This window comes from Phasianus colchicus, chromosome 1 (genome assembly GCF_987193195.1).
Source record: "Phasianus colchicus chromosome 1, bPhaCol1.hap1.1, whole genome shotgun sequence".
Lineage (NCBI taxonomy): Eukaryota > Metazoa > Chordata > Aves > Galliformes > Phasianidae > Phasianus > Phasianus colchicus.
This window is the reverse complement of record NC_143436.1, coordinates 135,218,528-135,279,361: the sequence shown is the minus strand read 5'-3', so window position 1 is coordinate 135,279,361 and position 60,834 is coordinate 135,218,528. Positions and strand designations below refer to the sequence as shown.

General features: G+C 39.3%; 2 protein-coding genes across 3 annotated transcripts; both read right to left on the bottom strand.

Moving 5' to 3' along the window:
- Window positions 1-7,270: 7,270 nt before the first annotated feature.
- SLC9A4 (solute carrier family 9 member A4) lies at window positions 7,271-39,221 on the bottom strand. The gene is made up of 12 exons (XM_090135437.1): window positions 38,743-39,221; window positions 35,336-35,799; window positions 29,360-29,619; window positions 26,735-26,952; window positions 22,564-22,766; window positions 21,795-21,881; window positions 20,448-20,518; window positions 18,019-18,180; window positions 14,351-14,447; window positions 11,986-12,117; window positions 11,387-11,477; window positions 7,271-7,572 (listed from the first exon to the last, which is right to left on the bottom strand). Exons 1-12 carry the CDS (start codon window positions 38,993-38,995, stop codon window positions 7,271-7,273), a joined length of 2,340 nt encoding a protein of 779 aa, XP_089991563.1. The 5' UTR covers window positions 38,996-39,221.
- A 999-nt stretch (window positions 39,222-40,220) lies between these two features.
- IL18RAP (interleukin 18 receptor accessory protein) lies at window positions 40,221-58,388 on the bottom strand. Of its 2 annotated transcripts, none has more exons than XM_031605181.2 (11): window positions 56,988-58,388; window positions 54,079-54,204; window positions 52,804-53,071; window positions 52,532-52,706; window positions 50,844-51,018; window positions 49,337-49,405; window positions 48,949-49,066; window positions 46,637-46,791; window positions 45,951-46,088; window positions 41,660-41,830; window positions 40,221-40,939 (listed from the first exon to the last, which is right to left on the bottom strand). In XM_031605181.2, the coding sequence occupies exons 2-11, from the start codon at window positions 54,194-54,196 to the stop codon at window positions 40,566-40,568; spliced, it is 1,761 nt and encodes a 586-aa protein (XP_031461041.1). In that variant the 5' UTR covers window positions 54,197-54,204; window positions 56,988-58,388; the 3' UTR covers window positions 40,221-40,565. The 2 variants fall into 2 exon arrangements, with proteins under 2 accessions (XP_031461041.1, XP_089983953.1); XM_090127827.1 differs by lacking the exon at window positions 56,988-58,388 and adding an exon at window positions 56,906-56,945.
- Window positions 58,389-60,834: the final 2,446 nt, after the last annotated feature.

Genomic DNA, 60,834 nt, shown 5'->3' with positions numbered 1-60,834 from the left:
CAGTGGGGTAGGTGTCTGAGCTCCAATTGGAGCTGATGGAGTCTAAATTGCTTGCCAGAACATTGCAAAGCAGCCATCCACTTTTGTTCAAGAGATGTGAGCCACTGGCTGCCTTGACCTGATGCCCATGGACTCCAGTCCCAAGAGTGCAGTCCAGCTGCCATAAGACTGCCCCAAGTGCATCTCTGTCCACCATTTGCTGATCCAGTGAGCGGAAGGTTCCTGGAGTTCCCGTGCCAAATCTAGTATCTCTCATAGCTTAAGTCACGTCTATATGACATAGCCCTCAGTGACTTTATTTCTATTTTACGTGTGAGAAAACTGACGTGTAGAAAGCTGAAGAGATTTGTCCTAGTTCTAACACAAACCAAACACCTGCAGTCTCTGTTCCTTACTCAACAAAGGTAAAGAAGGAGAAACGAATTCCAAGAGTTTCTGATTCAGCTTCAAAGGAAAAAAGTGTATTTCTCATAATATATTTATCTCTCACAAGTCCCTTCAGTGTTTTTTGTTGCTTTGGAAAACATGCAGAGCATACTTTGTTTTTGGAAAAGAACAATCATGGGAAAAATAGGTGAAGAATTTTATTTTCTTTACATTACATTTATTTTAAATATGACAACATTTTTGGTGTTTTTTTAGGACACTAAATGTTTTTAAGGAGCAGATCTTGATGCCTGTCTTCAGGTGGTGCACAATGTCACTTCTGTGCAGATTGTTTCTCTTTTGTGTATGTGTGCATGGAAAGAGCTGAAGGAACAGTTCCAGCTTGTTCTTTTGTTCCTTTCTGTTGGTTTCAGTCACCTGAAGCCTCAGGGAAGTAAAGGCAGGCGTAGGGTCAAGGGACCAGAGTCTCATGTTTGGTTCCTGGCACTGTTCCTGTATGAGATACACCCACGGCTCATTTGTTTTGTGCAAATTTCTCCACCTTCTGCATGGGCTTTTAACACTGACATAATTCTCAAGATGCCGCTCCTCTAAGCTGTCTGTGGTTTGTGTGCACGCAGACCTGGAAGACACTGTGCAAGTATTCTCAGTATTCATCGTATAAAATTGAGGCTGAATACTTTTGGGCAGCTGGTTTCTGTTTGCACTTTTTTCTTCACGCGGTGCAAGCTTCCGTGATGGAAAAAATATTCTTAAGAAAGGCATGAATAAGGCTAGCGAGAGGGCTATAAGTTTTACTCCAAGATTCTAATAAAACAAAAACCAAAACAAACAAACAAACAACAACAAAAAAAGAGCTCTTTTATTTTGATATTTGCATACAACTTACGATTTTCATTCCTTATCACTGCTGATAATACAGTAAAGCAAGGAACAAATCAACCCAGTATCTACTAGCAAGTCAAAAATGGTACTTGAGGTACATGCTAGCAAAAACAGTTTGATTTCAGGCTTCTTGAGGTGCTGGCACATTTGCCCAGAGAAGCTGCAGTGCTCCATTCCTGGAGGAGCTCAAGGCCAGGCTGGATGGGGCCCTGCGCAGCTTTAGCTGGTGGGGGGCAGCCCTGCCCACAGCAGGGGCTGGGGCTCGGTGGGCTGTGAGACACCTTCCAACCCAAATCATTCTGTAATTCTACAATTCTTGACCATTTTGTAGTTCGCAGAATAAATTTCTGATGGGAAGACATTGTGCAGATGTCTAGTGACTCAACCATGTTTGCAGACGTGGATGACTGATACCTAGTTCCCTCAGCTCAGTGTGGCTCACTTCTTGCAAGGTGTCTCTTGCTCCCACAAGGACAGTGTGAAAGAAGTCATGGCTAATGTTGAGTTTGAATATCTACTACTGATCAGCTGTCCTCTAGTGGCACAATTACCATTTGCCAAAGCAATGGTAGCCTCAAAATCTGAGCTTGGCACTGTTGCATTCATACTATGTCTTATTTCTTATGACTGAAAGGTAGCAAAAAATTCCATTGTTAAAGGAGGAAGGATGGGCTAGGAATAAACAAGAACTATTGTTAACAATGAAAGTTCACTCGTGAAACCAAAGCAGGAAAGAAAAAAAGAGTTTCACTTGTGGGCAACTTTAAGAGAGATTATCAAAAGGAAATAAATTAGCTAACTTAGTCCAGTATATTTCCAGTCCTAACTGATCCAGAGTATTACTCATGTTACCGTGACACCGTAAATTTTAAGGTGAGTTTGATAAAACAATAAACGTAATTGTCCTACCTAAAAAGCAAACAAAATATAAAGATAGGGTAATCTGTTTTTCCACTCTTAATGTTTGAGTTTGATTCATATACATAGACAGAAAATTAGAAAAGGAGGCTATGAAGAAAGGAAGCTTAGAAACATTTAACAGACTTTCCAGAGTCTCACACGGGCATTTAAATAGCAGTTTCTATTCAGATATGACAATTAAAAGGTTCTAAAGGCTACAGGAAAACCCCTGAAAATGTTGACATTCAAAACCTACATACCAGCAATAAAATAATAATCAAGATTATTTTCATCATCTCTTACTTAAAAGTCAATAAATTTATCAATAGCGATTTGATGATTTAACATTAGATATCACTTATCCTCTAAAATCTAACTATCTCAGTCGTAAACACGGATTAAGCTATTGTTTGCATGCTGAAAATGATCACAGACTTATTCTCTACAAGTTTCCAGCCCGAAACCCTGGCCAACTTTTCTGAATCCCATCAAACCTTCTTTAATTGCTCTAAGTACATCCAAACTTAGTTTGTCTTCCAGTTTGCCTCTTGCTAGGTTGATACGCACAGCACTTTTCTGCCTGTTTTTTTCTGAGTTTCCTGTGCCAATTCACCTTAAATCACAGTGCAATTTAAATTCCTGGGTAAACAGTAGCTCTGTACCAGTCTGAAAAGGAGACCTTGAAGTGACTTACACATTTCCAGGATGTGGCTCAGGCTGGTGTTTAGGAATGCCCCCACACATGAGGACTTACAAACCATCAGAGGGTCTAAACTCCTGCCCTAAAACACTTTAGTTTTCTCTACAGACCAGGTCTGAGAGTCTACAGACACAGTATAAGTTACTCATAATGAAACATTACTGCAGTTATTGCCATTTAAAACATAAGTGATATGATTCTTCAAGGAGAATTCCATTTCCACAAGTATGAAATAACCATGAAAACAAACAAACAGTGCAACTTTATACATTGGAACATATTTTGTATAGGTATCTCCAGCATGGTTTCTTGGCTAATGGCCAGCAGGCCCATTATCTGCAACTAATGGCGCAGAAAGAAATTTTCTTCCAGAACTACTTTCTCATTGCTAGGAAAGCAAATTAAAAATAGACTTTACACGTCTGGGGACCAGACAGCAAAAGCTGGGAGAGCTCTATTAACTTCTGTATGCTCTAAGGCTTTACACTCTCTGAAGATCTGGCTCACTGATTTCCTGAGGAAAGATTAGGAAATGAACCAAAAGTGGGAGATATGCCTCCTGCTATGTACTAGCTTGATTTATATTTTAGAAAGACTTGATTATTTTTATCCAGTTCTGATATAAATGGTCATTGGAAATTGAATGCTTTGCTCCCTACTTATAATGGGTAACTATAAAAATGCTCTACAACTTTTGTTACATTCAATAAAAAATCTGGGAGTCAGTTTTAAGCATGTCTTCCAAAAATACCCTGACCAAATCGCACATATTTTCTCATGATCCATGTCTAGTTCTGTTCCATGCTACAGTCCTATTCGCCTTCCTCATCTCACACAGAGTTTGTAACTCTCCAGTTTCCCCAGACAAACTGTTGATTAAATCTTCTTAAGAGGAAATGCTGAATTTGCAGCACACAGTAATTCCTGTTTAATCTCTCTCCTGAGCCTCCCTTTGAAAACAGGGTAGTATCTTCTCTTCACTGTTCTCTCAAAGTAGCAATTTCTGTCCATCACCATCCTCAGTGTTTGCCTCCAATCCACATCACTCACTGCTGGTTTTGGAGATCACACCTCCTTCTGACCCCATGATGCAGAAGCAGATCCCATCTCTCCATTCCCCCTTATATGCACCTGCATCAGCTATCAGCTGTGCAACCACTCAGTTAAATTTCCTATTGCAACTGGGTATTCCACAGAAAATCAAGTCTTAAATTGCACTATGATAACTCTTTTTCTTCCTTGAAATAATGTTTTCATTGAGATTCATTATATGTCGGTATAATTCGCTGTAGGACTGGCATCTGGCATAAAGTTTTTGTTTAAAGACTATATGGAACACATATTAGGTGAGCAGGGTTTATTTGTAGATTTTCCAATACAGAACCATGTTTGCTTGCTTATTGTCAGTACAAAAGTCAAAGCTTACCCTTTCATAAAAGGAAGTTGGATAATTTGTCTGGCACAATGAGGAAATGCAAACAGAACTTAAGATTCAGAAAGCTGAGTAGAGTTTCAGACCAGATGATTCATTATGATCTGCTAAATATAAAAAAAAAACCCTTTAAATATGAGAAAAAAAGAAAGCTTTTATTTTTTCTTTCTCCAGTAATGCCTTCCAAATTTGTTAGTTTAGATGCTACCTCCGCTGAATTGGAAATGCATTGTAAGACATGTGATGAAGTCATAACTTACTCTTCAAAGATGTTTTGGACAAGTGCTTAACAATAAGATCTTCTCCCAGAATCAGAAAGGCGTCACTGTCATCACTATCTCTTATCTTTCTGCTTCCTGCAGTACATTTGCAGATCTCATGTTGAATAGCTAAGCAAGCTTTGAGTAGAAGAGAGAAGCTTGAAGAAAGTGACCAAACTTAGAGCATTTTTCAGCTGCAGACTTTAGTGAAGCTGCAAGAGTGAGTTTATGTACTTCTGGACTCAAAGTATTCCTTTGTTTAAAATCTGTTCACCTACAGTTTTACAACACTGGTGACACCTCTTCCATTTTGCAAAAAGAAGCTCAGACAGAGGTACTAGGTGACCAGTGTTTTTAATTGGCAGTTTAGACTTCAACTAATATATCCCAGGCCAACAGCTTCTTGCTTCCCTTATTCTTACCTTTAGGGAGATCTGTTGAAATTAGCACATGAATGCATGGAGTCAACTGAAAAGGATGCTCAGCAGAAGAGGTGGGAGGCCAGGGGCTCAAGTGAAGGTGTCCCTGGTCATTTCTGCCTTTTTAGCAAATGTGTCTCTGTGAAATATATAGGCAACATCCTTTCTATTGAGAATTAGAAAGGATTTCTATCATTTCCTAAAGGGGAGCTACAGGAAAGAAGAGGACAGACTCTTTAGCAGGGTCTGTAGTGACAGGGAAAGGGGAATTTGTTTCAAACTTAAAGAGGGGAGATTTAGGTTGGATATAAGGAAAAAGTCTCTTACAGTGGGGGTGGTAAGGCACTGGAACAGATTGCCCAGAGAGGTAGTGGATGCCCCATCCCTGAGACATTCAAGGCCAGGACAGACCAGGCTCCAGGCAGTGTTAACTACTTGTGGATAAACCTGTTCATTGCAGGAGAGTCAGACTAGATGACCTTTAAAGGTCCCTTTCAGCTCTGAGGCTACAGGCTTGGGGATGAGCGGTTGGATGACTGTGAAGAGGAAAGGGACCTGGGGGTGTTGGTTGATGCTCGGCTGAACATGAGCCAACAGTGTGCCCAGGTGGCCAAGAGGGCCAGTGGCATCCTGGCCTGCATTAGAAATAGTGTGGCCAGCAGGAGCAGGGAGGTAATCATCCCACTGTCCTCAGACTAGTGAAGCTGCACCTCGACTACTGTGTTCAGTTTTGGGCCCGTCACTACAAGAAAGACATTGAGGCCCTGGAACGAGTCCAGAGAAGGGCAACGAAACTGGTGAGGGGTCTGGAGCACAAGTCCTATGAGGAGCGGCTGAGGGAGCTGGGATTGTTTAGTCTGTAGAAGAGGAGGCTCAGGGGAGACCTCATCACACTCTACAACTTCCAGAAGGGAGATTGTGATGAAAAAGGATCTGGCCTCTTCTCCCAGGCAAATAGTAGGACCCGAGGAAATGGCCAGAAGTTGTACCAGAGGAGGTTTAGGTTGGACATTGGGAAAAACTTTTTCTCTCAGAGGGTGGTCAGGCACTGTAATGGCCTGCCCAGGGAGGTGGTGGAGTCGCTATCCCTGGCAGTGTTCAAGAGGCGCCTGAATGAGGAGCCACGAGATGTGGTTTAATTCTTGTGGTACTAATAGGAATGGGAAGGCGGTTGGACTAGATGATCTTGCAGGTCATTTCCAACCTTGTGATTCTATGATTCTATGATTCTGAGAATTCTATGCGTCTACAATCCTAAAAACCTGGCAGCACAATACAGAACCTTTATTTCCTGCTAGCCAGCAGGATACAAAGTCAGACTAGACTCTCTTTTCCTTTTTGTCCAACTCTTGTTTCTCATCAAAATGCAGATCCAGCTTCAGTGCAAAGAGTAGCCTCGTGATTTGGGCACCCTCAGCAAGTTGGAAGTGAGAGATGGAGGTTAGCTTCTCCATGAAAAAAACTTCTGCCTCACTAGACCAGACCACAAGTTTATTTTGCACATCCTTGCTGTCTCATATTTGAAAAATATGAGCTTTGTGTTAGTCTCCAAACAGCACCCCTCCCAGAAGAGTTCCCTCTGGATTCATTAGTAGTAGGATATTTCCTTTCTTCATCTAAAAACGTTGTAGGTGGGTGATGCCTCCATGCTGAAGTTGCAGGAATCCCAGACCATCCTGTAACTCACTTCAGGCATTTTTCCAAAGCCCAAACCTGAAATGCTGGTGGATATCCAAGAGCTTAAAATGACCACTAAGAATTATTTTCATTTACGCACCCTTCTAGGCATCTTCAGTAGTATTTAGGAGCCCTAAAAATGTCTTTTTCCCCATTCTTACTTGGAACATCTCAGCTACTCTGAGGTTCAAGTTGCCTCGAGCTCTGAAGGTACCAATCTGAGCACCCATGTCTTAACCACATCCTTGTGATTCTTTCCCCTGGATTTAATCCATAGTTTAGAAGAGAAGAAGGCAATATCAGCTCTCAACTAGAACACTGCATATGTCCAACCGTTGTTATCTAAATCCATACCCAAATTCCTACAAAGATCACATCCCTCTCTTTCCTGCATTGTTTTGCCAAAAAGCCAGTTTAATATAAACATACAAGAATTTGAATCTTCCTCGAGCCACTAAGTACCTTGATACAGTACTTAAAAGTGATATGAGAATGACTGCACTGGTCCCAAAAGGAAAATTGTGGTTTGGTTCATATAAGAGCTTTGTTATTTTCTCTGGAACAGTGCACAAAGGGCCCTTGAGATGCAAACATTGCTCTTCTCTGCTCCTCATATATCTAATGGCCTAGCTGGTGCCATCATTTCTGTCTCTTCTTCTGACTCATACCCATGTAGTTTTCTCACAATGCTTCGAGGCTTTGGTATTGCAGCTCGATTGTCTGCTCTGGTGAAATGGTGACGATTGATCACATTTCCTCTTCGTCCTGACAAATGGGATGAATGGTCGCATCTATCCAAGTGTGCCATTGGAACCAGCTCCTCCTGGCAGTGCTTTGCTACGAGTGGCCGTAGTCGGGGCTGGGGTTTGAACTTTACTGGGATTCCAGCCTCAGAGCTACTTCTGGGATGATCTGAAAGAAAATACAGAATTCTTATGACAAAGGAAAAAAAAAAAAAAAAGAGAAACACCATGGTGTTGACAAGGGCAGTTAAATGCTGTTCAGTACTGTACAACATAATGGTTTTAAATCTTGAAATGGAAAGATTTTAAGTAGTTGTTATAGAATAAGAGAACAGACAAGATCTAAAAATAATCCTAAATCTTTACTTTCGTCCCAATGCTGATGTTTAAAAGATTTTATTGATCTTGCCTCTACTCTGAAACCCCACTGAGAAAACATTCAGATATCTTTCCGTATGTAACGAAGCAACTCATACTTCCTCAGACAAGACTGTTCCTTCATGTATCTTTCAACTTTCTACTGATTTCATGAATATATCTAGTGCAATGGTTGAAAAAACACTGTAAAACTCACAGCAGAAATCAAAGAGTGACTACAAAGACCCCTAGAACCACTGAAAATCAAGATAACCAGTCACCTGTTATTACCAACTGGGAAGAAAACAGTTTCACTTGAAACCAGGAGTTTGACTTTATGCTTTGATTACATTGGGTGTGTCAGACCTACTTCTACCAGCTTGCAGTGCTACAAGTACACAATAAAAATTTGACTGCAGTAGTCCCTAACTGTCTCTATTATCCTGATGAGTTTACAAAATGTACTTCTTTTACTCTTTTTAAGTCCACGTGTAGTGTGACTACTCACTAGAAAATTAGTTAATTTAAGAAACACCTCATAAAAATCTAGGAAGTTTTGGGAGATAAAGCTACATGAAGAATAAAATTAGACCAGATCCTGTAAAGCTTGCAGGCTTTAGGTATAGTCACACAGTCAAAACTTATGAAATTATCACAACTTAATAACTATTAAGCTATCTACATTTAATATTGACTAGATCATTGGCACAAAATAAGAGGACATGCACCTGCACTTAATTCCATTGAGTAGGAGCACAAATTTTTAACAGCAGAACCTTCTGTTAGACCATGTGGACCACAATCACCCATGAGCAATAAGACAGGATAGATATTTTCTGATTTATAGGATTTCTACTTAGTTCGCTGAGGACAACAGTGCCACAAGCTATGACTGATATATTCTGCCAAAGAAATGACTTATTTAATGAATGACAGGAAAAGCTGTTTGTTTAAGAATCTATATATTCACAGTCACTTCTGTCCTCTCATTTGCTAAAATTTTTGCTTGTCCTATGTATAAGTTAAACCAAGCTTGCTGGAGGGTGCTTACTCCAGAAAAACCTCTAGGTCTTCCTCCTGCTGTAGACATTTCAAGTGGTATGAATACTAAGATCTCTTCCCACCCAAACCATTCTACACCAGATCAGATAATCACAAAATGTTAACTGAATGTTCATTTCAGAGTAAATATAACTCTAAATTATTTCAAGTATTTGATTTCCATGCCTTTATGACTCCCCACCCTGTTTTCCCTTCCATCTAATTTTAAAAAAGCCCCCTTTAACTGCAGGAAAACCTTTATGCTCTAGTAGAAATAAGAAGTAATAAGACTATATTTAGATGAGTTCATTTTGAATTATTTGTTGGACAGAGACTATAGCACAATGTGTTCAGCCTTGAATTTCATATATAATTGATTTTCATAAGAGCATTACAGAATATTTTATGGAGTTTTATGAAGTCAGAAACAATACCAAGAAGTCTAATTATTCAAATACATCACAAGACAGGTCTCAAATTCAGGCCTACCTACTAGTAAAAATATGTCTATGTTAAATGCTTCAGGATTTACTCATCACTCCACTAAAATATCTGTGCTAGCAAGACTTGGACCTTTGAAAGTGTCTGAAAGGCTTCTAGGTCTGAGGCTGGTGTGTAGAAAATTTTGAGTATTTTAGAAAGACACAAAAAAACACATATTCCCCACCATGATGCCCCAACAACCAAATTTGAAAGAATTTGTTCTTCAAGAAAAGAAAAAAAAAAAGAAAAGAAATTGAAAACCCCCTGGAATAATTTTGATCTTCACTTCTAAATAGATGGGTTTCTGCTGTCTCCACCACATGTGTAGGTGCCTAGCACCAGGGGGATGGTTTATCTAAAGAAACCTCTTCTGATTTAATTTATTTCAGAGCAAAATAGAAAGAAAAGGAAGAAAATATTTTTGCACCTGTGTGGAATATCTTTGTCATCCAATTTTTGATATAAAGATGATGATTAAAAACATGGTTTTAATCTCTTCCAGTCAATTCGGCCAGAAATGAAGAGTGATTTTCAGAGGTAGTTGATTATATTTCAGAATCACAATGAAAGCTCACAAAGGAGTCAGAGAAATTACATAAGGAGATACTGATGACTATTCAAGTGTCCTAAATTCCATGTTTTCTCTGACACTACCATTGTGTTTCACTGGGCAATTCCATGTTGCTCCACCCCTGACCACCTCAAAAAATAATATGACTAGCTGGTTAGTATGTCCAATGATTATTACAGAAATGTTCACAGAGAGCAAGCTGGGAAAAAGAAAAAAGATACCAGGTAATTTCTGGGATACTATGGGAGAGTATTTTGGGATTATACACTCCTTCAGTAGGATGTTTAGGGAAGGAACCTTAAGTGTGTAATGTAAAGGATCAGGGTGGTTTGGGGAGGAACAAGTGCAGAAAAAAACAGAAGAAGAATGGGATACAAAAGGAGATGGTTGCATGTAAACATAGGCTGATCAGTATGTGTGTATAGCCATGCCATATGCCATATCGAGACTGTCTGGCCCATACTGTTGTTAAACTCTACTTCTGTTTTCCTGAGAGAGCAGCTCCCTGTACAGTGTGCATGTGCGTATGAAGGTCTGAGTACAGCAGTCAGAAAGACTGGGGTTCAAACATAATGTGTTGATGCACAGTGCAAAATTGCTAGCTATCATCAAGGCAGTAGGATAAGAAGTAAATGTTGGAGTAACCATAGCAGACACTGAAGAGATCAGGTCTGTGAGTTAGCTATTGGGTGGACCAGGAGGTCCAGATCGGTGATTAGAGAGAGCATGGGGTCTGTGGCTGGCTACTGGTAGGGCCATAGCCTAGACAAGGTACCAATGAGACTGGTTTGTATGCATGTATCCCTGAGTGCAAAGCAAGGGGAGACTAGGGGAACCAGGAGTCAGCTAGGGGCAAGACTGAGTGCTCAGTGCCAGTTACAGAGGGATCTACTCTGTGCATGTTCGTGTTGGGGGACTGTGCTCACATGTGTGAAAGTGTATGCACAGTTTTCCACTACCAGCCTTTCATCATGTTCAGCCAGAGAAGAAACAGGAAGAGGCTGTTAGTGCTGTGTGATTGTGTGAGTGCTGTGCTACTTGGGGTGGCTGGCTGTGTGTGTGTATACACTGAATTATGGTATGTGGGTGTGCTACCGGGAACTCCTCAGCCTCACTGTCCTGGGACATAGAGATGTGGGCATGGAAGTGTGTCATCCTCAGCCTTATCAGGCTAGTGACATAAGAATCTCCTAAAAACTCCGCTTAAGTTTTGGCCAGGGGCTGGAGGAAACTGTTTCCTTTCTTGGGCTTACACGGAAGTCATCATGCACGTGTTAAATTGCAGGGATCACAGGAGTCTTTGTGCAAGAGGAAATTACAGAAAAGTAGGCGGTGTTGGAACAAGACAGAAACTGCAACAGTCATAACCATATAAACAGTGGAGATAAAAAGATAGGAGAGAAGGGTGTAACTCATTTAAAGAGACCAGTGACTTCCTTGCGAGTATTTATTGAGTACTGTTAAATCCATCAAACAACTGGCCAATTATCTCACTGCTAGGGCAGAATACAGCACAAAATATTTCCATTACCTGTAAAAGTAACATGCCTGGCTTTCCGCCTAGTGGGCTGGCCACTGTGGCCCTGAGGCAAGGAGAGGTAGCGCACGCTTGTGGCATTAACCTGTGTACAGAGAAAAATGAGTTTAACTCAACTTCACCGCCAGTGAAAATCAGTGTTTAGTCAAAGGATAGGAATATGCTCTTCTAAGATTCACCTGTCCTATTTCAGATAACAACTAAGAATTAAATGGAACTTTGTCCAGCAAGAACTTACTTTTCTTCTTGAACTGAGATTATCTCAGCTGTAAATGTCTGTGCTATCCAGTGTCCACATTTGGTCAGAAAAATCTTACTCTTATATTGTACATTAGAAAGCAATGCAAGTTACATTACTTCTTACAGCCACAGTAGGTGATTTCTGATCGAAGTATAGAGAGGTAGGGCATAAGAAATGCTACTAAGCGAAGGCCTTTTTTTGCTAAGGTGCTGCATGACCATGTTGAACAGAGCATCCACTTTAATTGTTGCAAAAAGCATATACAGATAGATGCCTCTTTCCCTGTTTGCAGAGAAGCAGAGGCACTTTTTAGAGTTTTGACTACAGAAATAGCAGTTTGCATAACAGGTACCGGTCTCCCCCAAGGTAAGCTATTCCCCTTCCTGCAACTCTGCCTCAGGCTGTGCTGCCGACGGATGAGGATTTCCTGGGCCTGTTTCTCGCTGGTGTTGGAAGGCAGGTTGTGGCGGTTGTATGACGGTGCCTGTAACAGAAAGCACACCCTTTGCACATGTGATGTTAATAAGGAGAAGCTGCGCACACCAAAGATAGCATGGCCAAAGGCACACTACCAACTTGATAAGAGTCTCTTCTGTACCTTGAGCAAAAAGGCAACCTCACACTAACCTTGCTCTTGCTCAGCAAGGGTGCATTTCAGGTTGAATATCAGGTAAAATTCCTTCTCAGAAAGAGTGGTGAGGCAGTGGCACAGGCTGCCCAGGGGGCTGGTGGAGTCACTGTTCCTGGAAGTCTTCAAAAAACATGTGGATGTGGCACTGTGGAACATAGTTTAGTGTGCGTCATGGAGGTAAACTGGTGGTTGGATGAGGTGATCTTAGTGTTTTTCTCCAACCTTGATTCTATGATTTCAATGTCCTTTTTGGTAGACTCATGTCAGCTCAAAGCGCACCATAAAACATATCCACCTGCACAAGCCTGTCAACACCTCTGAGCTTGGCCTCCCTTTCTCAGCCCTCTTCTGGTCATGGAATTGGGAGCAACAGATCTGAGGTAGGTCTCAAGAGACAGATAGCTTGTTAACACATCTCTAAACTTTGGTACTAATATTACTGAGCCAGAGCAAGTTGCAGATATGTTGAGATGTAAAGAAAATGCTTAGAGTGTATCTCCTGAAAGCAATGCACAGCTCAGTTTGCTTTCCATATTTGGAACTTAATCCCTTAATATTATACCTCAATATTACCCTAACACTGAACTTTTTTTTAGGATAAACTTCTTAATTTATTGCTAATATCTTGTGAAACAGAGGAGAAGAGAATAATTCTCTGCCTTAAAAAAAAAAAAAAAAAAAAAAAAAGTTTAACAGAGGAGTTTAAGACAAGAGAAACTTAAGTGCAGAATCTAATCTAAATCTCACTTGAGTTGGTTCCTTCTGAAACTGGTCTGGCAGGGCAAAGTATCCCCATGCTTTCAAAGTTTAAAGTGAAGTATAAGAAGCTGTATTACTTTACTTTCAATCTTTCATTTCCAAAGCACACAGTTTTCAATGCCACATAGGAAGTGACTGGCACTAATGGTCATTATTGTAATTGATTTTGAAGAGAGAGAGTTCATTTCAGCTATCTAAATGAAGGCAGCCATATATGCAAATTGTTACTGGAAAGATAAGAAATTAATATTATAAGGATAATTGGCCATGGCAAATCAAACAAAATTGAGAATGAATATCATATTAGTAGTGACATATTTAAATGAGCAGGGCATAGTGTTTTCTAGCTAATGTGTGTTACGCGAGTTAGCTTAGTTTATCTGCATAATTTCAAGGTTATTGTAATATATTCTCTCCAACTCATTGCTGCATGAGATCACTCAGAAGTACAGTTGCATATTCTGGGTTCAAGATTGAATTAAGTAGATAGGATGTCTTGGGCTGCATCGGAATCTGTACAAATTTCTGTAAAACAAATCCCCACTAAGGTATTATTTTTGAGGGGAACAACAAAAGCCTGTCAGACAAAGCTCCAGAGGATGTGGAATTTTTCTTTTTTCCTCTTTTGGCGAGGGGAAACTTTAACTCCCACGCAGAGGGAGGATGCAGCAGCCTGCCTCCCAACTGTCTTTGAGTTACGTGATGTTTACCACCTCCGCACTGCAGTTTCATGGCTGCTGGCGACCTGCCATCCTGTTGTCCCCAAAAAAAGCCTTGATACCCCAGGTTTCCCCAGCAGCTGCCAATGCCGTCTGCCACCATCTACTGTCCTGACACGCAAGGCACCTGCCCAACTTCCCAGACTTGGGCAGAGTGCTGGGTCCCTGAGAGGCCGTGCTGTGCCTTTTTGGTGTGACACAATAAAACATGCCTGTGCCTGCTGCTTCAAATACACGGGCTGAACTACAGGGTGAGGAGGTGGCACACGTGGCTGTAGGGATGTGTGGACTTCAGCAGAAGCAGGCTATAGGCCATGGGTGCCTGCAAGGACAGGGTTGGAAGGTCAGCCTCAAAGTCTGTTTCTGAGTTGCAGGTTCAGTGAGGGAAGCCTGACCTCTACAGCTCATTCCTGGATATTCTTGGCTTTTCCCACTGCTGTCAGAGTGAAAAGCTGGTGGAAAACCCAGCTTTCCATTTTTCCACTCCTTGCCTTCTCTGCACAGCTGCTGCTGGTCCCACCACTACCATCACCCTTGCCATGAGGTGGGGAGAGCAAACAAAAGCCTTCAGTCAGCAAATACTGCATGATAGCAGGTTGCTCACGTACCCTTTGTCGCACTTGGTACAGGTTATGGGCCAGGACATCCCTCATGGACTCCACCTCTGCAGGGGAGAGCTTGTTATCACGCCGGTTTCTACAGTGCCTGTAAATAAAAAAGTTTAAATACAATATTAAGCTGATTAAATGCTCTTGTCATCAAATGGAACATGATCTGCTTTCAGCATTAAGACTGTGAAGAGCCTTTCAGTGAGCAGTGTTGCCACAAAATTATTCAAAGCTGAATGAATTACATCAGGCTTGACTCCTTCCTGAGCTTTATCAATACACAGGGGTGGTCAGAAACTCCCCATATATTGGACTGAACAGCCAATGAACAGGAAGGCATTCCAGTTTCTTCCTCTGTTTGAATGTGTTCTTCATTACGGTCTCATAGTCTCAGCCTTGCTGTCTTGCTGGCTTTAACTCATCTTCAGCACATCCTTAAGATGTGCTTAACTAAACTTAACTAAAAAGTCTAAAAGATCTGCTCTGTGGCTACGAGAACAGGGTTTCCTTGGTGTTGTGCCCATTTCTCTATTTAAAATGAAAGAACTACCTAAAAGATAGTAATCTTTGTATTTTTTAGCAAACTGGGACAAGAAGTGCATAGTCATTTGTAACTGCCTGGCCTTTTCACTAGCAAAACAAAGATGAAGGCTGCTGTGAAACATTAACTGGGTTTACTAAATCAGTCTGTGCAAAAGATAGTGTTTGGTTTCCAAAACCAAAGAAAGTAAAAGAAGAAAGTCATTATCCAGGATGAATCAGTTGAGTTCATCTTTTTGTTTCTGTTTTTTTCCTTTCTCCATTTTCCTTCTTTTCTCTTAAACTTTTATCATGTCTTTATTCTCAATGAAGTGATGTCCTTAAAGTTCTGCCTGCAAACTGTGCAATTAAAGAATGGATTATTATCAATGTACAGTATTGCCAGAGTTTTGTGTACCTGATTTTTACTCCCTCTATAATAAATTTTAACAGCAAAGGAAGGTAGATTGAAACTTAATTAAGAATATGCTGTAATCATCTGAATGCTTGCTTGAATGCTTGAATTCTGCAATTACTGCTAGTTTAATAAGATTATCACATTTTGTACTATAATCAAAAAAGACAGAGGGAAAGTAAAGTATTCTTTTTCTGAATTTTACCATAAATCTCATTTATCTCGGCTTCAAGAAATCTATTCCAACTAATGTATGGTTGACACTGATCAATTCCCAGCACCAGCAACAACAAACCTAGATATTTACCAGCAGGGAAAACAGACCAACACCAACACCTAATTTCAATCCAGCTAGCATTTTTGTTTGATTGGTTGGTTAGCTGGTTGTGTGGATAGGTTTTACTTGCTTCCAGCTCTCAGGGATAACACTGAGATGATCCAGTTATGCTTCCAAATTCCCAGGCTTACGTGAGCATTTTCAATGCACCTTTCTCCCATATTGAGCCTGACATATCCCAGGCTGTAGGACAGTCCACGTATGCTATTTTTCACAGCAAGGAAACTAGTCTCTCAGCGGCCCCTAGTTGCAGTCTCTTTGGACAAGACAGGGATTGAGAAGCTACGGCACAACTGTGAAAGCAAACATAAGCACAGCCCTTTGGGACTAATGGCAATCAGCCTGTTAACTCGTACTGCTCTCTAAAACATTCATCTCTAAAACTGAATAACCATAGCTGATACAAACTATGTTGATGTCACAAGGAATAACCATCTCTCTAATGGATATTTATAAAATGTATTTCTCCAAAATGCAACCCTAAAAACATAGTTTTAATTGTATTTGCTTGGCTATGTTTTTGCCTTTAAAATCTTTACTTCTAAGACTGATATTCTCCAACCCATCATAACATAATGTTCTATTTTCATTTCTCCAGTTCACACTGAAAATGCTTAGTGCATATTGAATACTAACTCCACCTACAGGACTCCCACCTATGTGAATTCAATATCTGAGCACAGAGCTAATCCACAGCACTGGACATCCGCCTTGATTGTTATAGAGTATTTCCCCATGTGTCTCTAACACAACAGAAGTGACCAGAAGTGCTCATCATATTTCTCACTACCGTGGCACTGCAAATACTGCTTTAGATGGTATAGGGTGGAATTTGGCTTCAAATCGCTATTGGCTCATGGTCAGATTTTTATATCCCAACTAAGGACAGACACAGTATTTAATCAAACAATTTAAACATGCTTTCATTCAGAAACATGTTAGTCTTAGGCAAGTTTACTTAATTACTCAGAAGAATGGAGGTATAAGAGCTGCTGCATTGGCTCAGACCACAGATCCAATTAGCTCGGTTATTTTGTCTCCTCCAGGGCTCAGCACCAGACACCTTTTGAAGAATAGAGTTGGGAAAGCTTGTATTTTCCTGAAACACTCTTGTAGCCCCCAAGGACCAGAAAGTTTCCAAGCTACAAGAAAGTTACACCTTTTTTAAAGGTGACATTTTATTTTTAAAAAGGCTATCTCAGTAGGAAAAACTGTACATCACAAATTGATGCACAGTAAAATTCATTTGCAGCTAAAGTGGAGCTGGCAAATCTTTGTCTATCATATCAGCTGTTTATTGTAGAATATTTTTCAGTCTAAATACTTATCTCAGGAGAGATTTTCTGAACTAAGCTGAAGCAATTTTTCTTATTTTCTCTTTCTGTCAAGAAAAGAAAGGAAAATGATTTGTTTACCATAGACAGTCTACCAACCTTGCACATTTACTCTAGACTCAGAACAGTTAAGGGAATACAGCAGACAGAAAGGAGCCTGACAGACACACAATCTCTTTTAATATGATCCATTTGGCAAAGAATGACTTAGAAAGAAAAGGGCTAGGTCTTACACTGCAAGCTGACTTCAGTTTCAAGAAAGTAGATGAATCTTTACACGATTATGTCATTTTCAAGAGAGATTTTAGTTTAAATTCCAGTTGTTATTTGAACTTTTTGGGGTGATGTGAGAAGAGCTTTCACTAAAGAAGGTATGCTGGGCCATGCCAAAGGCTGCTGCAAAATGAAAGGACATATGCCTTGGGAGAAGGAGCATTCATTTAACATTCATTTAGCATTCATTTAGCATACTGAGAAAACTAGGAAACCTTACTGATGTAAATTCCTTATTTTCCCTGTTGAAAATCCAGAGTAAGGTTAAGAAAGTGTTCTCCTATCCCCTCCTGTCTTTTTTTCCATTTTCTTGTCTTCTCTGCAACCATGTTCTGGCTAATGCTGGGTACAGAAATACTAAAATATAAGAAAATTTGAGGGACTGAAATCTGAAATAAAAAAACCCTGCAAATGCTAGAAGGAAATTTGTTTGAGATACTAGAATCAAGACCTTTCCTCCATCCTCTCCTTCACTTCTCTCAGCAGCTGGCAGTGATGAGCAAAACCCTTCCACACCTGACTCATGATGTCTCTTCTCTGCCCATCACTGAAGAAAAATATAGGGAAAAAAAAAAAAAAAAAAAAAAAAAAAAAAAAGTAGTTACTCTTAAATTTCACTCTATGAACAAAGAATCTTTGTGCCAAAGTGCTGGCCCAAAACAACACCTTTTCTCCTCACTACTCTCTTTATCTTACTTCTCTGTTGAAGTCATAAAATCGCTTGGGTGGTTCCTCTTTTTTCGCTCCTTCCTGTCCTTACTCTGCAAATGATAAAGAATCCCATACTCACTGTAAAGAAGCTGTGGATGATTCTGAAATTTTCATGGCATTCTCAGCCATCTCAATGGCCAGTTTTATTTCCATCTTTTTATACAACGACACAATGCTGGATTTGGGTTGATGTTCCCGAATTAAGATTTTCTTCAAATACTTATTGTCAAACTTCTTAAATCTGTAAAAGAGATACCAAAATAAAAGGTAGGAAAAGGATTTTTTGTTGTTGTTGTTATTTCTGTGGAAATAAGCTGATGCTCATTCAAATGTGCACACAGCAGTAGAAACTGAATCCAAATTGGAGGCATCTGTGGACTCCTGACGTACAAGTGAACAGAGACTTTTAAGAGCACATTTGGTGTGGTTTGCTGGTCCATAGAAATTGTGAAACCCACTGGACAAAAGGAAGTAAAAAGCTGCAATCAAAGCAAAAAAAAAAAAAAAAAAAAAAAAGGCTGGGAATGTGTTTGCATATAACCCTACCACATTTGTAAGAAAAGAATGTGGCCACTTTCCATGCTTTTGTACAAACGTTGTATTCTAATAGAGCATAACAGCAGCAGCTGCTCTTACAGTAATCCTGGCCTATTCAGCTAGCCACCAATAATGCTCCAAATGCCCCTATAGTTACAGTATTTTGTGCCCATTATGCTGTTGATAATTTTGAATCCTGACAATTAGAGTGGAGAAAATATATTTCTTTGTATTTTGAATGTCAGAGGAATTGAATGGACCTCAAAGTGCTATGTACATGCATGCTGCAGATTGAAAAATGTCTCTAATGTATGGCATAATTTAAATGTGAATGTATGTGTGTGGTTTGGAACAGGTATGTCCTTTCAAGCAGATGTTTATCAGCACAGCAGCAGATTCTCTTACAGCTTTCTATGAAAGGAACATATTACCACAGCAAGGTAATGCATTCCACAATTTTAAGAAAAAAGCAATAGAGTTTGCACGTTTTCTTTTCTTAAAATCTGGTCTTTATATTTTAATAGAAAAGAGAGGTATATAAAAGTTTCCACTGGAAATGGAGCTCCTTATGTTTTTCTGTGTACCAGAGAGCTACTTGGAGTGTTATCTCTTAGGTAATTAATTCTGACACACATATGCTAGGCATCTTTAAAGCTACAGAGAAAAATCCAGTGAATAAAATTATCTTACATGAAATGTTTTCACATACAATGTGCTATTTGAATCTGCTTCTGCACTGAAACATTACATTTATGAAAAATTGGACAAAATTATCATAGTTGCAGAGATGTGGATTCTAGAGGAAATAATATTTTTTTCTCACTGGAATGTGGCAATTTGAATGGAATTACTACTTCAAGAGTGATTTGTTCACCCTGCACAGGCACTGATATGGCCTCAGGGGTTAGCCTAAAGCTATCTCTACTCTGAGAACCAGAAAGACATTTCAGCATCCAGGTTCAGGTATGTGCCCTGTCTGCATCCTCATACCCTGATGGGAAAGAACTATATGTAAACCAGCCTTCTTCTTCACAGTCCAATAGGGAAAAACCCAGGCAAAATGGGTGCTGCCACATGTCCCAGCAGACGCCAATTTGGATTACTGGATTCCAGTGCTGAAAGGTAAGCCAAAGGACTCAGGCACAGAAGCCTAAGCACAGCCTAAAGGATAATATTTAGCCCATGGCTTTTGAGAAAAAGGAAGGTGAGTAAGTCTCTACACTTCCATTCATATGCTGAGGTGTTGGCCAGCACGACCACTGCAATCACTTGGGGAAGAAGGCAGCTCAGAATGTTGGGTCTCTTCTGAGCAATTCCTGGATCGACAAAGCTTCAAAAAATCAGCTTATCTTGCTCTTAGAAGACCTATCACAGGTTCTGTGGTTTTTGAGTAAAGACTAGCTTGAAACTATCAACTTGTGCTAATAGATTCTTATATTCCACTATTTCCTTCAGTGTTATATATGTTACACGCTATGTGTTTAAAGCTGACTGAGTACAAAGACCTGTAAGAACAAATGGGTAACTATTATTGAATTTGTTTTCACCTACAAAGGATAATATTTGCCAAAGAGGCTTAAAGAGAGAGGCAGTGAAACACCACTCCCTATTCCAAATCCAGTCTAAATCCTAAGGAAGCAATGTTGCGGATCAAAGATTTATGCCAAAGCGTACACACAGGCTGATGCCTGCAACATGAGTTTATCTACTGTGTTTTTCTTTAAGAAGGGTTCATTTTCTCTCTATTTGTGCAGAAGCAGTTTAGCAGACAGCATATAGGCACTGCACTCCCAAGAGATAGTTGTTACTCAGGAGTTTACCTTTAAAAAAAAATATTGCACGTCTCAAATATTTTCATGCTATTTTCACCCGTGAGGCATAAGATGGATTTCTTATTTTATTTACTTTTTTTATTTTACATCACAGATGATAGGCTATTTTATTGTAACAGTCTGAGTAAGATATGCTTACTTATCTCTCAGCTGGTAATGACTCCAATGTCCACATATATCTTCAATACCAGCCTTCAAGTGATCCATCAACTAGAGAAAAAAAAAGTGGCCATTATGAGAAAATAGTGTCACCACAAATATTGATTGACAAGATTTTGAGATTTTTAAATGGGGAGGGTGAGTTAATTCTGAAAACATCTAAAAATCAAGGCTAATATCCCATTATGCACTGTCACAGGTACTGTGCTTGGCTGCTGTGTCAATATTTTGATTGAAGTGGTAATGCTGTCAATATACCATCATCTTACCATCACCTAGCAAAACACAGACCCATGTAAAGGACTGTTCCCAGTAGAAAACAGTACTGAGCATCCAAGCAGCATTCTCTTCTTTGTCTACTATGACCAAAACCTAAATTATTGGGTTTGTCACTCAAGTCTCCTCTCAGCATACATGACATCCTTCCACATGCATGGGGGCAGGTACTCTACACTATAACTTTTACCCTGAGACTGCAAATCCTCTGGTGATTTTGCATATTGTCATGAGAACAGCATCACTACAATCAGAATTTTCAATCATCTTTTTTTTTTTTTTTTTTTTTTTTTTTTCCAGCATTACAGAAATAAACAAACAGAAAATGACCAATTCTTGTATACATACAGTCATACATTTTGCTTTTAAACATTAGTTTTGTTCAAAGCTAAGTGTAAAAGCTGAAATAGCAAGAATTAAGTTCACCTCAAGTTGAAATCAGTTGAGATTTTCTGATTTTGCCAGTGTCCTTGAATGTGTTTAAGGCACAACATTTTTGTTAATTTTGGATATATTCCCTACTGTGAAAAGGAAAGCATGTACTTATATTTTGTTTAGTGCTAATGTCGGTTTGAGTAGGTTTTTGTTATTTTGTATATTGGTAACTTGAGAGCTAAAAAAAAGGTTTGAAAGGAAAAAAGACCATTAATCAGAATAACTCGGAGTGAAATTTGCAGACCAATGGTTCGACACATTTCCGTTCATTAAAATTTTATTAAAGACTTTTAAGGTGTCAGTGTGTTTATAATCAATCAAAAGATGACAACAAAGCTATCTGACAAATGTAGCTGAAAAGGATGATTGGTGCATTTAATAAATTCTACCTGTATGTGTCTTTCCTACCACAGTCACAAGTATCCAGATGTAGGAGATCTGCTATGCTGTGACTGTTATGGTACAAATATGACAGTTACTATGGGTTCAAATGAACAATCATGTTTTAAATATTATGCCTAGGATTTCCTCCAAATGTTCTAAACTGCATCCAGAGTTAAAACATCTTTTTTTTTTCTTCTTTTTAGGGTACCAGCTACTGATATCAAAAACTTACTCGCATGTGAATTTCTTCATTGATAGACTCCTTTTTGTTGGTCTTTTTAACATCCAGATATCTGACCAATGGTCCAATTGTGATTCCCTGCATTTGGAAAAACTGAGTTGAAATGTTAAAATGTTAATTAACTTCACCCCTCCCACACCTCCCCTCCCCCCCCCAAAAAAAACAAGAAAAAACAAGCAAATGGATTTAATTTAAGCTATCAGAAAATTTTTCTCTTAGAGTAATTAGGGGTTAAACCTGAAGAGGATTAAAACTCAAAAACTTAATATATATACATGGCTATTTTTAAAATCAATATCATATTTATCAAGGCATTTTAACTACGTAAGGTAACTGACTCTTTGTCAAATTTCACAAAAAAAAAAAAAACTTCACTTGAATGAAAACATTGTCTTTTTTAGGTCCCTACAATCCTGAAACTTTTTACTTCAATATTTTCAAAGTTATTATTTTTTTTTAATGTTGAAACCATTTTCAGCTGCTCCCAGTTCCCCATTGCACAACTAGAGAATCTGGCATTTAAAAAGGAGATACAGAAACAAAACTGGTTTATTGAAACATTTTGACGGGATCTAAGTGCCTAACCACAAGTGTGTAGAGTTTCATGGGCACTCTAAAGTATATGAAATCTTTGTATGGAGAACTAAAGAGCATGGGACATCCAGAAGATCCAGCTCCTCCCTGCAGAGCACTGTAAGCCAAGTGGAATGAACTAATCACCTCAGTTATGTGAAAGCAACTCATTAAGAAATACAGTTACCTGGATGAACACAGTGAAATATATAACTACAAGTGTAGCAGTAATGAACAATTTTTTTCTTGGGAAGAGTTTCACTGGAAGCAAGAATGCAAGAGAAAAGCTGCTGGCTCCTCGAAGACCACTGTAGGAAATAATGAGTTGGTCTTTGAAGGTGAAGGGGTACGTTCGGAACTTGTTACTAATGTAGAAGAGGGCAAATACACCTAGAAAGGCCAAAAAACAAACGACAACAACAAAAACCAAACATAAAAAAAAAGCATTACTATTAGGCAAACAGGAAATGACAATATTTAAAACAAAACATCTTGTCCCAGGAAGCTGTTGACAGACATTTCTTTTGACTTTTGGTTCTTATAAGTTCTCTTTGATCAACTGCTGCATCTGCCTATGTGAAAAAATGTCTAGAAGAAGAGTATATTTACTAACTGCTTCAAGTTTTAAATGTACATATGGGTTTTGAAGTGAGATCAGGGGAAAAGATTTACTTCCTATATTTATGTTGCACAGTTCTCTGAAATGTTGTGAAAAAGCGGTAAACCACTAGAAAACATTTTTTCCTCTGCTTTCCCTTGCAATGTTTCCTACTTTCTGCACATGATCTGCCCACAGTGTTTGAACAGTTATTTATTAACATGTCCTGTGGACAGGTTTACTGAAAGGCAGAAAGTAATAGCATTTTAATTTTGAATCCCCCAGTTTATTGTCTCTGTAATTCTGTTTATTTCTTTGCTTTCATTTCCCTGATAATAAAAAGTTAATCAGACAGTCTGTGGCTGTGTAAGGACTGCAGTTTTTTGCTTTATAGAGTACATTTAGTGAACTGCTTGAGTTTCTCTTAATCTTCTTTATCATAAGACACGTGTCTTATGATTTTGTGCAAACTGTTATGCTGCAGAAATAAATGTTGAATATTGGGCAGACAAACTTAATACACTATGCTAGACATCAACTACTCAGATTGAAACTGTGTTATGTGAGGTGTCACCTCTGGGCCAATTCTTTTTACCTTATTCAAGCTACAGAGAAAATGACGCAATTATTTTAGCAAGCAAATTCAAGACAAATATTTTGACCTTCCTCAAGAAAACTCTAGCACTCACCTAGGTTTCTGAAAGATAAAAGAACATGTGGAAGAAAAGTGACTTTACAAAAGCAATTTTTCTGTCTTTATCTGAAGGATATTTCTATATGGACTCCAAAATTAAGCTTTTAAAAACGTACAGACTATGCTTTGTCCAAAATTAGCAAGAAAATATTCAATAATTACTGCCTTCTTGCTGTCAGCCCGCAAGAGTCATATCACCTCTGTGGTTGAGTACTCATGTCAACACCATATAACAGAGCTGTTCTCATGCATATTTTTGAATCTCCATAATTCTTCCTCTTTTTCCTCTAGTTAAATGCCTTCCTCCAGGTCTTGAATTTCAAAGATCTGGAAACTTCTATCAACTTTGAGGGTCAAACCAATATTTCTTCCTGCTTTGTTGTTCTATTTGAGTTTGGAATTAACCACTTCAGAGTTCTACAAAATGTTATCTGAACGTCAGTTCCTCAGTGCCAACACTTAGTTGGTCCCAGACTCAGAGTACTGTAGGTTGGAAAGGAACTTTGGAGGTCATCTAGTTCAAACTCCTGATCAAAGCACATCTAATCAGATCAGGCTTTTCAGAGTTCCAATTTAGTCTTGAATGCGCTCAAGGACTGAGAGCTGTGCTGCATTTATAACAATGGAGCACTCTTACATTAAGAAATTAGTTCCTACTCTCTATTTAAAGTTTTTAGTGTTCCAGCTTGTGTCTGTTGTCTCTTATCCTACTGGAATGCACCTCTGTGAAGTCTGGCTTCATCATCTCTCTATCCTCTGACCGACTACTTGTAGATATCAGTAGGGTCTACTCTAGGCTACCACTTTTTCAGGCTGAGCAGAGCCAGCTCTCAGACTCTTCTTGTATGTCCAGTGCTCACCACTTTGGCAGCTTCTACTGCACTTAATCCATGACCTCTTTACCAGGAAGTCCAAAACTGAGCATGGCACTCCAGACACAGCAAATACTCTTACTGCTGCTGAATAGAGAGAAAGAAATTCTTCCTTGGACCTACTGGCTACAAACTTGCTTGTGAAGTGTAGGATGCAGTTGTTCCTCTTTACCAAAAAGGCACACTTCTGACTTTTGTTCAGCCTGCTGTCTACCTAGTGAGGTCCTCCTCTACAAAGCTAATTCCAGCCTGTGTTAGTACACAGAGTGATTGCAACCAAGATGTCAACCCCTACATTTGCTTTTTTGTGAGTTTTGTGAGCTCTCCTTCAGAATTTTTTTTCCAGTCTGTTCAGTTCTCATTGAATACTAGCCTTGCCATCCATTATATTGACTACTCCCCTCAGCTTGATGTCAGCTGCAAACTTGCTGAGTGTACACTTCATTCCATCCTCCAGGTCGTTAATGAAAGCTATGCTGATCCCTTCACTGAGCCCTGAGGGATGTCACTGAATCACAGAATAACAGAATCGCAGAATGGTCTAAGTTGGAAGGGACTCTTAAGATCATCTAATTCCAACCCCGTGCTATAGACAGGGACACCTCCCACTAGACCAGGTTGCTCAAAGCCCCATCCAGTCTAGCCTTGAACACACTCACAGCCTCCCTGGGCAAAAAAAAAAAAAAAAAGTTCCAGTGTCTCACCACCCTCACAGAAGAGAATTCCTTCCTAATATCTAGTCTAAATCTACTCTCTTCCAGTTTAAAACCATTCTCCCTCGTCCTGTTGCCACACTTCCCTATACAAAGTCCTCCCCCCAGCCTTCCTGGAGGCCCCCTTCAAGTACTGTAAGGCCACTATAAAGTCCTCTGGAGCCTTCTCTTCTAGTATAGAGAAGGGGGCAGAATCAACTCCCTTGACCTGCTGGTCACAATTGATGCAACTCAGGACACGGTTGGCCATAATCCTGATGTTTGTCTACTAGCTTGCACCTCTCAGGATCTTATCTTTCACAGTCTCATGGTCACTGCAGTCAGAGCTGCCGTTGATCTTCACATCTTCAGATGTTCCTTCCTTCTATGCAAGTAGAAGAAAAGACAAAGTATAATTCATGGTTGTCTCACTGACAAATGCATCAAGAAATTTTCTTCAACATTTTTCAGAAAACTCCTGGATAGCCATATTGCCCTTCTAACAGATACTGGCATAATTAAAGTCTCCCATGAGTATCAGGGCCTGTAACACTTTCTCCAGTGCATAAGCAATGCTTTGTCTGTCTGCTTTTCTAGATAAGAAGATCTGCAGTAGACAGCTATTAAAATATCAGATGTACTGGTCTCTCCGAACCACTGGTCCTCCGATTACTATGCACATACTTTCTGTTGGCTCCTCATCTTTGCCAAGGGAAAGCTCCATACATTCAATCTGTATTTTGTAAAGAGAACAGTCCATCTTCCTTGTCTTCCTATTCTGTCTTTCTCAACTTTTCAAAGTTTCTGCTGGCCCATCCTTGTCATCAGGAGAAGATGAGAAATGGTGTCCCATAGCTAATGTGACATCCTCTAGGAAATCCTCTGCCCATGCTCAAGGAATCATAGTCTCACAGATAAGGAAGTAGGAGACCTTTGTAGGAACAGGAAAATACTGTGTGCAGAAATTGAATAATTTCATAGGCACTACTTTCTAGTTGTTTAAAACCTCAGTGTCCAAACTGACTTGTGAAGATCATTAGTATAGTGTGGATTGCAACCCTGTGCAGTGGTATTGGCTGAGGAAATGCAACTGGAAATCTGCCTAGAAGAAAAGGTCCTGGGGTGCTGGTCGGCAGCTGGCTAAACAGTTACACAATGTGATGAAAATACTCTGAAGCCCACTTATCCACAGGCATATATTTAACTAAGATGTCTGCTTCTATATAGGCATAATCATGGCAATGTTTCAATTTTGCTTAATATTTTCTATTCTTACCTAATCATATAGCCTGTGCTTGAAAATTGGCATTAAGATTTGTTTGACATTTTTCCTTCTTTTTCTGCATGCGTGGATTTGTGAAATGAAGTTGTCTGTAATGCATGCCTAGTAAATTCATTATTAAACTGGTTATACCAGTCTGCAATGGATTTTCTAACATACCTTTGCACCGAAAGGTTTCTTTCAGAGATGCAGACCAGGTTGTCTGCAAAAACTGACTTACTCAGTGTCCGCCAAATGAGGCAGAAAAGCAGAGTGAAGCAAATAAAAGCCCAGTTCCACTCATGATTTTTCCCCACTGTAGACACTCCCATGAAAACAAAGATCAGGGTCTCGCTGACGCTGCTCAACATCTTCATGAAGTATTTTATTGTCGTGTAGGAATTCTGGGAAACATTCTCCTCCACATATTTTTTCATAGTCACTGCACATGCTGTCATTCTGTAGGAGGTAAAACATCAGAGATCAACCACAAACTGCTTTTGTTGTTGTTCGTTTGTTTTTTATTTAATAACAACTTGAGACTGCATTTATAGTCTTCACTGTCAAATTTTAACCTTCCTAGTATAATATAGCATTTTTCTTCTTCAATAATACTAGCTATTTCAGTTAAGTAAAAGAACTTCATTCAGCTTTATGAATCCATTTTGTATACAGGAAAAAGGAAGCAAATCAGTCAGATTCCCTTGAGGGGAAATGAGGATATCACATTCCTGTTCAAAGTCCTTTTGTATTCTGAATGCATAACGCACAACCACCAAGCATCAAATATTTGAGTATCAAACAAAGGGCAATCAATTTTGTACCAGGCTGTGGCTGTATTAATTAGAGGGACATAACCTGCCTGTGAGTGATCTTTGCCTTGAGGTGCTGGTGGAAGAACACGGCTGTAGTTCTATGCAAGGATCAAAGACTCCAGTGAGTCCTTGCCAGCTGGTTGGCAGATCAGCAGGACCAGGACAAGCTTCAGAAATTCTCCTCCCATAGAAGTCCACTGCTGCACAGCAGGGGAAAATTTAATTACCCTACAGATACGTCTTTTATTCCTTACAGTTATCCAGAGTGTGGGAAATGCTCCTAGGGAAGGAAAGGAATTTTTTTCCACCTCTTTAGTCCTTTTTACTCAAGCTAGAGCCAGCTTCAGAGGTATCAGCCATGTCCCAACACAGATACTTGTCATATTCATGTTGAACAGTAGTCTTCAAGCAAGATTACTGAACAGTTTACTCTTATCTCCTTCATTTTCCACAGCTGTGGATAATTAGATAGATTTAGTGCAAGGCTAATAATATATTCCATCATCTTTCTAGTTCCTGTTGATGTTATTTAGTCTTTGGGGGCTTCTTGTGATGATATTTTTCCAAACTTGTAAATTTGGAGAACATTGACTGCTCATTAAATAAGCCTTTATCTAGTTTCTGTTCTTTTAATTTCTGTTGAAGAAATCTCAAGGGTATTCTGGTAGAACTGAGCAGGTCCAAGGACATTCTAAGGCAATGCCATTAGGCATTAAATTTTAATACTGTTGACTTTCAGAGACACATGCATAATCAACTTTCATGATACAAGTGAAAAATGAATGAATTCCTCAATAATTTAGAAGGGTGACAATAAGTTCCCATCCCCAAAACAAGCAGTAATTTCCTTAATGAAGCAGTAAGAATACTAAATCCCAATTATATTAACATTTTTTATTACTAACAACTTCAGTGCCCTAATGAAAATCAGAAATAAGAGAATATAGAGCTATGTAGTATAGTGTAATGGGTAGGCAAGGAAGCAGTATTCTGGGCAGTGCAGGTAGGAAAGAGCCCATGTGGTATTAGTACTCACTATGTAGTAGGTCTCATCCTGCTCATCCCCCTAACTTTAGGGTTAGGGTTAGGTATCTGAGGTACTTAAGAGCAAAGATGTTGGAGACACAGAACAGAGCCCAAGACTCAATTCCTTTTTCTCATTGCTCAGAGAAACTCATTTCCTATCTAAATAGTTGTTTAATATGGATAATATTCTAATCTGGCTTTCCAGAGTTAGTACAAAGCCAGTCGTTCTCTGAAGCTAACCAAACCTGAGTTTGACAGGTAGAAATGAGCAGATGTAACTATCTCAACAGTCACATACATTGGCTACAGGTTTTGCCACCTTGCCAAGTGACCTGTTCTTTACATTTCCCTCTTCTGAAGAGTTGTTAGGTGCAGAATCCTTCAAATCTCCTTACCAGAAGTTTTACCCTAATGTCTCTCACTTTTACCCCCTATTCCTTTCTCTTCTTCCAGTAATGCTACTCAAACCTAGTGTAATTCCAATAAATTGTGTCAGAAATGATTTTCACAACTATACACAAGAGCAATAACCCTGACATTCCTAAGTTTTTAAATTTCCACTCATTATTTTTCTTCATCTCTATTCTTATCCAGTGTTGAATGCTTAGCCGTAAAGGCACATACACAAGTCTATCATCAATCCATTCTCTCACTGAACTGGTTCTACCAGAGGTAGACTGTTCCCTCATGCTCTGAGGAACAGAAAACTGTCAACTGGTGGCAACAGCAGACATCATACTCACAGTTTGCAAAATTTTTTTTTCCAGTGGGCAAGAATAAAAAAAAACATTGTCAGCACAGATATCTACTCCTCAGTAGTACATCTCTGCCTACTCTGAGTGTAGGCTTGCTTCTCCTAATTATCACAGTACTTACAGACCACTTAGAAGCTGTTTACTGACAATTTGTAGGCTACAGGCTGAAAATGCTGATATTAGTACAACCCCAATCTCAAGTAAACCATCTCCATGAAACATTGCTCCTTTCCCCAAGAGAGCATCTGAAAAGGCATAAGGAATACTCACGCCAAGATGCCTGAGATGTAAAGGATTTCAGCACACAAGTATGACAGGTAGCTGAACATGAAGACCAGCAGTGGTTCGATAGCGGAGACATTGTGGGTGAATCGAGTCATGAGGGCTGAAACAAACCCGAAGACAATGCCGAACAGCATGCCACCCAGTCCCACAACGAAGAAGCGAGCAAAGCCAGCGAGGATATCAATGGATTCTATCTCTTCGTATTTGTGCATCTGGGTGAAGGCGATGAAGATGTTGTATAACACCTGTGTACAAAATGAGGAGATAGCTGTCAGGAGTCTTTCAGAAGCTTGCAGGCTTACTCATTTGATACATATATCTGTGTACATATGTGTGCCAGATATTGCTTTAGGCAGATCAGCAAAGTAATATTTGAAATCTCAGATGGCTCATAATACATCCCAAATTAGGTGCTTTCCAAGTGTTCTGAAAATGGCAAAAAATAGAGAGTAGGTTGACAGTTATGTAAAAAGAGTAAAACTCTCAGGTATCAAGTGTAATTAATGTAGCTGAAAAATACTAATGCTTTTTTGGTTTTTGTATCAGATGTTCAAAGCCCAGCTGGGTACCTTACCAAGCCCACATGCACTCTCACATTCTCCTTCTGACTCATGATGGGGCAGGGCAGAAACTGCAAAATATACTTCTTATATAAAACCTGTTTAGCTGGTCTGTATGATCTGTAAATTGAGCGCACTTCATTGGGTGGACTCTGAAATATCAAATGTCCTTCAGTAGTGCTTGATGCGTAAAAATCGTTTAACATCACATCTCCAATGGGAAAGGAAGCAGGAGGAAGGGGAGGGGAGGGGAGGGGAGGGGAGGGGAGGGGAGGGGAGGGGAGGGGAGGGGAGGGGAGGGGAGGGGAGGGAAGGGAAGGGAAGGGAAGGGAAGGGAAGGGAAGGGAAGGGAAGGGAAGGGAAGGGAAGGGAAGGGAAGGGAAGGGAAGGGAAGGGAAGGGAAGGGAAGGGAAGGGAAGGGAAGGGAAGGGAAGGGAAGGGAAGGGAAGGGAAGGGAAGGGAAGGGAAGGGAAGGGAAGGGAAGGGAAGGGAAGGGAAGGGAAGGGAAGGGAAGGGAAGGGAAGGGAAGGGAAGGGAAGGGAAGGGAAGGGAAGGGAAGGGAAGGGAAGGGAAGGGAAGGGAAGGGAAGGGAAGGGAAGGGAAGGGAAGGGAAGGGAAGGGAAGGGAAGGGAAGGGAAGGGAAGGGAAGGGAAGGGAAGGGAAGGGAAGGGAAGGGAAGGGAAGGGAAGGGAGGAAAATGGCAACCTCAGATTCAGATTGCTTCTAGCTAAATAAATACAGTTATTACAGTTCTGTTATTGGTGTTAAAGTAGAACACTTAGTTAACCAAAGTTGTAATGAATTGCCTTGTTAATACAATAATTATATTATATGCTGATTGACACTGAATAATCCAGAGTAAATGGCTGCCACAACTGCATTTACACAAAGAAATACCCAAAACACACTTTCCCAGCCTGACTGAAATAGGCACTGGTCTGACTCTAAACCTCTTAACTTTTAATACTCTCTTTCAGAGATACACTCAGTTGCCCCACCCACACTTCTCCCTACACGTTTTGTGTTAATGTTGTGTGGGAAGGGGAAATTCACAGTCTCTCTACTCTCACATGTTTTATATTTAATGCCACTTAACCTTCTTCACAACCTCAAGTAGGAAATAAAAGATAATTGCATATATGTAGTTTAGATCAGATAAGTTTACCATGCTCACATTATTAATAATTCTCTTCTGCAGAAGTTCATATTGAAAAATCTCAATTATGTTCTAATTTCATCCATCTTTTAAAAATTAATTGAAAGAATGGGGTGGTAATAAAAAGTTCTTAGAAGTGATAGTTGGCTACCATTAAGTCCTGTCAGATCTGTTTACAGGGAATGTCTAGTATATGGGAGTCATCTTTCAGTTTTCAAGAGAATTTTGGGAACAACTAAAGACTCCAGTCCGCTGTAGCTGTTGTACCAAAGCATTAGTTCCATCAAAACAGAGGAAAGTCATTGATCTTATCTGTTCTTCTTTGTTCTTTCTTCTTCATACACTTAATTTCAGGAGACTATTAAGAAGATTAAAGCAGATATTTTCAGATAGAAGAATCAAGCTCATTAGGATAATAATTATTCCCCAGCTACTACCCAATCTTAAATTGCTGCTGGGAGTGTATGACCTTGAGCTGTCAAACAGGCTGTTCTCCAGGAGTCTCATTGATAATATTTCTGGGGGACAGACAAATAAAAAGCACAAAAGTATTTCATGAGAGCATCCCAAACAAAGTACTGAGCCTCATTTTTCCTTATGACTATGCATGAAAGTAGGCTCTTCAGTGATATGTAAAAAAAAGAGAGTTTGTGTCCCACAGCAAGTAAAATATCCTGTACTTATCTTGCAGTGTCTGATTACAAAGTCTGTTCTCTTTCTGTTCCCCCTTTCTTGCTGATTACAACCTCTTCTTAAGACTTGAAATTCTTTATGATTGATACCAAGGTACTGTGTAGTCTTTTGAATAACGTAAATTATCATCAAATGACTTTGTAAGTTTGTCCCTCATTTTCTGCCTCCTAATGGATCTGTATAAGTGAATCAGCATAAAAGTGAAAATTATTGAAATATGACATCATTTCTTTTTTTTTCTTTTCTTTTTTTTTTTTTTTTTCCTCCTTATAGCATGCTTTCTGAGAATAAACTGTTCTGTACAACAATTTACTTCGGGCATCACAGAAGTAAGCCTCCGTATAAAAGTTGTTTGACAAAGTTAACTTGGGGTGTTTCTACTAGCAGAAGAAATACCGTATTTCTTTATATGGCAGAAAAGCTTGGAACAGCTCAGGATGCCTTGGTTCACTCACAAAGAAGGCGTAGATTGATAGTTGTCCTCACTTAAGAGCTTTGTGAATGTCATGCTTCGAGTTTTTTGGAGGTCACACTACCATGTAGCAGTGTACCACTGGATAACTGATAGAGCCAGGGAGAAGAAGAGCAAGCATTACATTTTCATGCATGTCTCCTGGTGCTGGGTTGTCTGTTCTAGCTGCTGCTTCAGCGGTTGACATGACTCAAACATTGCACACAGTGCTCACATCAGGAGCTCTGGAAGCAAAAATTTTCAGGTGACTGCCTTAACTACTAACATAGGCAGCGCTTTATTTCCTCTTTTAGATAACATGAATTTTAATTTATTTTAAACACAGTGTGTCAACTTTAGTGACAGGTAGAGTATCTCCACACATCTAATGGTCAAAACTTTCCTAGAGACATCAGAGAGGTAAACTCAAATTCATTCAAACAGAGAAATTATTTTTATTGGATCTCCATCATGCTTGAGATTTTTTCAATAGCTCTGTGACTGCGCACAAAGAGAGGACACCATTAGAGAAAATGGTCTCTGCAGCTTCATTTTCAGTATGGCATGGTAGATAGGTGTTCTCAGGGTTTCTGAAATCAGGAATGAAGTGGACAAGGGAAATATCAAGTTTTCTGATGCACATGTGCTCAGCTTCTGTCAAGATGAAATGGACTGGGCGTATGCAGAAGTTGAGTTACAGAAACTTGAAACCCTTTGCAGCAAAATCAGGGTCCTTCACTTGTTCAAGCTTGAATGACATTTGAGCTGTATTTACCAATATCACTGTTTCAGGGCTTTGAAACTCCCACAGTGGGACCAATCCTGGTGCTGCTTACACTACTCCGTTGCTACAAGTCTGCTGAGAAGATATTGGGATAAGAAATGATTAACAGGACCTAGTGCCTTCTTGTTCCATTGACAGACAACTCTAGTGAAGAGAACAGGAAAGGGTGTAAATGGGTTCAAAGGGTACAATTATCACAATTATATGCATCAAAGGACAGAATTATTATTTTGTTCCAGTCTCTTCAATCACTGTTCTAATTCTGATGTTTAGGAATTTTTTGCACTAGGGTATTAAACTCAGTATGGGAGAGGGAGAGCTATTTTTGCCTCAGGTATAATAGTTCAGCAAAAATCATACCTGCTTATCCTGCCAGTGAGAAAATAGCTGATAAGAGGCTAGACAGAACCAAGGGATATTTGTATTTAAATAGTAGAAAAAAAATTAATGCTTATTATATCTAGGTGGTACTGCCTTTTAGAACATTGAGTTAAGTCAAATAAAGCTGGTAAGAGAGAAACAAGGAGGAAATGGTAAAGTAAGAACAGTTTTAAAGATTTCAAAATAGTACGTGAAGTATCAAAGAGAAAAAGCAATCTATTTAGGCTCCATAAACATGATAAATAGTCTAGACTTCTCCTGCGTATGTCCTGGTAGAGATTTTGCAAATGTGGACGCATAGAAAATGTCTTGAGAGGTGACTGATACAGAAACGTAACAGAGAAGTCAACAAATGGATTGCCATGTAGCTGCTTTGAGAAGAGATTTAGTGAGGAGGTGCATGGGGCAAAGGGACCTCACAGTCATGTAGAGAGACCTCCCTTCTGCTTCTTTTGCTAACACACCTCGTACCGTATAAGAATACCTAAACACCTCTGTTTTTTAAGACTCTGACACTATAGATTTACACTGTAACAGGATCCTGACTGAAAGCTCACGTAAATTCTCACATCATGAGTTGGACCCACATCATAAACGCAGATGGGAACAAAGGAAAGATAGCGTAGAGAGCCAGGCAGGCAGAAGACCAAACAAGTTATTCCAGAATGAAAAACAGATACTACTTTCTGAAGTCTACACTGGAAGGAACCAAAAGACAGGTGGCAGTGGTAGATGCACTGTGTATTGTTTGTTACAGCTATAACACATAAGCAGTATGTATGCAAGGTTAAGTGACATTTGTCCCTTAATTCTACTTTTGCCTTATAACTCTGATTCACCAAGATGAAGGATTTATGATCACTGGGCTATGGCTGCAATAAATTATTCCATTCCTTGTCCATTAAACATTACTCATGAGCTGTATTTTTCCCATGAAGCCTTTGAGCAGTGAACTCCATACAGCTTTTACAAGTCCAGGTTCTGCTGTACCCAACGTATGACAGTATCTCAATACTTTTTATGTGTTTTAGATTCCTGTGATTTAAATTCTGTAAAGATCATATCTAGCAAAACTCCTTAACCTGTACTTAACTTTCAGCACATGAACAGTCCTGTTGGTCTCTGTCTAATGAATTTCCTGCTTGAAATGTCTTGTTTGAAAAACATGTGGGTTCTACCAGTCCACAGCTAGAATTTCAAGTTGCTCCGTGCTTCAGTAAAAGCATGGGGAAAATGGGGAAAGTAATAGAGAAAGGAGCTCTGTCAGAAACAAACAAACCACAAAAAAAAAAAAAAAAAAAAAAACCTCTTTAAAAAAAAAAAAAAGAAAAAGAAAAGCAAAGCATTGTTTTGAGTACTTGGAACAAGATTTTCAAGAAAGGTGAATACTTATTTGATGACAATTATTTTATCAATAGAAACAGTTTAGCAAAGTCATTCATGGTTTCTGAAATTCCTGTCTAAGGTCTCTGGAGAATTTCCTGGAAGGGATCAAGGCTACCAGAGACTGTCCATTTTTTTTGCTGAGTGCTCTCTAAGGCATAAGATGGCGGAGGGTCTCCTGCATTGCTATCCCTGCTGCTCTCAGTCCTTAAGGAGTACAATTTTCTATTTATTTGTTTGCACAACACTGAGTGTGTTCCTAATCTGCTTTCACTTATCCTTTCACTTTAGTGAATGCAAGAATAAGGTGTGTTGTCTTAATGTCTAACTAGAAGCAATATCTCTTCCAGTGGTTTGAAAACGAAATGTTTATGAAAGAATTAATACAAGATGTAGTTTTTACATACATCAAAATTAATTGTGAATTGCCAGCAAAATATGCATATTATACTGTATCAAAGATCTCCACAAAGTTGCCCATGCCCTGCATCCAATAACCCTACAAGCAATAAGAGCCCTAAGAGAAGCAGATGAAGAATGGAAAGAAACTCACCACAGTTATGCCATCATTTAGCAATGATTCTCCAAAAATCATCATGTGAAGCTGCTCATTAACAGAAGCTTCTTCAAAAACTGCCAGAGCTGCCACAGGATCCACAGCTGAGATCATGCTGCCAAAGAGCAGGTTCTGCAGCAGGTTCAGGTCAGTCAGACCAAAGACTTCAATCTGGCAGATGCCATAGAGAGAGAGGCCAATCCCAAATGAGTTCAGTAGAGATCCTAGCACAGACCACCACAAGATGGACCCAAGGTTTTCAAAGAATGGACGAGTTGGCATGAAATAACCCTCTTCCAGCACAATGGGTGGAAGGAGGTACAAAAAATAAATACTTGTGTTCATCACCGGTGGGGATTTGTGGTCAGTACCAAAGATGATCGCTCCAACTAGTGCTCCAATGGCAATCAGGATGCAGCTTTCAGGCATGAGTCTTGGTAATCGATGATAGAGATGGAAACCTTTAATAAAACATTTAAATTAGCCTGAAGTCAAATGTGTTTCGCCTGCCTTCAAACACTTAGTCTTCATACTGTCAGGTTCTGGTTTTAGGATTACAAAAGTAAATGCGCAAGTAGCACCATTCCCTTCAAAATGAAACAATCCTGGGTTTGGACTGACCAGGAACCTGGATAAGCCCAAGGGAGCAGGGAGCAAGCAGCTCAGATGCTAAGGTCTGCTCATCTCCTTCCACTTCCAGAAACACCTTGAATAATTTCTCAGACTCCATATGACCCACAGGCTGAGCAAGTGAATACTCATGAACACCACAAAATACAAAGCAGCTTGGTTATCACCAGGAATCAAGGCATGGCCACATAATGCTTTGTACAAGCTGACTAACCTTGCTTTTCTGGGAGTTCGAGTTTCTACATAAGGTAAACAGCACTCTGTAAAGAACTTTATGAGCTAGTTTAGTGGAAAAAAAAAACAACACAACAAAACCAACAACAGTGGTTTCAGCTGAGTTGAAAGAACTACTGACATCAAATAATAGAAAACAATGGATCCTGGGAAGGTTTTTCCTTGCTAAAAATAAGGGTTCAGACTACACTACCAAATGAAGCAATCCAAAGAGTTTTCCTGTCAGAAAGGCTCAGCTTACATCCAGACAGCCAGATGCTCTCCTTTGCCCCAGAAAACAAACAGACATATCTGATCTGCCTGCAAGAACAGATCCTGACCCATAGGTTGCCTGGATGATGCCAGGGAGAAGGCTGTTGGACATGGGCAGAAATTCAGAAAGAGCTCATCTACACTCATGCAGTATGGACAGTTGGATACAGCTTGCTGCCACAGTGTGCCTTCACTTTAAAATGCAGATGCAGCCAGGACATTTTAGAGAGAAAGGGCTACATTTAACTTATAAATGTTATGGGTATGAATCTCTTCCAACCTACTTTGATGCCCTGCTACTGTGGGTTTATGTAATTCTTCACATTTGACATGAATATTGGTACCAACACTGAGATAGCATCTAATAATGGCTTACCCAGTTGCTGTATCAGGGATTGTATAATTACTCATATTGTGAATAAGAGATGCCTTATCTCAAAATGTAAGGAGTTGTTCAGAGTTTACAAGAATGAGAATGAGACAAAGACAGTCATAAATGGTCATCTAGCTCTAGGTGTCCCTGTTGAATGATGGTTGGATCAGATGGCCTCCAGAGCTACCTTCCAACCTCAGCCATTCTATGCTTCTGTGTGCAATCCAATGGGTCTGTTTTCATACCTAAAGCAAGATGAAATTTCATCTCATAACTTTAGCACCCAATGACAAGTTTGCATTTTTGTGATGCGTGAATGTTCAAAAGTCAAAGAAACAAAAACATATTTTCTGAAATTTAGTATTATTTATTTGGGAAATGTACTTATTTTTACCAAAAAGTATGCTATGATCATAACACTACTATCTCAATTATTTTGATTAAAAATAAATTTAATTAATTTTAATTTCATTTTTAAATCGAGTTCAAGACTTCTATCAGTTTTATCAAATAAAGGGATTCTTCTTCCTTCCAATATCTAGAAATGTTTCTTACTTTGAAATTGTGAAATCCAAAAAGAAGATCAGAATTGAAGGTAAACAAATGTAACAGTTTGGAATTCTTCTTCCTTGGATGGCCAAATTATTCAAACTAATTATTTCTTCCAAGTAGAACTGAAGTCAATAGCTCTGCTCTTTTCAACTTACATATTTTTGTTGGAAAATTCCCAGCAGATAAATATGTTTATCTGAGAGGCATCACACAATTCTTCTGAAGTGTGTTATTTCTTGCTCAAAAACACAATACAGAGTAGGTGTGCCTTATGGCATTTCTGGTGCTTTTATGGAGAATAAATAAAGAAATTAATCAACACACTCACTGCTAACACACTCTGCTGATGTGATAACAACAAATTTGATTGGTGAAAAAAATTATTACTGTTTTAGCAGTGAAGGCATCTGTTTATAGGAGTTGCATTGAGATCATTAGCTACTATGAAACTAGAAAATCAGTCAGTGGCAATGATATTTAACAGCTGAGCAACTACGGTATGAAAAATGTACATTTTCAGGCCACCTCTAGGAAATTATCAATCCTCTTACCTGCCCATTCTATAGGAGTGCCTGAAAATCCCACTGAACTTCAAAAGAGCAGGGAAATTACTAATGTCTAGCTCTTCACTGTTGCAATCATATTTATTTATTTCATATTGCTACATTAGTTCCAGTCATATAGATGCATAAGACACAGGGTGAGCATTTTTTTCTGTATTAATTACAATCCCTATTTCTCCAAGAGTTGTTTCTCTTCTTTCAGGTATGTACACTGAGCCCCGGGAGAAGCTAGGTGGAGTATGTTCTATAGGCATTTATGCTGCTTTTCCTATGACCAATATCCATTCAAGCTTCATCTTCCTCCTCTGATTTTACTTTCTGAGCAACTTTAAACAACAAACATTTAAAACAAAGGTTTATAGGAAATTGCTTCCTATTATTCACATGACAGAAGGGTTCTTTCTTCCTTCCCAAAGTAAGTACAGCTGAAGTTTCAGTCAGCTGTTTTCCTGATTTCTACAGCTGTGTCAGATTGTATAGTCTTGTGATATTTAATATTCATCACAAGATATTTAAATATTAGAACTAAGGATGGACAGCACTGTGAAGAGGACATCCATTGCTACTCATTAGCATAGACAGCCCAAAGGAAATGTGAGTTAGAAGTCATATACTTATTTCAATAATTTGGAAGCATTAAGAGGTGAAAGTTTGTTGTTGTCATAATAATGACTTGTTCTTTCCAGGATAGGACAGAAAAACAGTCCCTGGCACAAAAGCATATGCAAGATACTTGGTTACATGGTATGTTTTAAAATTCTTACCAGCAAAGGAGGGTCCAAAATACCATTTCCACTTACCTATTTTTGCAAGAGAGGCAAGGAGTATCCAAAGAGTGACTTCATATGGAATCTGCACATTGTTGTAGTCCACTGTGAAAACCTGCAGCCTCTTATTTTGTGAAGAGCCAACAGCATCATGTTCATAGTGAGGCAACAAACTACTACCCAGGCTAGGCTCATCCAAATAAGCAGCAGTAGAAGGGCATGCCAGAGTCAACAGTGACAGCAAGTAACTCAGCATCTTCATATGTTCAAAGGCAGGAGAGCCCATGTCGAGGGCTGTGGCTATCTGTTATTACAGATAGAGCATACAGTGTGTGCAAGAAAGTACACAACACTCACACCTGTTGATTCCCACTGCTCCTAGCCACAGTCATTTCTTCCTCACTACTCCTTCAGTTGCCTATTAGAGGCCATTGTAAAAGCCCTAACGTACCTGCACTGCTCCTTGTGTTACAGATGAACCTGAAGTTGATATGAAGATACCAGTTCTGCAGGTTTTTCAGACCCAGATAAACCCCAGACACAGCATCACTCTGCTGAAGAGTAACGAGCTTTCCGGATACATTATTTTTCCAGACACTCTGATATTCCTCCCACTAATAACTATAAAAATCACCAATGTGCAGTAAGGGCAGCATAAGTAAATAGTATCAGATGGGCAGGACAGGCTCCATGCCTTCTTCTCCTTCCTTCAGTCCCTGTCTGCCTCCCTAGAGCAGCTGCACTGCAGGTACCATTCTTGGCACTGCTCCCTGCTTCTGTCTCACCTTGTAACAAAACCACTCGGTGTGCAAATAAACGTGATCGGCAGGGTTTGCAGCTGGGACATCTGGTGGATGGCCACGCAAATTACATTCTCCTTCAGAAACTTGTTATCTCTTTTAAAGGCATGTATTTCACTTGGCACATAGTAACAAACGTTATTTAAAAAAAAAAAAAAAAAAAAAAAAGATTATCTCAGATCTCAGCTGATCTGATTTGACCACTTGGAGTCCAAAAGAAGACAACAGAACAAGATTTTCTTCTGAACAGGAACCATTGCATTTCGCTTAAGTATAGCCATACACAGACTGCAAGTTGCATTGAGGGTAAGTGGTATGAACCTTGGGAGAGGACTGCAAGAAAAAAAACAGATGTTTCAGAGCCCTCGGAAGCCCACTAGCTGTAAGAATCACGGGATTTACATCCATGATGTTCAACAGTTTTGGTAGGACCAATGAGTGACCCTTGCCACATGGGATCAGCAGTGTGCAGATGTTTCTGAGTGTGGTAGAAATGCCTTATCCCACTTCATGAAGGATGGTGGTTCCTGGGATCAGCCCTGACACAGCATTCCTCCTTGTCTCAACCCCTTCAGCATACCTAGATGTGGGAGCCTCCTAGAGCTTTCATCCTTGGTATTCTCCAAGGAAGAGGTAACTCATATATAGAGCCTGGATTTGTCTTGCAGAACTGCACAGAAAATAAAACTACAAGAATTCTCAGGAGTTCTTTTTTTAATCTTTTTTTTAGGGGGAAAAAAAAAAAAAAGTATAAAAATGCTTCAACAGAAAAACAATGCAAAGAGAAGAACATTCACATGTCTCAACATCACTGCAAAACAACATAATAAATATCCTAATAATAATTTACTAAAGATAGCTTACATATACACGTGTGTGAAGTGCCACATGGTTTTGCTGTGTGCATGTTTACACTGCAGCTCTTCTCAAGAGTTCTAGAGTGAGCTATTGCTGGCTCAAGTGACAGTCCAGAGTAGTCTGCTGATGTAAAAAAAAAAAAAGGTGTTTAAATCCATTAACTCCTGAGATAGCAGTCATTCCTCTGTGAAATTTATGCTATCGATGTACTAGGCTGAATAACCTTTGGAAAAAGTCCTTTAGGCTGCAATTTCCCAACACCTTAGTGGTATTGACGGGCATGTGGTAGTGCATGTATTTCCAGAACTTCTTGTTTGGAGCAGTAGAAATAGAAGGCTTCCAGGTAATGACTGGTAAAATCCGAAGAGCCTTCTTAACTACTGGAGGCAAGGTCTCTGGCTCTTGGAAAGCCTGGAACTTTATTAAAACCAATTTGATCTTTTTGTCTTCCAGTGCACAGTTCACTGCTGCTTGCAGTTCAAAGATGTTTGGTCCGCTGACATAGGCTGGGCTCAGAATAATGATTGTTCTTCTACTTTGTTTAATAGCTGTAACAACTTCATCTGTGTATGCTGGAGAAGAAATTACAATTGTTATTGCAAAGTGTATTGGACTTTTTATCCAAATTAGTCCATTTAAGAATGGATAATCACCAGAAATACAGAAAGCCAGAAATAGAAGTGCTGAGCAACCACATCAACCTTAAAACCATTCACAATCAGGGGGTATCTCTGCCATTCTTATGCAGCCTTGAGAACATAACTGGATGCTCAAAAGGTGGAGGGCACAGCTGAGATCACAACCACAAAACATTCAAGTAAATTCTCAAAGGACACTTGGAATTGTCTCTGTCTCTCCCAGGGAGAGGTATTGAGGACTTCCAATTATTGCTGTTGGCACTGACCAAGGTGAGTCAGAAAGTAACTAATGAAAAATTCAAGGTCCTCTTTTCACAGGATGGAGCCTGCCTGTGAAGCTTTGTCTCAGCCAAGTACCTCATAGAATGGAATGGATTGGAAAGGATCATAATGATCATCTAGTTTCAAACCCCCTGCTGTGTGCAGGGTCACCAACCACTAGATCAGGCTGCTCTGAGCCTCCTCAACAACCACACTCAAATATAAGTTCCTTAGTTGCAGAGACCAGGTAAAAAGACCAAACATGGCAAGATATGAGCAGAAACTCCAGTGCCAAAACATATCATTTGTTGAACTAGTGCATAAGGTTTTCAGGAAAGAAGAAAATAATTTTATAAGGAACTGAAGACTTTCTACCAACCACAGGAACCTTACCTCCTCCTGGAAGAATATCTCTTTCAAGAATGCATAACTTGTATCCGTATTTGTTTTCAAGCATGTCTGGAAGGATCTCCAGGGCAAATTTTTCCTCGCTAATAAAAGCAGAGTCACTTTCAGAATAGTTTGTTTTTGCATAGGACACAAAGGCATCAAATTCTTTGCCATCTAAAAGAAATAAATATATACATAAGTAACACAGCATACATTAACAGGTGTCTGAAGTATTCAGCTTCTTAATTAATGCAACGTTTCCATTTATGTTCTATACATTTGCTACCTATTTAAGCAGACCCAACACAAATTGAAACTTACAAAGCAATCATGAAGAACAGCAGTTCAGTTACGCAAAGCCAAGCCTGTCTCTCCATTTTCTTCTCTGTAGACGTCTGCTACCAAAGTAAATGAGGATATTGCAGATGACCAATGCAAGAAAGTTTAAATTAGGCACCTTTTTTTTTTTTGTATTTTTACATATATGTGCCAATTTTAACCAATGGGAGATCTGGCACCTCCCGGGAAAATTCCATGCTCTAGGAAATGATTCCCAACCTTTTCTGTCATTCACCCAAATGCTGAGTCCAAAGATAGTCACAAATGCACAACCTGCTTTATAAATATAGTGAATTTTACTTTAAAAAGCTGGGAGGAAGCATGCTCATGGACATTAGCTGTTGTGAAAGATACTGTTTTCATACACTGCTATTTCTAATCAGAGAGAAGGGTGGAAGTGGCAAAGATTAAATCTGATTCAAATATGAGCTCAGAAACAGAGTACTATCCAGCTCCTGAACTTTGTTCCAGTCTCATTAAAAGACTATTTGCAAAGTGCAGCTGCTGAATACATAAAGAACTCTCAGCTCTGAAACACTTTGGTACCTGTGTCCCAAATTTCACCCATTCGTATCTACAAAACAAAAGAAACCTATTTGCTAAATGAAATTTGAACTGCACTTGAGGGAAGATGAAAGAGAACATAAGAAATTGCTCATGATGCAAAAGGCACACTGATCTCAGTACAATATGAATATGAATGCTTCTAATGCCATTTGAGATGCCCTAAGGTTGGTTGATGACCTTGCCAAATTTTACATAGGCACTACTGGAGACCCAAATATTTTGGTATTGTAGGATATGCTCGGGCAAGTCAAATGACAGCAGATATCTTTTTATTTAATCAGCTGATTCATATTACATGTCAGTATAGTCAAGAGAAACCATAAAGTAATTCAGCTGTTCAGCATAGTGTGTTTCTGCAGAATGAGCTGAAAAGCTCTCTAGATTTCACCATATTGATCACATTTCACAGAATGGGAACTGAGACATCTAACCCCTGCACAGCCACATTGGTAATAGCATTGAATCTTAACCCTCCATGCTAACATTCTGATTTCTACCCCTAGATGTTAGATTGGGATCATAAGGATCAGAAGAAATCATGGAACCCTGGGAGCAAAGGAAACGCATGTGGAAAATTAATGACCTGCATGAGTTGGGCTTGAAAGACTACATTCATAACTAGCAGATAGCAGAAAGTATATTATCAAAAGAAAACATGGGTGTGAAAATTCGGCTTAGAGGTTGAGACTATCCCCAGTGCTCCTGGCCATACACTTCTGCCTTTCCTTGTAAGAGTAGAAATAGCTCTCTAGTTACCTATTACCTTCTGCTGGTCTATTTTACTGCTAAGTTGAGCCACTGTAGGCCCAAAAGAGTGAATCAGCAACAGCAAACACACATGGCTTGGAGGTGGGGCAGTGGGTCACTAGACTGGTTTAGCTGAAAAGTCCAGCTACACCCTGATTTAAAAATCCTTTGAACACCACTTTTAAATGACAATAAATCCTTTGCAAAACAAGCCAGATATTCCTCATTTCCCCCATAGAGGTCACTGCAATCTTATTAGACAAATACATCATGGTTTGGGGTTTTTTTGCTTGTTTGTTTTTTCTTTTTAGCATCACTACTGCAAAAACAATTTAAAAATGCATACATAGTAAACTCAATTGGGATTTTTTTTTCCAGAACAGTACAGGAGAACAGTTACACCCTGAGAAACTTTTGGGACATATGTTTCAGATGCTCAATGTGTTGGAAATGATGTTAGTTAAGCAAAGTTACTGTCAAATTTGTCTATAAATGTTAATTCCCCAGCTTCTTCACTGCCTCTTTCTTCCTGTAGGAGAGACAAGATTTTTAAGAAGTACATCTTAATTAGCTATGGAGGAAGCTCAAGGATTAGAAAGGTGTGAGATAAAGGATGAGCTCACTGCTGTTTTTAGCTAACTAATGAAAGGGTACAGAGATGATGGAGAGAGATTTCTCTGAGGCGCAGAGTGATAGCAGAGAAGGCTACAGACACAAGCAGCAATAATTAAAATCCTCATTAGAAATTAGTAAAAAACTTTTCACTGCAAAAATGGTCAAGAACTGAAGCAGGTTGTTCTGAGACATTGTGAATGGTCTATCTTTGGTGGTATGCAAAACTTGGATGAACAAGGTCCAGAGCCATCCAGCCTAGGCTGGCTCTGCTTTCAGCAGTATCTTGAATCAAATGACTTCCAGAGTCCTTACCAGCAATTTTCTAATGCTGTGCTAAGAGGAGTGGGAGAGAAGGAATGAATGATGGAAAGGAAGAAACGGCAAAATGGCATCAAATTTTTGCTTTTTTGCTTTATGAGCAAACCGTTTCAAATCTCAAGTAAATTGATATGCATCCACATGAAGTGAGAAGGACATAACCCTACAGCTGGGAACAGCTTGGGGGTGAGTCATCTTCAGGCATAAAACCTGCTGGATAGGCATAGCTAGTCTGCACACTTCATGCCCCCCACGCCATAAATGGGGCTGTGCACATGCAGCACATTGGAGTTAAGGAGTAGGATAGAAGTGCAAGAGATACAAAGGGGTCTTAAACTTCAAATCTTGCCAGGTCTGTCTCTGTCCTGCTGACAAATGTAAGGTTGAAGGGGATTTTCCAGAGGTTCTTAAATCAATCTGCTACCAAGCAGAGGGGAAATTTTAAGTGATTTCCCAAATAACTTTTGATAGATGTCCTAGAGCTTACAACGATACTTTCCGAAAAGGCAGTCAATTGTTTCACTGTGTATGTATTTATAGATACAGAGATAAATGTATATTCACACCTAATTGAAATACACCTATGGAAACACGAAAGTAAACTCATATATTATATGTCTCAAAACGCATCAAGACTCAAGGATTTTTAGAAAAATTTCCTTGGGTAATTTCTATCAGATTTATTTAAATCCACTTAAGGAAATTAAATGCTAAATTCATTGAAGTAGGCACTGTGATTTATGATACATTTTTTACTGCTTAATATTTCGGAGGCCCAATTTAGCTGAGATGATGTGGCAATGCTGTTACAGAGACTTGAAATTTGAAAAAGTTGATTGCTGATGTAAAATCATGATAGTCAACATGACTTTCAGAAAGCAAAAACTGCCCCAAAGTGCACGAAGTTTGTGTTCCTCCTTATCTTATTTCACATAACCACAGGATGGCTGATGCTGGCAGGGTCTTCTGTGTCCCTCTGGCCCAACCCAGCAGGGCTAACCGGAACAGGGTGCCCATGGCCAGGCAGCTGTTGGCTCCATCTCCAAGGAGCAGACCCCACAGACTCTGGGCAGCCTGTGCCAGTGCTCTGTTACCTGCACAGCACAGAAATGCTGCCCTATGTTCAGAGGGAATCTCCTATGCTTCAGTTTGTGCCCATGGCCTCTTGTCCTGGCACTGGTCACCACTGAAAAGAGCCTAGTTTCAACTTTTGTGCGCCCTACTCTCAAGTATTTGTATACATTGACTAGATCCCCCTGAGTTGCCTCTTCTCATACTGAACAGGTCCAGATCTCTCAGTCCCTCCTCAGGGGATAACCTTCTCCTTTAATCATCTTTGTGACCCTTTGTTGGACTCTCTCCAGCACAACCATGTCCCTCATACTGGGAGGGCCAGAACTGGACACAGTGCTCCAGGTGAGGCATCACCAAAGCTGACTGAAACAGAAAGATCACCTCTTAACCAGCTGGCAATACTTTGCTGAATGCAGCAAAGAATACTAAGCATTCTTAGCAGCTAGGGCACTCATGTAGTTGACTCATGTTCAACCTGGTGTCCATCAGGTCCCTCATGTCCTTTTCAGCAGAGCTGCAGAACAGGGTTATTAAGAAAATTGAATTAAGCGATTAGCCCACACCAGATTAACTCACAGAACAAAAGACAATAGGAAAAAAGTGAAGAATAGTAATTTCATACCATATTTCTTACCTTCTGTAGTTTCGTTGCGGACCACATAGCTTCGGTACATCAGCACTATTTCAATCCAGTGCTGGTAAATAAAGGCAGTGCACAAAAGCAATGCAAAGAGAATAGAAATGGCACTGCACAGTATGTACAAGAAAAACACTGTAGAAAGAAAAAGTTTTATCGTAAGTCAGACTTTCCAACTTAGATAAAAAGCTCAATTCAAAAAAGGAGACAAACTAGCTCACAGTCTTCATTCCTTCCCTCTTAGCAAACTTTAGAGAAGAAAGGAATTGATTTACCTGCAAATTTCAGCACAGTGTTTCAGTCTACTACGAGGGATAGTGCTTGAACTGTATTTCCCTGTTAGTATGAAAAGCCAGTTTGAGATGAAAGGTATAGAGAAAATGGTCTATTGTACACTCAGTGCGGCTAAAAATAAAAACTACTTAAAATGGAAAATATACAGATAGCTGCACACAGAACCTTGCTGGAGACTTCCTGTGCCACCCTAGTGATGAATGTCCACTGTGAGCTATGGTTCAAATGAGAGAATGGTTTAATTTCCACACTGATTCTTTTTTTGGCCTTTGCTTGAAAGGCTGCCATATTCGTATCAGGTACAGCATAAACATACATGCTAAGGACTGGGAAAACAGAAACATCCTATGAAAATCTTTAAGGGCTAGCAGTTCTCCATCTGTTCTTACCTCTCTGTTTTTTTTTCAGTTGGATCACAGCGGTAGCATTCCCCACAGAATTTTGAGCAAAGCAGATGAAGTTACTTCTTAGGTCCTTCTCAGTAACTTCTTCCAGTTTAGCAACATGACGAAGTACATGTCCCTTTAAACATCTTGGACAAACACTAAAGAGAAAAAGCATATATTTGCATGACACCTTTGCAGCTCATTCATACAATCCCCAAACGTCTTAGATACAGAGAAAGAAGATTTTGGCAAATTCTGAACATTAAGTTAAAGTTTTAACAGAGATGCAAAACTCTGGTTTGGAGCCTCCATTTGTGTTTTATTTGCATCATAATGACATCAAAGGTTTTCAGACTGAAAAGTTTATTCTTATTTCTTACTTAGCTTTAAATATGTAGGTCTTTCTGACTTCCATAAGATTATTTGAATTTTCCTAAGACTTTGAATACTACCCCACCAGGAGAAATGTAGGGAAATTAAGCTTCAAAAAGGAGTCCTGAGAGACAACAAGCTGAGCAAAAAGATGGAAAAGCACCATCTCTTTCCAAGGGATAAAAGTCCCAAGGACAGGACAGACAAATAGAATAAAACAAAAATGAGGAATTGAAGAACAGAAAATGAAATGGTAACAAAAAAGTGCCTTTGGGGCACTCTTAAGAATACCCGGTGCTTCTGAGTCTCGGTGTTTCTCTTTGGAAGCCATAGTACATGAGTCTCTGGGTCATCTCAAGTATGCCTCATGTCATGCCACTGCTGGCCAGTGTGCCAATATGACAATGAACTAACTCCACTAACCCAAGTATCATGAGCATGAATATGGGCAGTTAATTTTAGGATTCAACATGTCCTAAAGATCTGTTGAGAATGGTTTATAGCAGAGTGGTTGGTACTAGATGGTCTTAAAGGTCTTTTCCAACCCAAACCATTCTATGATTTTATGATTCCATGATTCAGAACTGAGCAGTAAAAGATATTCTTGTATTGCATAGATTCCTTGCCCAACTTGGACAATGTATAACTGAATGAGACAGGAAAATACAGGAAGGAAAGGGAGGCATGAAGACAATTCAAGTCATCTCAATTGACAGCATGCTCAACATGAGTCAGCAGCCTTACTGGTAGCCAAGAGGGTAAACTGTATTTTGGCATACATTAGGTACTGTATAGCCAGTCAGTCATAAGAAGTGATTCTCCTGTTACATGTTAGGATTGGTGCAGCCTCATCTTGTGTATTGTATGCCATTATTGTTAACATCCTTGAAAGTGCCCAGAGGAGGACATCAAAGCTGGTAGCAGAGCTGAAGGCATGTCCTGTGAGAAGAGGCTGAGGGCACCAGGCTGTGCAGTTCAGAGAGAAGGAGGCCAAGAGTTGACCTTATTGCTCCCTGCAGCATCCTGAGGAGGGGAAGCAGAGGGAGATGCGGGACTCTGCTCCTGACAACTGATGGCAGAAGGGAAATGGCACAGAGCTGCACGAGGGAGGTATCAGGCTGGGCATTAGGAACAATTTATTTATTGTGTGAGAGCTCAAGCACTGGAACAGGCTTCCTAGAGAGGTAGTTCATACCTCATGACTGCTAGTGTTCAAGAGGCATTTGGATAATACCCTCAATAACATCCTTTCGTTTTTGGTTAATCCTGATGTGGTCAGGCAGTTGGACTCATTGGTCTTTGAAAGTCCCTTCTAATTAACCATTCTGTTCTGTTCTATTCTATTCCATTCTTTAAGGTCACAGGAAACCTTTCCCCTGTATGTCACTCCTCTGTGGAGTCTGGTTAATTCTTGCCAGGGAAGACTTGAAGACTCCTAAAATTCAATTCTGCATGCTCTCAGGCTGACCTAATGCACGTAACTCAATTTAAAAGCCCAACTTTTGAGACACACAAACTCATTTCTGTGTCACAGAGAACTGGCCTATAGTACTGTTTCACGGGATCCAGTTTATTCCCCACTTAGAAACAGCTTTCAGAGAGATGGAGTGAATTGTTAACAGGGCACAACTGAGGGAGCACACGGCTGTTGCAGGCACAAGGGGCCAAGCACCATTCATGCTGAAATTCCCTGTGAGATAAAGCTTTGGGAAAAAAGAGTTAAGACTACACAGAAAATATTAAATTCTTGAATTTATGGCCATATCATGTTTTGAACATGTGCTTCTGTATGTAATGTGCTCATGGACAGACACAATAATATGCTGAAGGACAGATAGTTCTGAGCTCCCTTCAGTAAATTTACATATTGAGTAAAGCTCTTGTGGAAGGATTTTTACAGTTGCTAACAGCATAGTAACACTAGTATTATATTGCTTTCTTACCTTGTTTCCTGGTTCAATTTCTCATTTATATTTTCACTGTCTCTTTTCCATATTACTCTCTTCTGAGTACCCCTTTCAAACCCAAACTGTACACGGCATTCCAGTTCAAGGGGCTTTCCTGAAACAAATTAATACAGAAAAGGCATACATGCAGGTCACTGGAATATTTTTCTCTTTAATAGACTGGGATACATATAATATATATGTATGCCATATATAATATAAAGTTTATTTTAATATTCACAAATACATAAATTAAGAAAAAAAATTATAGAAAATTCCCATACTCCAAGAGAGCAAAGCTATTTTGTTTTATCAAGGTCTATCATCATCTACAATCAGCTCATTTGAACATTTTCTTTCACTATCAGAGAAAGAATAAACTTACCAAGTTCTGCTTCGAGAATCGCCACACCACTGGGATGCAAGATGTTTGGTGGATGGATAGTGTTTTTTGCTGCAATTAACAGGACTGCTATTAATAAGTGTTATTGTCAATGCCAAAGACCAGAGAAAACATTTCAAAGGTTTATCTTTCTCTGATGTTAGGTGGAATTTTGACATCACAGTCCAAGAGGATGCTTTATGGTTGTTAAGCTGTCTGAGAATTCACAGTATGAAAGCTTTCTCTACAAAACTTACGTAGCTACTTAAACTGCTATGTCAGTAGTTGAACTGGGGAGCTCAGCATCAGAACTGCACCTGAGGTAATTTAGGATTCAGAAACAAGGATCCCCTTTGCAAAATTTCCTGCAGTTACCAATCCCTACATGAGTTCCCTGCCAAGCTCCATTCCACACCCACTAAGCATGCAGACAGCACACAAACTCCTTATTCACAATAAATGTGAATACACATTTAAATACACAGCACAGGTATTTTCATTAAAATACCACATTATTAGATTTTTTTTCTAAGCAAGAGTTGACAAAGAGATAACGAAAGATAACGACACCCAGTTTGTGCAATCTGAGAGGCTGTGAGAACGTGGCATGAAGAGCCTTAAAATGCACAGCTCTGATATTCTTGGGAAATCCCATACTACGGGAAATGTTGAAATGTTGCCACACAAACACTTTTTTTTTTTTTTTTTTTTTTTTTTTTAAACTTTGAACTACACTGAAGCAGAGAAAGCTGCAACCCATCTACTTCTGAATACAAAATAGATGCAGCTGTGCCACATTGCTGGCGTTCCGGCCTAAAAGACAAGGCCTGAAAGAACAGGTCGTACAGGCATTGATGCTGTCCCCAGCTAGCACACAAAAACAAAGAGCGTTGCTGTCTTTGTTGTTAGATTACTCTCAGATCCCATATTTCCTCTGACACAAAATGTCACATCGCCATTTTTAAGTGACGAAATGAAGATCTCATGCATTGCAGAACAAAATACCGTATCACCAACTGTAGAAGGGAATTCTCTAACTCGTACTTTAACTCAAGCCATCACTTCAGGGATGTGTAGGATTGAGATACAGCTTTATATTCCACATCTGCCAAGAAAGATTAGCGTTCTTCCCTCTTGGTATTCAAATGTCTTACTAACACTGCACATACAGTGCATGGAGAACATTGGCACCAGCAGTGGTTTCATGAATTCTACTCTCAGATTAACTGATTTAAATCCTTGTGTAGATTTGATTATCGCTGTTAGGAATCAAGGCAGAATAAGATCTTGACATCTATGGTATTACTAAATTTATTACTAAACACCGAAGGTCCTAGACACTGTCCAGAAATGTCCTCAGAATACTTGGAAGTGAATTTTAATGAAAGTGTAGCTAGTCTAGTTTATAATTTTTCAGAACAAGATCCTGAACAAAATATATTAATAGAGTACTAAAGAATAGGGAAAACATATTTTTGAAGTATTTTATAATAGTTAAAATATTACTCACCAATGACTTCTACTGTAACTGCTGTTCTCATTGTCCATTGAGTAGTGTTGTCAAATATGGTGTAATCACATACATATATTCCAGAGTCTTGAACATAAGTTGTTTTCAAGTAGATTTCATTATCTACAAACTTTAGGCTTTTCCTGGTCTTCCTGTATTCTATCTGATGGCCATCCTAACAAAAATAAAATAATATCAAAGAATTAAATGTCTTCTTCTTGTTGTTGTCACTGTTGCTGTTAAATTATATTATATTTGGATGGAATTGCCATGACAGTAGGGTTAAGCCAAACTCTTTTCACTGAAAACAAACACTTTTTGATATTTACATTTTTAAAAATTGTGGGCTACATAATATGTGAATATCAGTACCTGTAAAAAAACCCAACAAGACTTTAACATTTGTGGCTGCTGAGAGATATGTAAAATAATGAAACTAAGTGTAAATTAAATTCACATTACTAAAGGTCAATGAAAAGGATTGTTGTTTTGTACATTTACAGACTAGGTATTTTTATTTTTGTAAGTAAATGATTTTGAAACCAGCTCTGTTGCAGTAGGCGTTTGTGGGGTATCAGGCTGTGATGCGACAGGACCTCCCCTGCTCTGTGATAAGAGACTGACGCGCGCTTGGACATGAATAGACGCACGTGGACGTAGTAACATAGATAAGCATGTAAAGTATATAAGTTGCTGTTTCACTTGCAATAAATGCCATCCTGCCTAACATCACATTGGTGTGTACGTGGTGAGATGGTCGGGTCACAGTGGGGACGGCGTGAACCCTGGCTGGGCCATAGGAACGTGAGGAACTAGGGGTTTCCTACGCGGAAACACAGCTCCACAACCTTTTATAGGAAAAAATATGGTTTGGGATTGTATGAGATTGATAGCATTGTCACTATTTCCAAAAGGATGAATGATGCTTTTTGAAAAGTACCCCTAGTTTTCACAGTTTTGTTTAGGTAAAATCTCTAGGGGTACAGGGAATTTTCCTTAAGACAAATGCAAAATGAGGTAAAGACATACCTCATATAAAGCTTGGAAGTAAATGAAGAGTAACTTTGACTGGATGACCATTTTGTTTGATGAATAAATACTGTAAATAGTACCAGGTAGTAAAATGAACGTTTGAATTTTCAGTCATTTTTGATTGCTTATATAGTACAAGCTTACATGGAACTATTAGTGAATTTAGTATATAACTACTAGTGACTACAGTATTATCTCACTTTAGTGAGAACTATTGGTGATAGGTGGATGGCTGGACTGGATGATCTTGCAGGTCTTTTCCAACCTTGGTGATACTATGACTCTATAATTCTATAGCATATTACAATTATTACAGACAAAGTAGGGATACATTTTAGCTTGAAGGTAATTTAGCAGTCGTTTGAAAAAGACTAAGTCAATAATTTCTCTGTGGGATGGTGTTTCATTAGAAACAGGTGTCTTGGAAAGAACAATTAAAATAAATTTGTTTCTAACGAAGCCAACTTTTTTCTTTCATACATTTGATATTTTCAGAATTTAAAATCAAAACAAAACTTTAAAATTTTAAATTTCAGCAGTGTCAATTTTGTAAATAACTAATTTTGATTCTCAATTACTACAATTAGTTGAAAAGAAACTATGCCGAATTCCGTACCTCCACTGCGCTTCTGAATACTCAAAAGAGTGACTCTTACCTTGTACCATCTTACATCGACTTTGTCTATATGTCTGTAGCATTTTGTCCCAGGACAAGCTATCGAATTCCCATTGCCAGCAAGAAGATACAGTGGGTTTGTACCATAGCCTGCACATTTTGCCTCTGCCTTTGTTTGAACCTCCAGAACAATTTTGAGACACGGGATTTTTTCACTGAGTGATAGAGAAAAAAGTTAAACTTTTAACATAAAAGTAGAATAAATACATCAATTCTTACCTAGAAATATAAGCCCTTTTCCCCATTACATACTGTATCATACAGATGTAGATTCCAGAAGCATTCTCTCTTACTGGTTTAAACCAAAGTGCATCCCCTTGCAGAGTAATGTTAGAGCTTTCCTTGACAGCTTTAAGATGTCCTTTGTCTTTCTGACACCAGAACCATTTCACCTCATGTTGCTTTAGAGCTGAGTTGTCATAAATGTTGGTAGCATCTTTATGTGGCAAAGCGCATTGTAAAACAAACTCTTCATCGCTAATTGCACGATACCGTACTTGAGGCTTTACATGGGAACACCCTGAAAAGTAGGAAAATGTAGTATCAGTACCACCTGAAAAGAACACACAGCAGTCATGTCTAAAAAAAAAAAAAAAGAAAGAAAGAAAGAAAAAAAAAATAAGAATACTAAAAAAAATACAGTTTTTCCTTTCTTCATGCTAACAATTTTTTTCATGTGACCTTTGGACTAATGACCAACTTTGATCAAATAATTTGCTTAAACATGGAATTGATCAAAGTTCTCAAGGACTTGTTCAAAAGTTGTTGCTAAATGTTTATTGGACCTTTTTCAAAAGCTTATTATTGAAAATAGCTTAAGATTTTTGGTGAACCAAAGATTTTCATGTGGATGCTAATCTGTTAAACCTCCGCTTTGTAGAAAAAAAACAGTGTAGCTCTCCTAGCTTTCCTCATATTAATGGAGAAGGGAGTGAAATAAACCTGAAGTAAAGCCTGCCTGCCTCACTCCCTAATTAAAGTAGGACCGACAAAGATTTCATTATCATCTCATTGCTTTCAAATCTTTTCCCTCGTACATTTCAGTTACTATGTCTAAATCAAATGAATTTTCAGATTCTGAATGCTGTGGCCACACATCCTAACCCCAAATTCTCAAAAGGCTGATCGACCTCCTAGTAGAAAGGATGTAGCAACCCCTGAAAGAAGGGTGACAGGATTTCAGTAGAAGGGAACACATGAACTCTTTGGTTCCTCACATGCCCCCATGGGAAATCATTTGCAGTTTTGGTTTCTCTGCATGTGAAATTAACTAAGTTCTTCCAGATAGACAGATGAATGGTGGAAAGTTCTGATATATTGATCTCACCCAGCCTTGTTTTCCACCTCCCCCCTGGTTGGACCAGCTGCTGGAGACTTCAAGGTGTCATAAAAACAGCTAATATGTTCCATTAGGTTACCAGAAATTCTCCTTTATATCTCATGAAGTCATGGCAAGAAGTAGATTTGCTTCTCTAAGTTTTCAGCAAGCATTACAACCACCAAAACCCACCACAGCAGATTTCTTACCTGGCAAATTAATCCCTCTAACTTCTGTTCCAAACAGCGCTAGAATCCAGTAAAAAGTGAGCATCATCTTCTTTATTAATTTTGGTTGGTATTCTGAGATATTTTCTTTAGGAACCATCTTGCTTTCTGTAAAAGAGAAAAACAGACTTTTTTTTTTTTTTTTTGCAAATAATAAAATGATAAGACAAGAGGTTAAATGTGTATCTCATTGTGTAGCTCTATGAACATTAGCAGACAGTATTTCGTAGACACAATGTGCTTTAAAAATGAGGTTTGCAGTGCTCTTTCTGCTCATATCATTTCACACAAATTCGAGATAAATAGTATCAACAAGAATACAGAAAATCTCTTTAAAATATCTTGCAATGATATATTTATCATATATTTTACATGCAATACAGGTAAGCATTACATATATGTATATCTTCTGTATCACAGCGCTGCACTGCCTGAATTCTGACCTTAGAGAATTGCAGAACAAGGCAACATCCACACCATCGTTAGGTATCAGCTCTGTGCTGTGAGCAGAAAGTGGGGAGATTCTAACATCCAGGAGATAAGGGAGCAGGTCCACAAAGCACTCAAGAGTCTTACATTACAGCCTCCTCACCAAAATGAAACCCCAAACCCTGTTGTAGGAATTATTCTGCCTCTAACTACACAGAGGCTTGAGCTGTGTCCCACAGCCTTACCAGCTGTGGGGCTAGAGAGAAGGCAAGCTGTCCAGCATTCGTCTTCAACAGCCCAGGATGAATTTGAATATTTAGTTAGAACATCTCCAACACCTGTGACTGATGTGTCTCATTCAGGATCTCAGCGAGTAAAGACGCACCCTCTGCTGATGCTCACATTGTGCAATTGAGACCTCAAGGATTTTTCTTTGCTCTTTGGGTTAAGTGACTCTGCATTTATGCAGTGGCTAGAGAGACACTGAGTCAGCCTGAGGGAAAAAAAAGGTCAGGCAAGGGCTAATCCCTAGTCTGTGAGTATCTCATGCAAATTAGACACAACTCAAAGAGGCGGGCATCAAGAGATCATCCAGGACACCATGAGTTGGCAGCCTAGACAAGAAGAACTCACACTGCATCTTTTCAGGAAGCCACCCCACATAGAGAGGAGCACTTTAGTCACTGTTCTGTTCAACACATCTCTATTCCCTACAAGTGAGTGGAACAATCTATTTTTACACTCAGAGGTCATAAAAGGTAGGCTCATTTATTTCCCTTAACCCATCCTGGTGCTGTCTTATAGACTGTCAACCGTCAAATGTCATTACCTTGTATACATCTTAAAAACATACTGAAACTCCAAGACAGTAAGTCAATCTGAATAAAGAGACTGAGTTTCACTGCGTGAAAGCCCTCCTAAACTTTTGAAAGACTATCTTATCCACTGCATAAGGATGATTGGATCCTGACTCTCTTGGAGCTGTTTTTAAGGCAGTCATAAAGATCTCTCTCAAAGCATCCATTAGTGCTGCACCTCTGTATAAAGCAAAGATGATGTTCTGAGTTATGTCACCCACCAGTCCACGTGGCAAAAGCACACTGGTGTCAGTTGCTAGCAGAACCCAAGAGCCTTGTTTGTGATTCAGCGCTGAACTCCCTTGAGCAGGAAAGTTGATGCAATGGATTATTGTTGCCAAAGGAAGGTGGTCTCATCAGTCACTCTGTCCTCTCTTAATGGTCCAGCCCCCACTATGGTGACAGCTGCAGTTCTCTTTCATGCCTCAGTTCAATTTGCTAAACCATTAGAAGTTAAGCTCTGTGACTGCTGATTTTCCTGCTGTTCATTTGTCCATAATCAGGGACAAGCAGGTTATATGTAGCAAAACCATATGAAGTGACCATTCACAAGGCATTTAGTAATACCAATGACATATAATGTCTATGATCTCCAGTTTAATTCTATGCTAACAACCCTCAGGTCACATTCAAAGGGTCACTATGAATGGGAAGAAGTGGGAAAAGGAGGGTTAAATAATGAATTTAATAGCTTTGGTCAGCAATTTGCATAACTCTCTGTTGTATTCTGCTAGCTGTGATAAGGTACATCACCACCAAACACATGAGTTAACTTAACACTTATTACAGAAGTACCATCATGACAGCATGTGAGGTTAAGAAGTGCGATCTTGTAAATGTGCTAGATAGGGAGAGGGAAATTCACAGCTGCAGCAAACAGCAGTTACCAAAAGATGAGGGTTCTTGAAAAAGGATCATCTTAAATGACCATCTACCTTTGTTTATACTGTGGGTGGACTCAAGGTGATTCAGTGACATAATATATTCAGTGACTTGCTTTTATCTTGTCAGTATTTGCCAGGAAAATCAAGACAGTCTTTCCCTGGATAACATTATCTGACTGTCTTCTCCAGCCATGTGTGCATCCCTACTGTGATATCCTTAGTTCAGCAATTTAGGATGCCATTTCACTGCAAATCAACATATATGCAAAGGAGGCTAATGTGGTTTTAAAGTAATTTCCTGTGGTAAAACAATGCAAAAGAGAAGAATAGGAGCTGTTTACTTTTGCCTATGTCGTAACTCCTGTAAGACGCTCAGAAAAAAATAAAATTGATGAAAGTCACTTCAGCCTCAAAGTTATCAATTTCTACCAGTTGTCACGGATTTACACCACAAAAGCAAAGATAATCTGATTCTAAATGTAAGATTACAAATAGTCACACGAAGAAAAAACCTCACCAAGCCAATAAAGTGAAATATAGTCTAGTGAAGCTACTGACTAAGGCTTTTTTTCTTTTGCTCAAGTAATTAAGAACACTTTACTTTAAAACGTATATTAAAAGAGAGTAAAACTAACTCACCTGTAAGTGGGGGTGGGGGCAGAGGGTGGGGAACAGACTGAAAGCTAGAATTAAAAAAAGAGAGATTATCTAAAAATCTTACCTGCACATCTTACACTACGTGGTACGAATTGTGGTAAGGTTTAGCTGAACGCTGTTGAGACTGTTTCCTTTACAGGAATTTCCTCTACTTGAGTGTCATCATCCCTTCCTTTTTCGGTTTAATGCTTTAGGTTCAAAGTTTCCGGGTAATTTTCTTGTAAAAAGATAGGGGAAAAAAGGGTTACCGCTACTAAAAAATCAAAGCTTTCTGAGCTTTAAATCCTTTACTTGCACTGTGTTCAGAAGCGCATTGGACTTTTTAGTTTGCTTCATTTAAGAGGAGGAATGGTAGAAAATTCTTTTCTCTCTCTCTTTTTTTTTTTTTCCTAAGTGCTGCTACTGGATGGGTGAAAAGAGTACATAATTTCCAAAATCTGTAAGCCACCCATACATCTTCTCAGTACAGAATAATATTCACTATACCCAGCAAGTTCTTACTGTCCTTAGAATCATAGATTCATAGAATCTCTCAGGTTGGAAAATACCTTTAAGATCATCAAGCCCTCAGTCACTTTCTGCGTAATGCGAAGAGGCACTGTATGAGGGCTGTGACACACTATTAGTATTTTTCTGTGCCCTCACACTTCAATTTTGTTGGCAACCCTAGTGGGGCTTTGCAGAAAGTGAAAAATGTAGCCCTGATGAATACGAGCTCCCTGTGACATCCCCACTGGACCTGCTAGGCAGGCAGAGCAATTCAGCATATACAATCCCACATGGTCCAGCTCCTCTTCCGAGGTTCCTTTAAGGATGTGAAATCCTTAAAAGACAGGCTGCATATTGACTCTGACTATGTAAAAGCATAAGAGCATTTCAATAGATGTCATTGGGATATACAGGTCTCTCTGCTTGTGCCAGACATTTCAAGAATAGTAGAACTTGTTTGTCCTTCCCCTGTGTGAGACTCACTCTCTTTACTGCAGTTTGGGGCAGTTATTCTATTTCATTCGGGTTTCCACAAGAAGAAGGTAAGAAAGGCTTTTTGCTATACAGCAAGTAAATGCAATATTGCCTCTGCTCAGAGAATCATAGAATCATTTCAGTTGGAAGGAAATGTTAAAGGTCATCAAGTCCAACTTCCCTGCAATGAACATACGCAGCTCAGTCAGGTTGCTCAGAGCCCCATCCAGCCTAAATATAGACACATTCTTTAAGGCAATAGCCAGTAATATTTGTTTATGTTGGGTCCTAAGCATGTGGAAATATAAGATGGGTATTCTCAGATTCCACAGCTGGTGATTAAGCTTGGTAGTTGTCTCCTCCAATATCTTCAGTATTTTGCTCCAGTACAAAATATATGTTTGATTTCTAAGTTATAAGAGGCTCCAATGGTTCTTTATAAGTTTCACTATAAAGAGATGAGCCTTTTGTAGGTGTCCTTTCTGACTGGGGAGAGAAAAAAAAGCAGTTCACTTTTCCCTTTAAGGAATAATGGAATGCAACACAGACAAAGCAAAGCCCATGCTACCTTCATAGAATCACAAAATCATAGAATCATAAATATTGGAAAAGATATCTAAGATCTTCTAGTCCAACCATAGACCCATCACCGCCATGCTCACTAACCTAAAGCCATTGCTCAGACGGTCAGGAAGAGGGCTGTTTTCCAAATACAGATCTTCCAGACATAAAACATACGTCAACCTTTTCAAATACTAACAGGTTCATTAAAATAAATAATAATAAAAAATGAAGTAGTCCAATCACTTGATAAAACACCAGTCACCCAGAGTTTTGAATGAGGCCAGATGGATGAAAATCTTGTCAAATAGTACCAACTATTTGGCTCAGCTTCTGCCCAGACTCACCCATCCTCTTCTGTAAAAGTAATATATATTCTAAAAAACAGTCTCACACACTGAACTTATCAGGCTCCTCCTTTCCCTTTGCTGCATGTTTACAAAGGAACTGATCCAGAATTCCCTCTCTGCCTCCTCTCCACTCACTCATTCAGCATATTTTAGGCTATGGCCATAGTAAACTGCAGGCTCCACACTCAGTAGTACCTCTCCATCCCCCATCAAGGCAAGAGTCCGTATCCTACCTTGTTCATCTCACATCTGCTCAAGCCTTCTGTCAGTGAGGAAGCAGAGGGGAAAATGTACTTCTCATCATCATCTCACCATCTCAGCATGTAATCTTACGCTAGTAGGAAGAATTAAGTCTCTTTACCATTCTTGTACCATTCTGGCTTGACACATTCATGCACCACATCCTTGCCTCCCTAGCTATGGTTAACAGTGACTGGGTAAGATATTTTCCACTCTGACTATTTTCTACACTGTGTCAGTGGTGTTGGTTCTGCTGTCACAGATGTCTGAACAACATCTGAACATGAACTTCTGTTCACCTTGTACTGGATTATATGGCCAGTGGAATGGCATAAGTCAAGGGTGGCTTATGGAGCAGTGGTGTAACTCTCCTATTACTTCCCTGTGAAATAAAGGAAAGTCTTGTTATCTACTATAGTTCTGTTGCACTACAGCACAGTTTTCCTTAGTCATTACAGTGCAGTAAGACTAGTGTCACACTGATGCAATAATAACTGAACAGATCACCCGCAGGCAAAGAAAAATGCAAAGCATGCACTTATGAACCAGGCCTCTGAAATCTTTTTTCTCATAACCTTTCACACTGTTAATCAGAAAGGATTGCTTAGTACCTCAAATTTGACAGCAGATCTTTCTTGATAGTGTATCCCACTCATTGGAAGCCAAGAAGTGTAAGCCTGGCACAGATGTCCACCACTGCATTAAGGGTTTTCATGCGGAAACTCACTATGCTCTAGCACTGAAATAGGTCAGCATAATTTCTCCATTACTGCTACAGGAGATTTTACTATTATGATGGCTTTAATACTCAACACCAATTGTTTTGTGTTTTTTTTTTTTAGTGTTTTGGTTTTTTTTCTCTTCCTGGATAGATTTCTTTACAATGCTCCTATTCCTTTTCCCATTCATTCAATCAGCTTGAACAATTTAAATTCTTCCTGAGCCCTTTCACTTGCTTCACCCAGTGATTTTCTCTGCCTTGCACTTCTCAAGGTCTCACTTTGCTGAGAGCATTTCATCAGGATTTGCACTGTATCATTTGACTTCCTTCCATCATACTGGCAGCTGACAACAATCAGCAAATACATTGAAGTTCTTCTCCCAAGTTTTCATCTCCAAAGTATGAGTTCCTTCTTTGTAGCTGATTTTTGTTGTTATTCCCTAGAGCAGTATCTTCCTTCAGTACTATAAATGTAATTATTCTTGATATACTACATTATAAGTCACAACACCCAGAGACATTGCTTTCACAGCTGAGCTGGATATTTAGGCTTTAATCTCCAAGTGAATACCTGGCTGCAGAAATGAGGAGTACCCCCTAATACAATATCCTACAAGAGCTGTCTCCTCAATGGAGATTCAGACTGCTCCTAGTATATAATGACAGCTCTTTGTGAACAGCACCAGTCACTAGTAAATTTGCTTTTTTTTTTTCTTCTTAAGTCAGATTTGTACAGCTTTACATAGTTTTAGATACACTTGTAGAACAGCATTCCTTTGCCACAGTCAGAAAACCTCAAACAGCTACATTTTTCCTGCACTGTACAGTCAATATTTTGTAACCACATATTAAAACGTCTCCAGCACGTGACTGGAACTGACTTAACTATGGTAGTTGCCAAAATAATTAGAACTATGAAATGTAAATCTGTGTCATAAATAACTTAGGCCATCAAAGTACTGTACTTTTAGTTCTGAATTTGATGAATAATACACAACAAATATATTACACTGGACTGCAGTGTATCTCACTTGTTGTACATACTATACCCCAGTAACAGAGGCCAAAAAGAAGAT

Coding starts and splice junctions, on each gene's coding strand:
- SLC9A4 (XM_090135437.1), bottom strand. CDS start 38,995: ATGGGCTCTCCTGCCTTTGAACATATGAAGATGCTGAGTTACTTGCTG. Junction 20,519..21,794: donor ATGAAGAAATTCACATGCGA/GTAAGTTTTTGA, acceptor TTTTTTCTCTAG/TTGATGGATCACTTGAAGGC. Junction 11,478..11,985: donor GCTTACCTTGGGGGAGACCG/GTACCTGTTATG, acceptor CTCTGTACACAG/GTTAATGCCACAAGCGTGCG.
- IL18RAP (XM_031605181.2), bottom strand. CDS start 54,196: ATGGTTCCTAAAGAAAATATCTCAGAATACCAACCAAAATTAATAAAG. Junction 46,792..48,948: donor AAATTGAACCAGGAAACAAG/GTAAGAAAGCAA, acceptor TTTTCTCTTTAG/TGTTTGTCCAAGATGTTTAA. Junction 40,940..41,659: donor AGATATTCTTCCAGGAGGAG/GTAAGGTTCCTG, acceptor TTTCTTCTCCAG/CATACACAGATGAAGTTGTT.